The sequence below is a fragment of the Mercenaria mercenaria genome, chromosome 17 (assembly GCF_021730395.1).
Source record: "Mercenaria mercenaria strain notata chromosome 17, MADL_Memer_1, whole genome shotgun sequence".
Lineage (NCBI taxonomy): Eukaryota > Metazoa > Mollusca > Bivalvia > Venerida > Veneridae > Mercenaria > Mercenaria mercenaria.
The window spans coordinates 63532851-63604939 of NC_069377.1; the positions used below are offsets into that span (position 1 = coordinate 63532851).

At 35.7% G+C, this 72089-nt stretch overlaps 1 protein-coding gene across 7 annotated transcripts; it reads left to right on the top strand.

The window, feature by feature from the left end:
- Window positions 1-1652: 1652 nt before the first annotated feature.
- LOC123536627 (cysteine and glycine-rich protein 1-like) lies at window positions 1653-58009 on the top strand. Of its 7 annotated transcripts, XM_053528421.1 has the most exons (9): window positions 15314-15451; window positions 34039-34169; window positions 35887-36075; window positions 36884-37049; window positions 38279-38448; window positions 39148-39313; window positions 40132-40267; window positions 45720-45813; window positions 50259-58009. In XM_053528421.1, exons 3-9 carry the CDS (start codon window positions 35925-35927, stop codon window positions 50321-50323), a joined length of 948 nt encoding a protein of 315 aa, XP_053384396.1. In that variant the 5' UTR covers window positions 15314-15451; window positions 34039-34169; window positions 35887-35924; the 3' UTR covers window positions 50324-58009. The 7 variants fall into 7 exon arrangements, with proteins under 7 accessions (XP_045175889.2, XP_053384396.1, XP_045175888.2 ...); XM_045319954.2 differs by lacking the exons at window positions 15314-15451; window positions 35887-36075 and adding an exon at window positions 1653-1769; XM_045319953.2 differs by lacking the exon at window positions 35887-36075 and having other exon boundaries at window positions 15319-15451.
- Window positions 58010-72089: the final 14080 nt, after the last annotated feature.

Consider the following 72089-nt stretch of genomic DNA (forward strand, 5'->3'; position numbering starts at 1 on the left):
GCCCCGTCCCTGGGGTCCCAATTTTTACATAGACTTATATAGGAAAATACTTTAAAACTCTTCTTGTTTGAAACCATAACACCTAGACCTTTGATATTTGGTATGTAGCATTGCCTTGTGGTCCTCTACCAAGGGTGTTCAAATTATTACCCTGGGATGAAAAGAGACCCCGCCCCGGGGGTCCCAAGTTTTACATAGGCTTATAATGGAAAAAAAACTTTAAAATTCTTCTTATCTGAAACTGCAAGGTCTAGGCTTTTGATATTTGGTATGTTGCATTTCCTAGTCGTCCTCTACCAACGTTATTCAAATTATGCCCCTGAGTTGAAAAGAGGTCCCATCCAGGGGTTCCTACGTTTTATATCGACTTATATAGGAAAAGACTTTAAAAATCTTCTTGTCTGAAACTGCAAGGCAGAGGCTTTGATATTTGGTATGTACCATTGCCTAGTGGTCCTCTACAGAAATTGTTCAAATTATGACTCTGAGGTGTAAGGAGGCCCTGTCCTGGTGGTCCCAAGTTTTACATAGACTTATATAGGAAAGATCTTTAAAATTCTTCTTGAATGAAAGTTCAAGGCCTAGGCCTTTGATATTTGGCATGTAGCATTGTGTAGTGGACCTCTAACAAGATTGTTCAAATTATGCCTCTGGGGTGAAAAGGGGCCCTGCCCCGGGGGTCAATTGTTATATGAGTTATATAGGAAAAAAATACTTCAAAAATTATCAGATCATATTTCCTAGACTGTTTAATTATAATTACCTGATGACCCCAAGTGATTAAGGGTCACCTAACTGACCTTGACCTACTGACCTACTTTCTGGTTTTTAAGATACAGCCTTGAAATTTGGATGACATGTACAGTTTTACACACCAATCTTAAAACTGACTTTCAGTGACCATAAATGTGACCTACTGACTTACTTTCTTAATATTTTAGCATCAGTTTGACATTTGAAACATGTTCACACAACTTGGAAAAGTTTTCAATGCTTACTTACATTTGCCTTTCTTACCTGATCTCCATTCTCATCCATCAGAGGTTCGTCAAAATCCCGAGAAATAAGTTCATCCGGGAACCACGGTAGACCTCTGGTATGCGAGGATGCCTGATCTCTAACACTTGTCAATGTAGCTCACATTACTCAGGTGAGCGATCAAAGGTCATCATGACTCTCTTGTTTGTTAGATTCGTAACATCTGCAGAAACCTTCCAGATAGGCCTACGTTGTACCTTTCGTGTAGAAAGGACAGGGTACCAACCAATAAAGATACTGCATAGATCTATGGTTTTATATGGAAGCATAAGCGTTATGCGTACATGGAAAGTTAAAAACTGAATAGGTGGTCTACAAAGTTTGGAAAACACAGAGATGCTAAAGATTCTACATTTTTCTTGAAATAGCGAAAGTAGATCGGCAAAAATATTATACGCACGTGCGTATTGTGCTTAACGATAGTTCTATGAAATTTGTTGAAGAAATAATAAGTTTGTCTATTAAAATCTACTGTTTTTGCTTCAAAAACACATTTGCCATATCATGAGGAGTATACCACAACCTGTACTATGGAAATATGGACGATATGCATAGCTCTATACTTCCTGCTTTTTCACTGAATTTAGGACAGTTGCGGCGCTCCATAAAGACACCTTGCACGCACCTGTTTTTAAATACCAGCGCGCGCAGTTAAAAGGAAGTTGACAGGACACAAAAAAACTGAAATTGACAAAGGCTTCTAAAGTTAAAGAATTGAAATATTATTATTGGTGAGTTTAATGATAACTTTTTTAAACATCACAACGAAGTAGCCGAATATCCAGATGTGATGATAAAAATGCGAGATCCTTTCAAACAGATTATTTGTCATTAGTTTTCGCGATAGTTTGATGTTTACTCAGTTTAGACTCGGAGTAACATAAGCCACAGCAAAGTCGTTTGACAGTCATAATAAAAACGTTTATAGCTAAGTTAACAATGACTTTGTCAATTATTTATTTTTGTCAAATTTGAACTGATCCTAGGAAATATTGAGTTATTTTCCTTAGCTAGGCCTTGGAAGTTGGAGTAGACAAGCTTACTATCGCTGAGTGGCTGCTTTTTAATTTCTGACTTTTGCAGCCACCGTTTGACTGTCACAATATAAAACAAACTGTATACGTCGGATTACTTCGACTAGTCCTTGAAGAAATCAAGGATCATCATTAGTCCAACCAGGGTCTTTCAGAAATGAGTGACCCTGGTCCAACTAATTTGACGCGATCCTAGAAGGAAATCCTGGAGGAAATTTCCGATGAAACACACAGTAGACAAATAATATTCTCTTGTACACTACGTTTTCTTCTAATCATATTTGTTCTGCTTAAATTTTCTTTTCACAGCAGACATTTTTCTTTCACTGTATTTTTGTCATTTCCACCACCCAGTCCTTCTTCATATAAACTATGGATGTTGGTTTGCCATGCTTTGACAAAGTACGGGAAAATAAACTGTGACAATAATATCATAAACTCGGATAAATAAGTTTATATTGACTGGCTTACAGTACATGGTTTTCTTGAAATAACTGCATCGATAATAATTACAGTCTAGCGTGCAATCATTATTGATAAGCGATTGAATTTTAAAGCATCTACCGATGCAAAGTTTGTTTTCGTTTTTTGCGATGTAATTAAAAACATTTTTTGCTGACTTTTGGTAAAGTTACCACTTAAAAAGCACTCGAATGATCAGTTGGGTATACAGCGAGGTCCACTGGTCCTAAGTATGTACTGTACGTTTAACGTTTACTCTGTCTATATGCGCAAGCGATAAATCCAATAACTTTACATGGCTTTGTACTGTGATTTATCCTCCATCATTTTGCTCCGTCAAAGTTTTGACAGTTACGGGTTAGATTGCCTGCCACAAATATAGAACAATCTGACCGTCAAATTATTTTGACCAGCCCTGTGTTTACATTATTTTAATTTTTTTCAATTACAATGAATAGTGGGGCATTGCAGTCATTTGACAGCTTTTGGTTTTCAATTCTAGAAAAGATGTCATACTCATACTCGCCTTCTTCTCGGAAAATTATAATAATAATAATATAATAATAATATCTGCTTGGTAAGTCTTCATCAAACTTAGTTTGTAGCATCATGGTTAAGTTCCACTCCAAGATTTATTCAAATGAGTGCACCCAGCCCCTTAAAGGGGCTGCTAGAGTTAAAAATAGAAATACTTTTAAACAACTTCCTCTCATGAACAGCTTGATGTATCATGTCTGTAGCACCATTGTAGGATCTTCCAAACTCGAAACTTGTTCAATAAAGGCACTTGGCATTCTTTTAGGGGAGACTGTCTAGAGCTAAATATAGAAATACTGTTTAACAACTTCTCATGGACTGCTGGGTGGATCTTCATTAAACATGGTATTTAGCATCATTATAAGGTCTTCTCCCAGTTTTATGCAAGTGGGGACACTTAACTGTTTTTAAAGGCCACTAGAGTTAGAAATAAAACCATTTAAAAGAGACCTACCACAATATTCTCAGTGTACAAAATTCAGATTTGAATCCACTAGCCCGTTCGGGCTACCAGATAGGAAATTTTCCAAGCCCGACACCAATTTCACTAGCCCGAACTTTAACACCTTAAAATACTTAATTTTTGCACCATATAAAATTTTGTTTTACAGACATCTCTATGCATGTTTGAAGGAATAAAAAAGGCATACAGTACATGTTTGCCATTTTTTCGAAAAATTTTAACTCTAAATACTCCAGTCCAGATCAGCATCGCCGGAGTCCAAAAGCATCAGACATAACACTTCTTGCCAAATGAAATCTAAACTGTAATGCCCGATTTTTTAGGATCAGCACTCGCCAGTTACTGCTACTCGGACTCTTGACAATTTGCAAGATATAAAAATGAGTGCTGAATACACACATACACATACGCTGATAGCATAATTAAAGCTCCGCCTACTGCATGTACTTGTGAGATTTTCGCGAGAAGTGTGAAAGCTAATCAAATTATTCGTTACACTAGAGGTGATTGTATTCAGCCAATTAGCGCTGCGGTTACGTCTTTGACACTTTGTGTTTGATTTGTCAACACGTGAGAGTGCAAAGAAAACAACAATAATTCAATACGCGTTCCTCAGTCTGGATGATGCGTGATGCCTTCTTAGAGTTTATTAATGGAGATCATATGAAATCACGATGCTATACTCATTTAATTAGCATGATTTTTTTAAACAAATTAGAAAAATTCGGTAGCCTGGTCGGACTTGTATCTGCGGAAATTTGGTAGCCTGAGCTGAAATTTGGTAGCCACGGGCTATCGGACTACCGTGAATTTCGAACACTGTATTCTCGGCCTGCTCCAATTGTCTGTGTGTGTTTTTCCACCCAATTTTAAGACGGAACAACCAAATATTATTTGAACTATTTGTCACCTGTGACACTAATTTACGTAATTAACTTCTACTGCCTCTGGAACTTTCGACACTTGGAGCATATTATAGTCCTCTTCCAAAGTTGCGCACTCTCTAGCTTGTTTCAGCTTTTAAATTCAGGTGCGGGATGTAAGGCCAGCATTGCCCACTTCTTTTTGATAATGCAGAGCTGATGATTGCCATTTTAGCAGAAATTTATAAATGATACCTGTGTAGAAAAGAGCAAAATTTATTAATTCTTTGCTGTGAAAACAAAAAAATGAAATATATATGGTTAAGCGGGGTTTCCATGGCTGAGTTGTTAAGGTCACTGACTTCGAATCACTTGCCCTTCACCGATGCAGGTTTGAGCCTTACTCGTGGCATTGAATTGAATTCTTCATGTGAGGAAGCCATCCAGTTGGTTTACGAAAGGTCATTGGTTCTACCCAGGTCTGTGATGAAATAATGCACTGAGGGACACCTGGGGTCTTCCTCCAATATCAAAACTGGAAAGTTGCCATATGACCAATAAATGTGTCAGTGCAACAGTAAACCCAACTAAAACAAAAATGTATAAGTTAAGAATGTAAGTAAAATTTCCCTTTTTGTGGAGAAAAAAAATGTCGTTCTGCTTTCAAGTTAGTAGATGTACATGACACAAAGCTCAACTCCAGTTACATTTTAATCTATACTAACGTCATGTTAATGAATATATACAGCAAATGTTGCATGATTACGACTTCTTGACCACAAAAATCACGGTAAAAAAAGCCCAGAAAACATGAAAACACCCCCTTTTATACCAGCAGCAAAATACTGAAAGCATATAATCCCCCAAATATGGAATGCTGTCTCATAAATTACAGCAGCCTAGACCACCACAGAGGCACATGGTGAAATTCATACTGATCCTAGCTGACTCCAGCATCCTGCAGAAAGGAGCAGACATTCTCTGCATTAAAATACTTCAACGGAAAGAAAATGAGATAACATTTAAAATGACTACAAAATTACAACAATAGGTCTAATATTATTTCTAGTTACAAGCACTCACAAGATAAGTTTGTAGAACTTAGATTTATTTATTTATTAGCCCACCATCATCAGATGGTGGGCTATTCAAATCACTCTGCGTCCGTGGTTCGACGTCCGTCCTTCCGTTAACAATTTCTCGTTATCTCATCTCCTCAGAAACTACCAGGGGGATTTTGACCAAACTTTGTCAGAATGATGTATTGGTACCCTAGTTGTGTCCCCCTGAAAATCAGACTGGTTCAACAATTCTTTAGTGAGTTATGGCCCTTTGTTTATTTCTATAATTTACATAGATTTATATAGGGAAAAACTTGAAAATCTTCTTGTCCAAAACCACAGAGCCTAGAGCTTTGATATTTGGTATGAAACATCATCTAGTGGTCCTCTACCAAAATGATTCAAATTATTTCCCTGGGGTCTAATATGGCCCCACCCCGGGGGTCACATGGTTTATATAGACTTATATAGGGAAAAACTTTGAAAAACCTCTTATTCAAAAACACAGGGCCTAGGGCCTTGATATTTTGTATGCGACATTATCTAGTGGTCTTCTACTAAGATTGTTCAAATTATTCCCCTAGGGTCAAATATGGCCCCGCCCCGGAGGTCACATTGTTTACATAGACTTATATAGGGAAAAACTTTGAAAATCTTCTTGTCCAAACCACAAAGCCTAGGGCTTTGGCATTTGTAATGTAGCATCATCTAGTGGTTCTCTACCAAGTTTGTTCAAATCATCCCCTAGGGTCAATTATGGCCCCGCCCTGGGGGTCACATGGTTCATATAGACTTATATAGGGAAAAGCTTTTAAAATCTTCTTGTCAATAACCTACAACATTCAAGTTTGGACCACCTGTATGGTTTTGAGTGGCAAGATGAACCTTGACACGAGTTGACCTTGATTTTGACCTAGTGACCTACTTTCACATTTCTGTAGCTACAGCCTTCAAATTTGGGCCACATGCATAGTTTTGTGCACTGAAAAAAACTTTAACCTTGATATTGACCTAGTGACCTACTTTCACATTTTTGAAGGTACAGGCTTCAAATTTGGACCACATGCATAGTTCTGTGTTCCGAAATAAAATTTGACCTTGATTTTGACCTAGTGACCTACTTTCACATTTCTCGAGCTACAGCCTTCAAATTTGGAACACATGCATAGTTTTGTGTTCCGAAATGAAATTTGACCTTCATTTTGACCTAGTGACCTACTTTCACATTTCTCAAGCTACAGCCTTCAAATTGTGACCACATGCATAATTTTGTGTACCGAAACAGACTTTGACCTTTACATTGACCTAGTGACCTACTTTCACATTATTGAAGATACAGGCCTCAAATTTGGACCACATGCAGAGTTCTGTGTTCCAAACTAAAATTTGACCTTGATTTTGACCTAGTTACGTACTTTCACATTTCTCGAGCTACAGCCATCAAATTTGGACCTCTTGCATAGTTTTGTGTACCGAAATGAACTTTGACCTTAAGATTGACCTAGTGACCTACTTTCACATTTCTGTAGGTACAGGCTTCAAATTTAGACGTACATGCATAGGATTGTGTACCGAAGCAAACTTTGACCTTGACATTGACCTAGTGACCTACTTTCACATTTTTGAATATACAGGCTTTAAATTTGGACCACATGTATAGATTTGTATTCTGAAGTGTAATTTGACCTTGGTTTTGACCTAGTGACCTACTTTCACATTTCTAAAGCTACAGCCTTCAAATTTGGACCACTTGCATAGTTTTGTGTACCAAAATAAACTTTGACCTTAAGATTGACCTAGTGACCTACTTTCAAATTTATCAAATTACAGCCTTCAAACTTGATGCACATGCATAGTTTTGTGTACAAAGAACTTTGTCCTTGAAATTGATATAGTGACCTACTTTCACATTTCTCAAGCTACAGGTTTCGAATTTTGACCACATGCACAGTGTTTTGTACGGAAATGAAATTTGACCTTGAGCTAGTCAATAAGTCTTAAAATTTTGGAATTCTCAAAAATGGCACATTGGTGGGCGCCAAGATCACTCTGTGAATTCTTGTTTATTTATTTATCTATTTATTTATGGATTGATCAACTTAAAAGGCCTTATGTTTTAGCCTATTTAATTTACATATGTTGCACCACATAGACAGACAGACAGACAGACAGACATACAAAAAAACAAAAAAAAACCTATGATCTTTTTAGTGCAGGTTTTGCTTCAAGACATAAATTGGTAAGAATTATGTGGTATATTTTTATCAGATTAAATATAATTAGTGCATTTGATATCAAAGTGAAAGGAACTTTAACTAGCTCAATTATGTAGGAATGATTGATAGCCTGTGAATTCTGAATGATAAACATTATTCCTGTAATTGGCACTATCAAACTTTATGTGCATCATTATCTAGAATCCCTAAATGCAAGCCTCTCAGACTATATTAACGCAATCTTTCCACATGCCTGTTTGCAATACATCATTTTGCTGCAAACCTGGTTGTAAAAATGCAGCAATTTTAAATGGGGTGAAACATTTTAAATTGTATTACTGACCTTGACATGATATTTACTAGTGATGGAGTTTTTTTTTCCAGGCCTTTTCAGCATGGTGCAGCACCATGTCCCGTTTCTTGCATGTTTTTTTTTTGTTGTTTTGTATTTAAGGTATTAGGCCCCTAATAGTAATGTTTAAAAAATGGCATTTGCTTGGTATATTCTTACAGCTGACCGTGCTTTGCTCTTTGTTGCAAATTTTTTAAAACTTTTACCGTGCCGTTTTTAGCTCGACTATTCGAAGAATAGTCTAGCTATTCTACTCACCCTGGCGTCGGCGTCGGCGTCGGCGTCACACCTTGGTTAAGTTTTTGCATGCAAGTACATACAGCTATCATTTAAAGGCATATAGCTTTGAAACTTATTTATTCTTTTTCTAGGTCAATTACCAACCTCACTGGGTCAAGTTCCATAACTCTAACATGTATTTTGAGCAAATTATGCCCCCTTTTGGACTTAGAAAATTCCGGTTAAAGTTTTACATGCAAGTTACTATCTCCAAAACTAATGCAGATATTGAATTGAAACTTCACATGTGACTTCGGGGTTATAAAACTAGTTGATAGCACCAAGTCCCATAACTCTGACCTTCATTTTGGCCAAATTATGCCCCCTTTTGGACTTAGAAAATTCTGGTTAAAGTTTTGCGTGCAAGTACATACAGCTATTACTAAAAGGTATATAGATTTGAAACTTATTTTTTCTTTTTCTAGATCAATTACCTACCTCACTGGGTCAAGTCCCATAACTCTGGCATGTATTTTGGCCAAATTATGCCCCCTTTTGGACTTAGAAAATTCTGGTTAAAGTTTTGCGTGCAAGTACATACAGCTATAACTAAAAGGCATATAGATTTGAAACTTATTTTTTCTTTTTCTAGATCAATTACCTACCTCACTGGGTCAAGTCCCATAACTCTGGCATGTATTTTGGCCAAATTATGCCCCCTTTTGGACTTAGAAAATTCTGGTTAAAGTTTTGCGTGCAAGTACATACAGCTATTACTAAAAGGCATATAGATTTAGAACTTATTTATTCTTTTTCTAGATCAATTACCTACCTCACTGGGTCAAGTTCCATAACTCTTAACATGTATTTTGAGCAAATTATGCCCCCTTTTGGACTTAGAAAATTCTGGTTAAAGTTTTACATGCAAGTTACTATCCCCAAAACTAATGCAGATATTGAATTGAAACTTAACATGTTTCTTCGGGGTTATAAAACTAGTTGATAGCATCAAGTCCCATAACTCTGATATGTCCCCTTTTGAACTTAAAACTCTTTTGATATTTAACATTTTGGGTAATAATTTCCAGCTTCTGTGACAATATTTCGAATAGTCGAGCTTGGCTGTCTTATGGACAGCTCTTGTTTTTATAAATTTTGTGTAATTTATGGTATTTCCTCAAGCTCAAGTAGGGACAAATTTCAAAGTGGCGGCCTTTATCCAAAACGTTTGCAGAGAACTCATTATACCATTATTTTTTATGAAAGAATCATCAACCTATTGGTAAACAATTATAAAACTAAAAAATAAAAGTGTCAGTATCATTTTTTCTAGGGTGCCTCAAGTAAACGGATTTAATGAGACAGAATTATATCTCCAACATTGAAAAATTAAGGTTGAATCCTGCATGTCTGTTTTGAATTTTGCTCACTTCATTCAAAAATAACTGTGGGGCAGAAGTAAAACTTACCTACATTTCTTCCACAATATGTAATCTAAAGAATGAAGGCAAAATAGAGAACCTTTACCGCACGTAACTCAGTATTTTTAAAGATGTCTAACTCTACCCCTTCTATTTCAGAGGTAAATTCACTTTAAACAGCAAGAAATCGCTTATCAAATGAATATTTTCCTTTTTTGTACAATAAATCGATAACAAGTCTTGAAAGAAGTAAAAACCTACTAGAAAAAAAGAAAAATAAAGAAAAACATTTTTGGTCCCAGTGGGGCTTGAACCTACGCCCCCCTGAAAATTGCAGTCAAAGTAGGTTTATGGTAGAAATTGAATACTCTTCAAAAAGGAGATATTCTATTATGGGCCTGATACCTTAAAGAATGTTGTGACAGAAAAGGAATTGCCACATGATTGTAATATTACGATTGAGGGATGTAACTGAGCGACTGATTAAACATTTGAGAGCCAAACAGTCAGAATAAGACAACATTAATGTTTTATTGATTGTTACAGATGATTTATTGAATGAAATAACAAATACCGTATTTTCCCGAATTAAGGCCCCCCCTCTAATTAACACCCCCCGCCCATTTTGGAGGGGAAAAAAGTCAACAAGAACGGGGAAAAAAAATCACCTACCTCATTTTTATAAGTCCATATAATAAGTAATTTACAGTACAAAAGTCCAATATATTGAAAATTAAACACACTTTTAAACAGTCCATGTACCGTAAGTCCAAAACATTTGTACTAAGTACGGTACATATCCAATCATCAAACAGAAAATTAAACGGTAAATACATTTTTGATTTGTTTTTGCACCACTCGCGCACACGCTTCCTGCCGACTTTAAACAAACTTGCAGCAATGTGTGTACGATATACCCTTTTCTTCGGCAGTTTTAAGAACTTTTAATTCAAAAGCAGGCACAGCAGCGTGTCAAACCATTGACATTGTGTATTGGGCTTTTAGCTACCCGCATGTACTAAGGAAAATGTTATCGGAGTACACAGCTGTTGGGGTCATGACGTAATGTGTAGTGTCGCGAGCGTGTCAAAAAGCCAGACATGGAATACACGAGGTACCGTATTTAAATGCATAAAAGACACACTGCATTAAATTGGATGCCAAATAATTACGTTTTGGGGGATTAAACAACACAGAAACACTTAGTTTGAACGATGTTTTTAAGTTTTGTAAAAAGTTTCGTTTTTTATTTTTTTTACCTCAAATAAACGCCCCCTCTTTCGAAAATGTAACGCCCCCGGGGGCGTTAATACGGGAAAATACGGTAACTGAAAATAATGAAAGTTGAAATGATTGCCCTTTTGATTCCAACAGCACCATGCCCCTTTAAGGTCTTGAAAAAAACAAGAGTGCTTCAGACATTGCATGTTCCAAACCATTGCACATAATGTACTACTTAGTAATATCTTATTTTTATTTTCATACAAGATTATATGAGCTGATTTATATATTGAAGATCTTTGCCTCCAAATTGAATTTTACAGTTATAGCCCTTGAAGATAGCTTTTACTAGCATGTCAGTTTGTGTAATACCAACATTATGCTATGTTCAGTTTGTGTAATACCAACATTATGCTATGTTCAGTTTGTGTAATACCAACATTATGCTATGTTGGTGGCATTTCTCTTGTTAGAACTTAGAATATAATGTTGGTATAGGAAGCAGCAGCTGTTCATTGTGGATAAACAAAAACAGGAAATAAATCACTTTAATGTATGATTTACTGATAATATTTAAAGTAAATTTTGAATAAATTGTATGTATGGTAAAAGCAAAATGTGCTGTATAACACGATGAATTTGTATTAGCACGAAGAAACTACATATATATAGAGTCTCACTAATGATTTACCATTTTGCAGATATTTTTATGCCCCCCGGCATCTACTGATGTCCTGTCCATCTGTTCGTTCATCCGTCCGTCCGTACGAGGTTAACCAAATGGGACCGTTTCGTCTAGCATCAATACCCCTTACTAGAATGACTTGATACTATTGCAGATGTAACCTGTGACCATTCCTCATCTTCAGACATCACCTGTCCTCCGTTTGACCTTGACCGTGGCCTCATTTTGGACTTAGGTTGCCTTAGATGGGTCATCTCTTGGTTAACCAAATGGGACCGTTTCGTTTAGCATCAATACCCCGTACTAGAATGACTTGATACTAATGCAGATGTAACCTGTGACCATCCTCATCTTCAAGCATCACCTGACCTCAGTTTGACCTTGACCTCGTTTTGGACTTAGGTTGCTTTGTATTGACAAGGATGCCACCGGGGGCATCAAGCGTTTATTGAACGCAGCTCTTGTTTGGCTAGTTTTACAGGCACTGTGTATTGGCTCATATTCCCAGTTGGAAAAAGTATCTTTTTCCCCAAAGCTGAAACAAAAATTCCCAGTGGTTCCATATAAATAGCGGCTAAATTTAAACTATTGATCATTCTCTTAAAAAGTTATTGCAAAATTGATAAAAATAAATCGTCAAAAATATAAGGCATTGTAAAGAAATGGACATTCTGTCAGATACTTTTATGCTGTTATTGTTGTTGTTGATGATGATATATGATTGAATTCCTCCCAATTTTGACCAAACATAACAAAATTCACAAAGCTAGAATATGGGTGGTTGAAAAGGCACAAATAGAATCAGTGCAAAAATTCACAAAGTTGCTTGACATAAGTTCATCCTCTTCTACAGAAATATGTGAGTGAAATTTGGAATATACTATGCTGACTCACTGGACAGGAAACAAATCTGGGATTCTGGGATACTTGTATTGCAAGTAGCTGTGCCAGTTATCATTTAGTAATAAAAATCCTGCTGTGCTGTCTACAGGTGATTTCTGTACTTCAGCTACTTCAATAAACAAAGAAGCTTTCAGAAAGGATGAAAGAGGTCTCTTTTTCATACATCTTTGTTATCCTGATCATTTTTACAATTTATGGTTTTCTGATCTTACTCATAAATAATTATATTATAGTAGCCAAATTTTCCATTATGAAATATTTCATTCAAGTTTTTTTTGTTGCTTTTAAGCCAGTTTGAAGTGTTTTATTTGCCATTTAATGAAATTATAATATAATATTATAGTTTTAGCTAGTATATAGTTTAAAGGGATATACAGGTGGAACAGTGGATGAAAAATTATCTTAATCAAATCCTTTTAGTTATTGTGGTATCCATGTCTCTTATTATAATATTGTTCTGACACGCTAAATTTAAACAAATTGATTATTTCTTACTTTGATGACATAAGTTTGCAATTTTTGTTATTTTCTAAAACCAATCTACATATTCTAGGTTAGGGAAACACGTAAAATATTTTGGGTCGCACCTTTTTTTCGGGTCGGTCATGGGAGGGGAAACAAACAATATTTATTTTACGCGTTACTGTAGAAATTTAATATTGTCGTTGTGTACAAGATTTATAACTTGTTCCATTTAAAAATAATAACACACTTAAGGGAGTTAAAGGTGTAGTTTAGCCCGCCCGCTTAGCTCAGTAGGGAGAGCGTTGGTCTACAGATCGCGGGGTCGCAAGTTCGATCCTCGGGCGGGCGTAGTATGCTCTCCGTGACGATTTGATAAAAGACATTGTGTCTGAAATCATTCGTCCTCCACCTCTGATAATTCATGTAGGGAAGTTGGCAGTTACTTGCGAAGAACAGGTTTGTACTGGTACAGAATCCAGGAACACTGGTTAGGTTAACTGCCCGCCGTACATGACTGAAATACTGTTGAAAAACAGCATTAAACCCAAAACAAACAAAAGGTGTAGTTTGCAATTTTTAGCTTGACTATTCAGAAAATAGTCTGAGCTATTCTATTCATCTTCGTCACACCCTGGTAAAAGTTTTGCATGCAAGTAGATATAGCTATTATTTAAAGGCATATAGCTTTGAAATTATTTTTTTCTATGTCAATAACCACCTCACAGGATCAAGTCCCATAACTCTGACATGTATTTTGGGAATATTATGCTCCTTTGTACTTAGAAAATCCTGGTTTAATAATTTTATTTAGTTTTGCATGCAAGTTACTGTTGCCAAAACTAAGGCAGATATTGATTTGAAACTTCACTTGTGTCTTAAGGGGTTATAAAACTAGGTGAAAGCTTCAAGTCCCATAACTTTGACATGTATTTTGGCCAAACTATGCCCCCTTTAGGTCTTAGAAAATCCTGCTTAAAGTTTTGCCTGCAAGTTACTATCTCCAAAACTATTGCAGAAACTAGATTGAAACTCTGTAGATGTTTTAACATTTAGGGTAATATTCCTGCTTCTGGTACAACAATTAAAATACTTGAGCAGTGGTTCACAGTCTTACGGACAGCTTTAAATTTGTTATTTACTTTTTGCAGTTTTAATCTTTTTTAGTATTTTTCATTCTTTTACAGGTCAGATAGGTAAGTTTTCCCAGAAAAAAAAAAAAATATATATATATATATGATGTTTTTTTTTCTCTCAGCTTTTTTTTCCCACAGCTGTTTTGGAATTTGAAAAATGTATAATTTTCTCAGGTACAAAGACAACATGAACTTGGCATCTGATTCTGAGATATTCCATTAATGCATGTGTCAGTATAGATAGATAAAAGAAATTAAAAATAAGATGCTCAAAGATAAGAAATCTTATACTGGGTGTCTCTGTTATAGGTAGATAATTGCTCTTTCAGAGAATGCTTTGAAAAGTGAGAAAAAGAGTTGCAATGAAAAGACTAGAATAAATGCAACTTTATGAAGATATTGCTAGTTTAATATTTCATTTCTAACTGGATTTTAGTGATGTAGTTTAAAAACAAGTATGCCAGCATCAGAGACTTGTAGGGGAGCTGCCCTGTCTGCTGCTCAAGCCGTCATGGTTGTGGGTTTGAACCCTTCTATTGTCATGACACATCTTCTTGCACACCGAACTGGCGTTCCCATTGATTTTACCCATGCCCAAAAATCAATCTAGCATCCCCCAAACCAGTTGACTTGTTTTGTAACAGTAAATGATGTCTTATGGACTAAATTTATGTAGAAGACTTTTACACTAATATTACTAATTAAAAGTCGAATACTTAGCTTTATGATAACTGAATTGGTGGTAATTCTGGGATGTCTAATTGTTAAAATGCCTAAGCTGCAATTGCCACCAATGACTGATGACACTGGTGCAAGCAAACTTAAGAGTGATTCAAGTAAGCTTCAAGCTTTTCATCACAAGCTGGTTAAAATGCTTACAGTATAAAGTTTTAATTTAATACTATTAAAGGAAACAGCCAGCCATGCCCAACCATGAGGAAACATTACAGGAGAAGCCTGCAGTTCTAACTGTGGAACTTTAATTAATTAAGGGATGGGTATGTACATTTATCCTGCATTTTTGTGTGGTTTAAAGCACCTGTTAATCAGATAAAACCATATTCTCCAAAGTAATTAATACATCTTTTTTCATAAAATTTTTAGTTTTCGGTTTCATTGAGAAAATTTCAGTTTGAGTGTATGAATGAAGCATTCATTTTACCTCTCAGACAGAAGCCAGTTTGTTTATACAGCTCACAGTCTATCAGTAGTTCCTTTGTGAAAGAATATTCTCTTGGACTGAAGTTGAATTTAAATCTTCGGTTGACTGGTTCCAGAGTTTATTGTGCTGATTCCTGCTTAGTGTTATCTAGGTTTGCAGACTGGATTTTTTTCCACTTTCTTTTCTTGAAGTTTGGATATCTTAACAAAAAAAAATGTAAGTTGTTTGTTTCTGATTTATAAATGGAGGAAGTTACAATTTAGTCTTAAAAAATTATTTGTGTTATATGGACTGTCCTAATAAAACATTCCAAATTAATAGGATTAATTCACAATGGCTTAATTGTAGATCATTATTGATTGGGATTTAATTATTTATAAATGTTTGGTATTTAACTTCAGAAATGCTTAATTAAAGTACAGTATCACTTGTATTCCCCCATCATTTAATTTGGCAGTTTTTGCCATCTTTGTTCTGGGGAGCAGATACATCTGGTGAAAAAAAGTCTAGGTGGTCTGGTAAAAGTCTTTGAATGTTTGCACATTTTTTTTCCTTGGAAAAGTAAAGTTTATATTTGAAAATTGAAGAAGTCTGCAATCTACTTTAATTTTGAAGATGAACAATATATGTATCATTCTTAGTCTTTTAGTTTTAAAATCATATATATTTTATAGCATTTGAACACATACACATACCGTATTTTCCCGAATTAAGGCCCCCCCTCTAATTAACGCCCCCCACCCGTTTTGGAGGGGAAAAAGTCAACAAGAACGAAAAAAAATCACCTACCTCATTTTTATAAGTCCACATTATCATAATAAGTAATTTAAAGTAAGTATCCAATGTATTAAGAATTAAACACACTTTTAAACAGTACACGTACCGTAAATCCAAAACGTTTATACTAAGTACGGTACGTATCCAATCATCAAATAGAAAATTAAACGGTAAATCCATTTTTGATTTGTTTTTGCACCACCCGCGCACAAGCTTCCTGTCGACTTTAAACAAATTTGCGGCAAAGTGTTAACCTTTTCTTCGGCAGTTTTAATAACTTTTAATTTAAAAGCCGGCACATAAGCAGCGTGTCAAACGACTGACATTGTGTATTGCAGTACCCGCATGTACTAAGGAAAATATTATCGGAGTACACAGCTGTTTGGGTATGATGACGTAATGTGTAATGTCGCGAGCGTGTCACGGAATACATGAGGTACCGTATTTAAATGCATAATTTTAAGACACACTGCATTAAATTGGATGCCAAATAATTACGTTTTGGGGGAATTAAACAACACAGAAACACTTTACAGTTGGTTTGGTTTGAATGATGTTTTTAAGTTTTGTAAAAAAAATTATTTTTTATTTTTTTACCTCAAATGAACGCCCCCTCTTTGGAAAATGTAACGCCCCCGGGGGCGTCTATTCGGGAAAATACGGTAATACAATGACAGTGAGTGTTTACCAAAGCAAAATAGGTTCAACATCAAGTGATTTTAAAATTTTTAAAGGGACACACAATAGAGTCACTGGATTATAGATTCATTTTCAAACATTTCAAAATTTAAACAAGTACTTATGCTCCAGGACCTGGAAACATTTTGGGCATGGGTGTTTGTCTTGAAATTTTTGCCTAGATCATACTCCTCCTACATTTCCAAAGGAATTAAGCCCAAACTTGCGCAGTGTTTCAATGAACTTGTGCATATTTTCAAGGCCTCATTATCAGGCCTGGTTTAGGAGTTGTGTCCTTTTGAAGTCTTGTCCAGATTCTCACAAGGCACACTATAGATTTTTTGAATAGAATAAACTGCATTTTCTGTTCTACTCTAAGTATCAGTAGTGTTTGTTAGATATTTTATTGACGTTGACCCTATATTTTTTAAAAATCAAGTTTTGATCTACAGCTGCAGGGCTCTCGTTTGGCAAAATTTGGGGCCAATTATCGGCCCCATTCCCCCCTCAAAATAGTATGTTTTTTCCCACTTATTAAAAAAATTTCCCCTCTCTAGTCCAAGAACATCAGTGCTAAGCGCTTTGCAGTTGACTTGTTGGCCTTAAATTTTTTTTTTTTGAAAATTCAATGGCTCAGAAAAAAATACAAAGTGTGATGCCTGAATAAGGTTGTTTACATGTATAATGGAAAAGTTCATACAGCAGACTTTATAATTATTAATTAACAGAATTCAGGTTTGGGTCAGTGAAGTTGAAAAGAATGTTTATATTTGTTTGCATTTCTTTTCGCGTTTGAAATTCCCCCTAAAAAGATTTTTTTTTGAAAAATCATGCGAAATTCCCCCCTTGCATGGACCTGGCCCCAGTCCCAAAAAGTAAATGAGAGCCTTGAGCTGTGAAAAAGTCAGCAAATTTTGATATGTTTGAATGTTGATCTGAGCCCTCTGGAGTTTTCGTTTTCGGAGTTTTCTCCGAAACACCTGAGAAAGTAAAGGTTTGTTATCTAGTAGTTTATAATCTCAAGTGGTTTTGATTACCCATTATAATGATCATGAAGTGATTTTGATACTGGGTAATTAAGATAATGACCTTGAGGGTAGGTCAGATTGACAGTTTCCACACACCTCATTAGTAACACCCAAGAGATATATAGACATCAAATATTTGTATACATTGTACAGACCTTTAACATCTGGGCATACCTGCAAATGAACCTAGCTCAAGTAAATTGATAAATTAACTTAATTGTATATTTATGTTTTACAACATACTTTTCTGGTTAAGATCAGAGACTGTAGTGTAAACAATAGGGCTATAGTATGGCAGGTAATTTCTGTAACAGGTTATTTATGAATGTCTGTTTTAAACTTAAGTAATAAGACAAAGATGTTAGTATGTTCACCTGTTAAGCTGTTAAGGTAGTTCTGCACATTTGGATTGAAATTTTTTCTACAATGTAGAATTTGATTAAACTCTGATTTTTCAAAAACTTCAGAATATACCTAGAAAATTCAACAAATAAAAAAGATACTACAGTCCTGTGCTTGATTTTTAGCTCACCTGAGCTGCTCAGGTGAGTTTTTGTGATCGCTCGATGTTCGGCGTATGTCTGTCTGTCGTCTGTCAACATTTAGCTTGTGTATGCGATAGAGGCTGTATTTTTCAACTGATCTTCATGAAATTTAGTCAGAATGAGTACCTTGGTGAAATCTAGGCCGAGTTCGAAAATGGGTCATGTGGGGTCAAAAGCTAGGTCACTAGGTCAAATCAAAGAAAAACCTTGTGTATGCGATAGATGATATAGTTTTCAATTGATCTTCATGAAATTTTGTCAGAACGATTACCTTGATGAAGACGAGGCAGATTTTGAAAATGGGTCATCTGGGGTCAAAAACTAGGTCACTAGGTCAAATCAAAGAAAAACCTTGTGTATGCGATAGAGGCTGTATTTCTCAGCTGATCTTCATGAAATTTTGTCAGAATGATTACCTTGATGAAATCTAGGCCGAATTCGAAAATGGGTCATCTGGGATCAAAAACAGGCCACTAGGTCAAATCAAAGAAAAACCTTGTGTATGCGATAGAGGCTGTATTTTTCAATTGATTTTCATGAAATATGGTTGGAATGATTGCCTTGATGAAATATAGGTTGAGTTTGAATATGGGTGATCTGGAGTAAAAAAGTAGGTCACTAGTTCAAATCAAAGAAAAACCTTGTGTATGCGATAGATACTGTATTTTTCAATTGATCTTCATGAAATTTGGTCAGAATGATTGCCTTGATGGAATCTAGGTCAAGTTAGAACATGGGTATTGTGTATGCAATAGAGACTGTATATCTTCTCCTGGACGGCCGAGACGTTCACGTCGTGGAGAGGGAACATATGTCGCTAACTAGGTCAACATGTATATTGTCACGTATATTGTCACATGGCCTAGTTAGCGACACATGACTGACATCGGCGGTAGTGGCCCTAAAGAGAGTACAAGAGCCGAAGATAGATCATCTTGTCGAGCTACCACTGTTGACTACACATCCTGTTCCCGGGGCACTTGGATTCGTTACCATCGTTCTCCATCTTTGACGGTTGCCGGCTTTTATCTTGTTTTTAAGCGGACTTATGATGTTCATGACTACATGGATGAATCTGGGGGGTGCCTACCCGCTACTACCGATAGCTGTGGAAGAATAGAATAAATGGCCGGTATATAAAGGAGCTTGATCGGCTGGACCGATTATAATAGGACTGGCGTTCCGGTTGGCGGCGACGATGAGCAGGCTGCATGGACAACGGGATAGCTGCGGCGAGTTGGCATGTCATCGGTCACCACGTTTTATTACCATGAGGGTGGCGGCGAGGCGAAATTTAGCAACCAGAAGGCGTAGTACACCACCACTTAAGTCAGAAGACGGAACTGGAGTCATCATAATCGTGTCATCAAAAGTCGATTAAACCACTGTTAATGCCGTGAGATGACCCAAGAACCAACAACATTAGAAGATAACAACTTTAGAAGCATCAACCTTAGACGAAAACTTAGACTACTTAACTTTAGATGTAAACTTAGATGACCACCTAACTTTAGAAGATAATAACATTAGAGAAGGCTTGACCATATGGGAATACCCGGTGGCGAGGGTAAATAAATGGACTGCTACTACTACCTAGAGACTGTATTTCTCAATTGATCTTCATGAAAGTTGGTCAGAATGATAGCCTTGATGAAATTAAGGTCAAGTTTGAATATGGGTCATCTGGGGTCAAAAACTAGGTCGCTAGGACAAATCAAATAAAAATGTTTTGTACGTGATATAGGCTGTATTTTTCAATTGAGGTTGATGAAATTTGGTCAGAATGATTGCCTTGATCAAATCTAGGTCAAGTTTGAATGTAGGTCATCTTGGCTAGATCAAATTGAAGAAAATACTTGTTTACACTTAAGATGCCACATTTTTGGTCCATTCTTAATGAAAATTGGTCAGAATATTTGTTTCCATTTAATCACTAGGTCAAACATGTTATATGGTGTGTTTCTCAGGTGAGTGACCTAGGGCCATATCGGCCCTCTTTTTTGCTAGTCTGATTTGAAAAATTTGGACCTCGCGCAATTTTTCATAATGGGAGTCTATGGGAACATCGTAACTTTATAATAGTTTCGTGAATAGAATTTTTTCTATAATGTAGATTTTGATTAAACTTCTCCAGTGTTGTAAATAAACGTATCGTCACCTTGGCGCAAAAGTGGATAAGTCCTTCTTTAAGTCAATGCAGTTATCCACTTTTTGCACTGAGGTGACGATATGACCTATCATGTGGTGAAATAAAATGTATAGGTCCGTGTGCTTATTTTTGAGATACCTGACCATGATTGAAGTGAACCAAATTTTTCACGCTAATTTTGAGACATTATTTTGAATTATTTAATGTGTCGTATTTTTTAGTGTCATATTTTGACTTAAGAATATAGTAACCCTGGCATTTTGATAAATTTACTCACTGGTGGGTTGTCATTAATTCATAAAATGATTTTCATTTCCGTACACCGAATCCAGGCTTTACTCTACGTTTTCCGGATAAATGACATTACGCCATCACTTCCGGTTTATCAAACATGCAGAACTACCTTAAGGTGAAATATAGGTGAAGTAGCAGTTTTTTCTAGTTTTTCTGATGTGAGCTGACATGTCAGCTGTCACTTCAATGGTGTTTTAAACATGATCACTTGATACTCTTTATGTTAGAGGGAAAATTTACACATTGAACTCTACATGGGTTATTTTCATTTTCTCCTACTAATTTAGTCCACTTGAAGTCTTCTGCATATTGGATGGTAGTTGCAGATCAAGAGTTATGTGTTCTTGATTTATATAAAAAATGACACATTTTGCTGTCAGTGTTAAACATTCCAGTATCTCATGTAAGAAAAAAAATTGTTACCATTTCTTAGTCATATTTAGATGGAATTTGAATTCCCATAAAAATCTTAGGCAGTTGGTATAATGTGAGAGATAGGGACAGTTTTATCAAGAGTTATTTGCCCTTGATTTAACAAATATTGATGTATAATATTACACATCCCTAGAAATAAATTTTCATTTAGGCTCGGGCTCCTTCAAAGTTGAGCCCTTAGGTAATGAAAGTCTTTTTACTATTGCGTGGATTTTACAGTTTTGAAGCTTTAAGTAATCGCATAGTGCGGCAATTTTCCTTTGATCTTTGCAGCATGTTATACATAGTAACACACATTATTACTACAAAACTGTGCTGATATCTTACAAAACTGTTGCGATATATATCAACACGGAAATCTCTATGGAGTTTCATAAGAAAAAAAGTGTTCCGATATATATCAGCACAGTAAAACTGTTCCGATATATATTGGAACACTTTTTCTCTATTGAGGCCCTATCAAGGGAGTATAATTTTTTCCTTTCAAAGAAAAGATGATTTTAGCTCCAATTTACAGTTCACAGAGAAAGAATTGTCACAAACACCTACATTTATAAAGTAAAAGAATAAATAAACTAGAATATTTCAAAAACTTGATAGATATTGCCAAATTCAGAAATACATGAAATATATGAAATTCTGAGATTTCTCAAATGTTTCTTTTTCTTTGATTTTTTTTACAAACAAAACAACAAGTTTTACAATATGTCTGGCCAATGAAATGCAAAGATTTAAAACCAATGCAGAAATTTGTTGGGTACTTTTATCTGGGGAACACATTTTCTAAAACAGAAATTTTAGTGTTTCAGTCAGCGAGGCGCAGAAAGGGAATCAAAATAGTAAAAATAATAAACAAATTTAAATGAAAATAATATATAAATTTTAATGATAAACTATGCGATAAAACAGTTATAATATGTAATGCTCGTGTGTTACCAGGATATATCAGAGCTAAGGGTACATCTCGTTATTTTTCTCTTCACATATCTGTCTCGGCCTACTGGCCTCGACGATATGTGCAGAGAAAAATCCCCTCGATGTACCCCTAGCTCTGATATATCCTGGTAACACACTCTCACACATACTATAACTATTACTTAAGCAGTTCTCTTCAATCATTTGATAAATATTTCAAACTTCTGTTAAGTTGATTGCCCTACATTTTATACTAGGTGCAGAAGTAGTTGTATCGAAAATATTATGTTACTGTAGTATATATACATTGTAAATTAATGTTCCGTATTACGTATTACCGCATTTGACCTTAAAGGCTGTGTACCATGACTTAATACTAGTAGTATTAGGTATTGATTGTACATTCCAAAAATACCAGGGGATGTTTAATGCTTATAACCATTACTGGTCTAAAAGACTGACAGTGTATATTACCCACAAAGAACTGTAGTTCTATGTAATATAAAACATTATTGGATTTTATACAGCTATCATTATATGTGACAAGCACTGACAGCTTCACAGGTAAGCGAAAGATGTTTTTATATTTACGAGGTATCTTGTCTCCTCTAAAATGATAAGATCATGAAATTTGAATGAAAAATTGATATATATATTACAGAATGCATAAGCAGAATTATTGATTTGTGTCAATTACTAAATTATTGATTATGGTTTAATCTGATTATCTTGAGACAATGAGTGTATATGCCACGCCCTGCTATGTTGCAGAAATGCTGAGCTACCTGCAAAAATTTTTTGGTGTTATAAATGGCTTAAAATATTTTGTATGATTGATGGCTGTTTATAAGAGGGTGCTGAGATGTGTTTTAAGGTGATACTTGGTATGGCAGGCTTCAGGGAGATAGCACAGACAGGATAGTTTATTGTCAGCTATTTTTGATCTGATGGAATGGCTGATTGACAGTTCTAAATGTGGAGCTAAGTAATGAAAGTTGGTGCATAGACTTAGATACATGCATGGAATTTCTGTAGGCTGAAAGTAGTTAAAGATTAGGTATTTACTAACCCAGCTATAGGTTAGAGGTAGGGGTATATAGATAAAAGGTGTTGTCTCTGTAGGCTGAAAGTAGTTAAAGATTAGGTATTTACTAACCCAGCTATGGGTTAGAGGTAGGGGTATACAGTAAACCTCGCTTATAAGGAACAGCTTGGGACCTCTAAAATTTGTTCCTTATATCCGTATAGAGAACTAGTTCCTTGTAACCGAGGTTTGTATAACGAACACAATTTGTATATAGTGAACACTATTTGACTGATGTGTTCACCTCTCTGGGCCGACCATAAATCTGTATGTGAGAAAGTTGCAAGTCTGGTACCAGTCCTTTTCTGGAGAGATGGTAAGGTAAACTGCATGCATGTATGTGACCGAAAAATTGTTGAAACACGGCCTTTAACCTAAACTAAGCCAAAATGTACGTCGGTGAGAATGACCGTAGTTTTTGTTCATTTTTTGTCGGTTATTTCTATCTTCTTTTTTAGAGGGCACTACACTATGTCTATAAGATATGTTGCAGTTACGCTATGCTCTACTGCATGTTATGTGAATAGGCATCAACAGTAATATAAAATAAATGTTTAATTTTCTATTTTGCAGACACTAGAAAACGGCGTCTTACATACGGATTGAAGTGCAAATTATACCTATAATTTTGCTATTGTCTATTTTAGCACCTGCTTTAATTTTTACAATTGGAAATTAGGTAAACTGAACTGTTGAACTGTTTGCCATTGTTAATCACGCGTAATTAACACATTTATTAGAATATTTTCATCGTGATGAAACTAGACTAATAATGACCAATATTATAATCCCAAGTCTACTAACGTGTAGTATTTGATAAATGTTAATGATGATATTATATATTTTTCTTTTTATGGTATCATTGAATTAACAAACTAAAGATCATAGACATGAAATCATTTGTTTTTATTCAAGTGCATGAAAACGCGGGAAAGTGCCGAGATTACTCATCAGTGATTCTACTGTTTATTTCCGATTTTCAATATTTTTTATTCTTTATGTCTATTCGCTATAACCGATGGGTTTTCCACTGAATTTCATACTTTGGGACTGGAAAAAGTGTTCCTTATAACCGAGTGTTCCTTATAACCGAGTTCCCTATAACCGAGGATTTTAACATTGAATAAAGAAGGAATTAGATCGGGGAATTGAAAACTGTTCCTTATAACCGAGTGTTCCTTATATCCGAGTTCCTTATAAATGAGGTTTACTGTATAGATAAAAAGTGTTGTCTCTGTAGGCTGAAAGTAGTTAAAGATTAGGTATTTACTAACCCAGCTATGGGTTAGAGGTAGGTGTATATAGATAAAAAGTGTTTCACCACAGGTAACAAAATAAAAGATTGAGACAGTATCCTGGGTGCAGTCAAAAAATTGCAAAAGGTATCCCCCAACAAGTGTTATGTAGCCTTGTATTAATGCTTCTAGACTTAACCTATTCTTCATTTCCTCCTTTTAAATAACATGCTGTTTTAAATCCAATTTTGCTGACTACGTACCCCTTGTCTGTAAAATTATAGGCTGTACATTTGTATTTAACTGACATATCAGTCTTTGTGGAAAGTATTTACTTCCTTAAAGTTGTAATCGATATGCCCTGTTAATTTGAATGGAGTAAAATGTGGGTCAGATTACTGTTAATGACCTGTTAACATGTTAAATGTATGTATCTAACATGATAAAATTGCCTTAAGGAGGTATTGCTTTATATGTATACTTATAGCATAGATAAGAAGCTTGACAGATTGATATAGCATTATACATTGAATAAAATAGTATAGCTGGGTAGAGGAGGGTTCCAGTTTCAAACATACAAACATTCACCGGCATTAACTTGAGAATATGTAGTGCACAAGACATAGACCATTAGCTCAAAGATCACAGTAAAACTTTGTCAGGTCATTTTTCTTGTCTGCATTAATACTTTATTTTGCCTGACTGAATACTTAAATGACTTGGCAGAAATATTGACTATAACTAAACAATGTGTCACTGTCAAGACACAGAACTCTGGCTGAAAGGTCAAGGTCACCTTTAAGACATCTAAGATTTTACTGGTAGTGTTGAACTGTCTGTCAGTATACCTGTTCATCCATCACACTTCGGTGTGTACTAAACTCCTCCTACATTTTGATTCAGTTACAGCTAAACTTGGTATAGATCATCAAAGACTGTCATTTCCTAGTACTATTTTTTGAGTTGTGGGCCTTATTTGGACATTAAGCTGTTACATCTGTACATTGTTTACTGAACTCCTACAGTTTCCTTACAGTTCAAATAAAACTTGATACATATCAACATGAAGTGGATATATTACTGGGACTTCTTTCCAGTTATTATTTTTTGAGTATTTCTCCATTTTTAGACTAAAGGCATATTAGAACTACCTCTCTGTACATTTTGTACTCAAGTCTTACAGTTTCTGTTGAACTCAGATGAAACATGATAATATATTACACTCAACTCCTACAGTTTCCACTGAATTCAAATGGAATATAGTTGCCAAGCAGACATGTGCATATTTTTTGGACTTTCATGACTGTCTGCCTTTTATTGTTTGAATTATGTCCCTTGTTTTGGACAACTAAACCTGTACCTAGTGTACTCAACTCCTACAGTTTCCATCCAATTCAGATAGAACTTGGCAGTTATCATCCGCATGAAGTATTGTTTACGGTATATGGTTTTTAAACAAATCTGTTAGGTATTGTCTTCATTTTATTGTCTGTGTCAGTAGATATTTTTTTTGTAAACTATAAGAGCAATAGCATTAATACTTTGCAGTCGCAGTCTTCTTTGTCATCATTAGATGAGTACATAAGCCAAGAAGCATAACTCTGATTATGCATTTTATGAGTATGCATCATGGCCCTTTATTTACATAGAAAATTGGAATTCCTTTATATTTTCTGTTAAAGTTCACTCTTCATTAATACTGTAAGAGCTCTAGTATCATTAGATTTTAGTAGGTCAAGGACCATAACTCTGTCTTTGCAATTAGGATGATAACAACAACAAATCATTGGGCATATATAAACGTACTCAGTCAGATTGTAATGAATATTCGTAAATTACATACTGTGTCTATTAAATTCATAAACAATGCATTTAAACTGCTCTCATACTAGTTTAATGTAATTTCCCTGTGGCTGATGATTGTCAGTAAAATTTATACCATATGTAAATTGTGATAGCTTGAAGCATTATGATATGAGGACAGTATATCTAAGATAGGCATCTTAATGTGTCTCAGGTTATAAATCTGGATACTGTCATAATTTTGGAGGAAAGTAAGTGCACTTAGTTATATATATCTGTAAGAATTGTGTTAGGTACATGTTTTGCAGATGTACTATGAGTAGAATTTTAGAGAGTAAGGATACTAGATTCAATAAATTAAGGGGAAGGTAAAGATGTTTTCTTATCTTTTGTATTTGTGTTTGGTTAAAGATGATTAGTGCTTGGGATTGTCTCATTTTTAGCTCGACTATATGGAGAGCTACTCACCACGGCATCTGCGCTGGCTTTGGCGTTGGCGTCACACCTTGGTTGTTTTTCGTACCAGTCCACATTTTGCCATACCCTTTTGAGACAATTATAAAGCTTTGAAACTTTCAACACATGTGTATCATCACCTTGACCACTTTTAGGCAAGAGTACATAACTCCATCAAGGATTTTAGCTGAATTATGGCCCCTTTCAACTTACAAATCTTTGTTAAGTTTTTTGTACCAGTTCATATTTTGTGTAAACTGTTACATAGGCTTTGAAACTTTTATCACTTCGTTGTTTATTATAACAATCTCTGTCTGTAGACAAGAGAACATAACTCTGTCAACTATTTTGGCTGAATAATGGCCCTTTTTGGACATGGAAATTGGTACAGTTTTCGTACAAGTTCACATTTTGTCAAAACTATTTGACATGTGGCTTTGAAACTTTGATCACTTGTTTACCATCATAGTCTGCATGTGTAGGCAAGACTACATAACTAGGACAAGGACATTAGCTCAGTTATGGCCCTTTTTGGACATAGAAATTACCGTAGATACCCATGTATAATGCGCACCCGTGTATAATGCGCACCCCCGATCTTAGTCCAAAATCCTGGGGAAAAAAAAAATAATAATTTTGGTCAATTTTTGAGGTGGATGGAAAACGAAAGTAGAGTTTACATCGACACCGGTAATAAATTTTATCTCCGCGGCGGAGAGCAGCATCAGTCTCACGGTACTATCGATTTTTGTTTTCTCGAAAATAAAACCAGTAAATTATTGTTATATTTGTTGTTTTACCTTTTTTAATTCACTATTTTGAATAAATAAATAGCAGCTGATTCAATATTTCGGAATGGTATCTTTCAAAATGACATGAGCTTCTCAATTCAAACTGATAACAAAAGGTGTGATAGTCTTTTTGTCACGATCATAAAGCCAGTAATTACCGGCAATTAACGTGTCACCTCGTGTCAATTATGTTGTTCACAGTTTGATCTCGGTTAAAGATAATTCTTGATCTTTAATTAGTATCATAATTTTTGTGATTTATAAACATTTCTTTCGTCAAAATACTTTTAAATTTATATGAAATTAATTTTGTTTCAAAGAAAAATAAACAATTCGATCTTTTACGGAACGTAACGGCAATCTTAGATTTTAGCGGAGACAGTAAGCGCGGGGAGTAGTTTCCCTTTACCAAAATGGCGAACATCGGTAACAAACTTGTTTTGAAGTAGGAAAATTGTCTATACCTGTATATTATGCGCACCCACGATTCGGGGGTGGTCCCGGGGGTCAAAAAACTGCGCATTATACATGGGTATCTACGGTAGTAAAGTTTGGCATACCATCCCATATTTTGTCTAAACTGTTTGATATATGGCTTTAAAACTTTGAACACTTGCTTACCATCATGGTCACACATTGCCATATAGTGCAAGACTTATCCAAATCCGCAAATACAGGTACATTGTTTGTCTTATCTATTTTTCTTCTTTTGTCTGAAAATCTGGTAATATTTTGACCACATACTTCCATCACTTCTTCGAATTGTCGAGCCTGCTGTCAACAGACAGCTCTTGTTACTTTATGGGGGAAGTGCATAGAAATTATACATAACTCTGTTTTCTCATAATTTGGCAAAATTCATAGATAACTCTGTGTTCTTATCATATGTGTCCGAGCACTGAGACATTGTGGCAGCTTGTGGCTTTAGGGTTATTCTTGCAGCCACTAGTCTTCATAGAACACAGCCAGGATTTGGTCAGTTACTTTATAGAAAGGAGTAATTACAGCAGCATAACTTCAGGTTTTCAGCTGAACTCCAGACTTTGTGGCTGTATGGAAAGGGTAGATAAATTCCAGACATCAGTGGAAGAGGTGCATATATAAATTACAGTTCTAGTTTTTCTATGGAACATCCTAAGATGGATTGCTTTCATTGCTGTATGTGGCTGGGATGATATTTATTTCTGGATTTTTTGGGGTAAATAAATGCTTGAGAAAGAGCACAGATATAAGTGTAATCTCATTGGTCTGGAATTTAGGACCTTTTTCATTATCATTTCCATGGCAGTTTTAATGACTACTGAATCATATTTGCCAACTTGATACCTCTGTGCATTAATTAATAGCATCCTAAACTAAGGTACTTAAATCTTTATATACCTGGTTTTATCTACCAGATGTTTGTTTAGTTTTATGTGTATGTTTATAGAACATTTTATCTCTGTTGTTTGTTATATATCATCTATCCAGACTGAAGATTATCCTATTTTGCCTACTGTAAGATACTCCTTGACATCTCTGAATTCCTGGACCACCAAGGGTTATCACTTTGCAGTGAAGTTGACAGTAGAAGAAACAACAAAAACAAATCCATGTGAATGAGACATATAGGAGCAGAGCACAAGAACATAAGTTATTAATCTGTGGGTGTGGTATAATTCAGCAGAATACATTAATTATTCCCCCCTCCCTCACTATTGGAGTCTGTAAGGGGAGGGTTAATGGTGCATTTTCCAGTTGTGAATATGGTATTTTCTATTCTAAAAAAGTACATCACAGAAGAATTTGGTTTAGTAATGACTGAATTGAACACGGTGCCTTGGCGTCTGTAGTGTTTAGTTTTGTCTTTGCTGAACTATTTAAAGCAACTTCTTATTTTAGTGGATTTTTTGTCAGTATGGGAAAAACCAAACTTTTGGGGTAGGGAAAAAAAGCTGCTCATTGGTGTTAATAAATAACGGAAAAAAGTCCTAGGTATCTGAATTAATTTGTCATCCACCTTGTAGTCATGTTGAGAAGTTGTCAGTTAATGGTGGACAACAAATGAGCATTGGTGCAGAACATTAGGTTGACTGAATGAAAAAAAGCAAATGTATAGCATAATAGTGCAGGAGACAAAATCTGTGATTTTAATTTAAGAGCATTAATCAAATGCTTTAAATGATGGAAACTGCAAATATCGCAATAAAAAATCATTTTGATGCAGCCGGATGAATTTATAGGTTTATGGTATCCTGACTGTCAGGCGGAAATATCAGACTCTGGAGAGAGAGGTCTTGAAATTATTGATCTTCACAGTTTCATGAAACAAGGTATTTGTACCTTTTCAGTTCAGGAAAAACAGTAATTAATCCCCTGCCACAAAGGGTGGGGGAGTTATAGGAATGATCTCAGTCCATCCTTCCGTCTGTCTGTCCGTAACACTTTCATGTCCGCTCCATATCTCCTAAACCCCTTGAAGGATTTTCATGAAACTTAGGTCAAATGATCACCTCATCAAGACGATGTGCAGAACCCATGAGTCAGCCTGTCGGCTCAAAGTCAAGGTCAGGAGCCTTCCATTTTGTGCCCGCTTTATATCTCCTAAACCCCTAGAAGGAATTTTATAAAACTTGGGTCAAATGATCACCTCATCAAGACGATGTGCAGAACCCATGAGTCAGCCATGCTGGCTCAAGGTCAAGGTCACAACTTAGGGGGAAAGGTTTGAGCCTTCCATTTTGTGTCCGCTCTGTATCTCCTAAACCCCTTGAAGGATTTTCATCAATTTTGGTCAAATGATCACCTCATCAAGGCGATATGCAGAACTTACGAGTCAGCCATGCCGGCTCAAGGTCAAGGTCACAACTGAAGGTCAAAGGTTTGAGCCTTCCATTTTGTGTCTGCTCTGTATCTCCTAATTCCCTTGAAGGATTCATATGAAACTTGGGTCATATGATCACCTCATCAAGGCGATGTGCGGAACTCATGAGTCAGCCATGCCGGCTCAAGGTCAAGGTCACAACTGAAGGTCAAAGGTTTCAGCCTTCCATTTCATGTCCGCTCTATATCTCCTAAACCACTTGAAGGAATTTAATAAAACTTGGGTCAAATTATCACCTCATCAAAACGATGTGCAGAACTTATGTGTCAGCCATGCCGGCTCAAGGTCAAGGTCACAACTGAAGGTCAAAGGTTTGAGCCTTTCATTTTGTGTCCACTCTGTATCTTCTAAACCCCTCATCAAGAACTCATGAGTCAGCCATGTCAACTCAAGGTCACATCTCAAGGTCAAAGGTTTGAGCTCTGGATCTCCTAAACCCCGTGAAGGATTTTCATGAAACTTGGGTCAAATGATCACCTCATCAAGACGTTGTGCAGAATTCATGAGTCAGCCATGTCAGTTCAAGGTCAAGGTCACAGCTAAAGGTCAAAGGTTTACCCTTTCACTATCCATAGCAGTGGCGGGGGATTTAGCTGTCTTTCAGACTGCCTTGTTTTAGCTACTGTTTTATAAGGCTGTGCATACAAATTTGATACCTTTGAATATAAATCAAACACAAATGGCAAACACATTCATGTAGTTTTTGGTGCCAGAAAAAAATGAAACTGCTGTTTTGTAATTTCATAAGGATTAGGTTCCTGTGAAAGTCCTTATCTTTTAATTTATGCTTGTGATTTAATCATCATTATGAGAGGTAAAGCAAGATAGTCCTAACTATAGGATTTTTTTATGATACATACAGTTTTCAAGCACTATCAGCTCACTATTGTAGACAAAACTTCTTGAAATTCTAGTGTTTTATTTTTTGCAACGTTGTAGCATGTTGCATTACAAGATTCACTCTTTTGAAAAATTAAGTGATTTAGGAAATCTCTTATTTCGTTATTAAAAGTGAAGTAATTTCTTCAGTTGCTGATTTCATGAGTAAAGGGATGTTTCTATGATTGCACATTTGCTGCTGTGTAAATATATAAATTTCACTAAACAACTACAAACTTGACGGTAGAGCAAAGAGGGCAGGATGTTGGGTAGTCCGTGTTCAGACCCTATGTTTTGTTCACAGGAAACTCCTAAGGCTATTAAAATATTGTATAGTTATGTTCCTTTACTTCTCGACACAACATAGATAATCAGAGCCAAGAAAGATCAGTCAGAATATATAAGAGAAATGATTTGAAAAAAAAATAAAAAAGATTATCTAGTCGGTAGCCAGATAAATTGGGTAACTTCGTAGTAAGGGGGATATTAGTCTAGGAAGTTGGATTGGTTGAGTCCCGTTATCAGCTGAACTATAATTTGAAATAAGCACATCATAAAGTTCTTTTTACAGTTCAGAACAAAGCACAAGGAAAAGATAGCATTTCAAGTCCTTTAATAAATCTGAATTAAGGACTTTAATATGATCGATTTATTTGGTCAAACACTATTTTATGAAACATTCTACTTTTGTATTTACGACACATTTATGATGATCAAAACTGTTTATAATGTGAGTGCAGGCTATTTGGGAAATGAACTTAATTTACATTCACTTCCTGTTATTACTGTGTTTGGAGAGAAAAAGAAAAATGTAATTTGTTTGAGTATTTTGATCGTATCTACGAATCCTCTGTGTCTGATTACTTCCCTTTTGTGGTTGACTATAAAACTATGAAAGTTTCTGTTTTTCTAACAATTCAATGGTGCACATCTCGTATTTGGACAACTGTGTTATCAATTATAACCTGTATCATGCTGGACAAGAGTGATTCTGCCTCTGCAAGAGTGATTCTGCCTCTCCGACAAGTGTTGAGTATGATCAGTCTGCACATCCATGCAGTCTGATCATAATCTACACTGTTTGATTTCACTCCTTTTAACAGTTAATGGTACTGTCCAAATTGAAACATGGACAAGTTCATTATTGCAATTTAGCAGGGAAAGGTTAATACATAACATCAAAAAGAATTGTGGGACTTTAAATTCTGTTTGTTTTTAGCTCGACTATTCGAAGAATAGTCTAGCTATTCTACTCACCCTGGCGTCGGCGTCACACTTTGGTTAAGTTTTTGCATGCAAGTACATACAGCTATCATTTAAAGGCATATAGCTTTGAAACTTATTTATTCTTTTTCTAGGTCAATTACCAACCTCACTGGGTCAAGTTCCATAACTCTAACATGTATTTTGAGCAAATTATGCCCCCTTTTGGACTTAGAAAATTCTGGTTAAAGTTTTACATGCAAGTTACTATCTCCAAAACTAATGCAGATATTGAATTGAAACTTCACATGTGTCTTCGGGGTTATAAAACTAGTTGATAGCACCAAGCCCCATAACTCTGACCTTCATTTTGACCAAATTATGCCCCCTTTTGGACTTATAAAATTCTGGTTAAAGTTTTGCGTGCAAGTACATACAGCTATTACTAAAAGGCATATAGATTGGAAACTTATTTTTCCTTTTTCTAGATCAATTACCTACCTCACTGGGTCAAGTCCCATAACTCTGACATGTATTTTGGCCAAATTATGCCCCCTTTTGGACTTAGAAAATCCTGGTTAAAGTTTTACATGCAAGTTACTATCTCCAAAACTAATGCAGATATTGAATTGAAACTTCACATGTGTCTTTGGGGTTATAAAACTAGCCGATAGCACCAAGTCCCATAACTCTGACCTTCATTTTGGCCAAATTATGCCCCCTTTTGGACTTAGAAAATTCTGGTTAAAGTTTTGCGTGCAAGTACATACAGCTATTACTAAAAGGCATATAGATTGGAAACTTATTTTTTCTTTTTCTAGATCAATTACCTACCTCACTGGGTCAAGTCCCATAACTCTTACATGTATTTTGGCCAAATTATGCCCCCTTTTGGACTTAGAAAACCCTGGTTAAAGTTTTACATGCAAGTTACTATTTCCAAAACTAATGCAGATATTAAATTGAAACTTCACATGTGTCCTTGGGGTTTTAAACTAGTTGATAGAATCAAGTCCCATAACTCTGACTTGTATTTTGGGCAAATTAAGCCCCCTTTTGGACTTAGAAAATTCTGGTTAAAGTTTTGCGTGCAAGTACATACAGCTATTACCAAAAGGCATATAGCTTTGAAACTTATTTATTCTTTTCCAAGGCCAGTTACAAACCTCACTGGGTCAAGTTCCATAACTCTTAACATGTATTTTGAGCAGATTATGCCCCCTTTTGGACTTAGAAAATTCTGGTTAAAGTTTACATGCAAGTTACTATTTCCAAAACTAATGCAGATATTGAATTGAAACTTAACATGTTTCTTCGGGGTTATAAAACTAGTTGATAGCATCAAGTCCCATAACTCTGATATGCATTTTGGTCAAATTATGTCCCCTTTCGAACTTAAAACTCTTTTGATATTTAACATTTTGGGTAATAATTTCCTGCTTCTGTGACAATATTTCGAATAGTCGAGCTTGGCTGTCTTACGGACAGCTTTTGTTTTTGAAAATTGTTGCAAAACATCTGCAGGCTATTTGGTGGTCACCTACATAATGTTTCAAACATATTTTTGGCCAGTTTTGTCCTATGCAGGTGTAAGTATTTACAAACTCACAAAACTGATATTTATTTTCTAGTTCAGGCTAACATGAATGACAAATTATATATTTTCAGGTATTACTGTTTACAACGTGTCGAGATTCACACAATGTCAGACCGCTGTCCAAGATGTTCAAAACCAGTTTACTTCGCCGAACAGATGCTAGCTCTCGGCAAGAAGTACCACAAGTTGTGCCTGAAATGTGGTAAGTTGCTGTGAGCTTAATTTGTTCTAGTCTTAAAGAACTCTTATAATAATGTTAAAAGATTGTTTTTGTAATGGCGCAGTAATAGATCAGAGGTATGTTGTATCTTCCGGAGGCTGCAGGTAGTGAGTCTGAGTACTACAGATGAAGAATCATTTACCAGACCAGATTGTTAATTGATAAAATTATATGATCTCTTCTAATACTGTCAGCAAAATAATCTGTCTTGTCTGGAAAGTAATGGTGACAGCTCATTAGAAACAAGACTGTATTGGACCGGGCAGTATGATAAAAGTCTTGTATTGCCTGGTCACTACAGACCTGTCACTTAGCAAGCAGGTATGGTAAGGCATCTATGTAAGGTGGCCATCCAAATGGTGTTTGCTCTGTATAGGTTGCAGTGTATACACTATAGATAGGGCAGGAAATACTTTAAATGATAAATCCAGCGATATGTTATTTTTAGATTTGAAAGTAGGTATATTACATTCAAATTATACTTTAAAATGAACAATGATTGGTTGTTCAAAGGTTGATAAGATTCATTGTAGGTTTAAACTTTCAGAATATTGTACCTACAGGAAATATCTCCTCTGAAAGTCTCTGGTATTCGAAAGCTCAAGTCAATTCTTCAGCATGCCAAAATGATAGTTTTAGACAAAAACAATCTTAAAAGATAGAAGTAGAAGTTAACATTTGACGGATTGATAAGTAATAGTTATAGTATGTGTGAGAGTGTGTTACCAGGATATATCAGAGTTAGGGGTACATCGAGGGTATTTTTCTCTGCACATATCGTCGAGGCCGGTAGGCCGAGACAGATATGTGAAGAGAAAAATAACGAGATGTACCCCTAGCTCTGATATATCCTGGTAACACACGAGCACTACATATTATAACTGTTTTATCGCATAGTTTATCATTAAAATATATATATCATTTTCATTTAAATTTGTTTATTATTATTTTTACTATTTTGATTCCCTTTCTGCGCCTCGCTGACTGAAACACTAAAACTTCTGTTTTAGAAAATGTGTTCCCCAGATAAAAGTACCCAACAAATTTCTGCATTGGTTTTCATTGGCCAGACATATTGTAAAACTTGTTGTTTTGTTTGTAAAAAAAATCAAAGAAAAAGAAACATTTGAGAAATCTCAGAATTTCATATATTTCATGTATTTCTGAATTTGGCAATAACTATCAAGTTTTTGAAATATTCTAGTTTATTTATTCTTTTACTTTATAAATGTAGGTGTTTGTGACAATTCTTTCTCTGTGAACTGTAAATTGGAGCTAAAATCATCTTTTCTTTGAAAGGAAAAAATTATACTCCCTTGATAGGGCCTCAATAGAGAAAAAGTGTTCCGATATATATCGGAACAGTTTTACTGTGCTGATATATATCGGAACACTTTTTTTCTTATGAAACTCCATAGAGATTTCCGTGTTGATATATATCGCAACAGTTTTGTAAGATATCAGCACAGTTTTGTAGTAATAATGTGTGTTACTATGTATAACATGCTGCAAAGATCAAAGGAAAATTGCCGCACTATGCGATAAAACTGTGGTAGAGTAGCTCATTTCTTATCATTTATTATGTGATGAAACCTGTCAAAACATGCAGAATGTTATATCTTATTTATATTAACATTTGTCCCAATTTCTAACATAATTTTTTATACCTGCAAATATAAAAGTTGAAGTAATACTGCAGGGGGTTCAAGCAGTTCTGACAATGAGAAAGAGTTGTAGATGGTCATCATTTGCCTGAGCCTTAGATATTGTCCGAAGAGACACCAAAGAGGCACCGTAGGCAACAGTTCCACCAATAAAGCTGCAAAGACGCCTTATGAGCTAATCTGTGTGCTGTGTGAAAACCAAACCAAACAGAGCAAGAAAGCTGGTAGAATGAACACTGTTGATATATTGTTGAAGACAATAGGACAAGGGTTAAACTAAATATATTGTACCTAAAAACCTGTTCATGTCTGTCAATGAGATTTGATTTCTATTAAAGTTAGAAATGTGTGTGATTTAGCCAAAATTTGCTAGAAAGCCTTGATATTTTCATGACCTTGGAGTTTGCGTTGTCTGGCCAGACATAGGCTAGGTCCTAACCCAAACCATAACCCACAGACAAGGACGTTACTAATGACATCTCATGGAGTATTTGCTGAAACCAGAAAATTCAAACCTGGTAGCTCGAGAAAAATATGTGTAACATTATAGTCTTCTAATGTAGATAATAAATGTTCCACAATTGTACTCCTTGTTTCATCTATGTTGATACAATAAAAAAATTAATTTCATGACATTTTAGGCCTACTTGGCTACTTCAGAATGACGTGTATTCCTGGATTACAATGGACTTCAAAGATCAAATTACCTATGAAAATGTTTTGTTTATTGGCACAACTGTGAAATCCCCGGAAATAAGTCCACTGCAAATATTAATATTCAGAGTAAATATTTTGCCTTCTTATTTGAGCCGTGCCATGGGAAAACCAACATGTGGCTTTGCGACCAGTATTGATCCAGACCAGCCTGCGCATCCGCGCAGTCTGGTCAGGATCCATGCTGTTCGCTAATGGTTTCTCTAATTGCAGTAGGCTTTAAAAGCGAACAGCATGGATCCTGACCAGACTGCGCGGATGCTGGTCGCAAACCCACTATGTTGGTTTTCTCATGGCACGGCTCATTTATTGTTTAAGCTGAATGTAACAAGTTACTGGACAGTTATACATGCACGAACCATGAGGATGACATATTCTGTAAGGCATGCTATGGCAAGAAATTTGGACCCAAGGGTTACGGGTTTGCTGGAGGTGCGGGAGGGCTGTCAATGGACACGGGGAAACCGTACGAAGTTACACGTGGGTATGTGAATTCTGTTTATTTGGTTAATATCACAAAATAATGTTTGTCCTTTTAACACTGGAATGAAGTCATTTTCAAGGTCATGCAAATGGAAAACCTTTATAAAATATCAGGATTCTAGTAATACAGAAAACAACTTTTTCAAAGACATAGAGCAGTAATGGGCTACTTGCCTTTTTGTCTATTATGCTTATAGCCCTTTTGCTCTAACCATTACTTTGTTAGGATCAAAGGAATTTGTACATATAGGAACATTAATGATGTTATGATACAGACATTTATACAAGCAATTCATGCATACCAAATGATGTAATATTAAATATTTTGGAATGTAAACATATTGTGTTTTATATATAATCAAGTTCCTTTCCTACCAATGAAAGATTTTGACATGAAGTGTAAAGAATTGCTTTAAATTCAGTTATCAGTAGTTCACCAGTGTTACATTGTTAGTTAAACTGTTCCTATTAAGAGAATCAAGTCCATTAAGCAAGTGCCTCCAAAATGCCTCTACATATACTAGTAATAAGTTAATAACACTTTATTGTTTGTTTGTTTTTTCAAAATGATGATTTAGCATAATATCTACATATTGAATACAAGAGACTATGGACTCTCATTCAGTTCATTCTAATTAACTTAATTGACAGATGCGTCAAAAATTAAGGACAAAAACAAAGATGTTTTATTGACATCCTGGTTGAAAAATAGTTCTGTTGTTTTAGCTTGTCTAGACCTTAGGCTATAAGTTAATTACATCAATCTTGGTAACAGGCTTATTTATTATTAAACTGTTTATAAGCAACATGTTAAGAATTTAAGTGCAGCTTAAGATATTAGTTTGATTACAAACACTTGACAAAACAGTGGTAACATGAACTTTTTGTTACTCTGGTCATTGGGTGCAGATTTTGATCACCTTTTACGTCACAAACTTTCCTTCTGAAAAGATACTGTGACTGCATTTTAACAAGAAAAAGTACTGAAGAGTGCCTCATTTAATTGAAGAATATATATAAAGTGCATTATATAACCAGCCATAAACTACTTAAATTAAGAGTGAGAGTGTAGATCGACAGCAAGATCGGGTATATAGAAACATTTCCTACAAACTTATGTCCACTTATGTGGATTCCCCATAAATATAATGTTAATGGTTTTGAATTTAATTATTTCCCTTTATAGAAACATATTTATTTGAATAATAGTGAATATACGTATTTATTCAGGAATGTGTCAAGCTACCAGCAAGCCCAGGCAGCCCCTACACTGGAGAGGAATGGGGGTGGAGGTAGATGGGGAGGTGGAGATGCGTGCCCTAGATGTAAAAAGCAGGTGTATTTTGCAGAGGAAGTGAGGGCAGTAGGCAAGAAATGGCACAAAATGTGCTTATCATGTGGTGAGAATAGTTACTAATGCGTAAAGGACCAACTTACATCATTATTTGGTGTCTAAAAATATGTATAATTGTACAATGTTAGATTTTCCATTTGTTCTTGTATTTGCTGGCAGTTTGCACAGATTTTTCATGAAATTGTGCATGAGGTTTGTTTATATGACTACAAAAACCACTTTGGCTGTTTCAGTTTACATGGTTATAGATGGGTTGATAGCAAAGAAACAGCAAATTGAATATTTAGTGATTTTAAGTCCACTTTAAGTGATTAACAATGAATATGGGCCTGCAAATTTCCTTTGATTTTTATTTTGCATTTAAAAGCATTTGTTAGCCCAGTTACTACAGTTAGCTAAGAAGGTAAAACACAAGATTGAATCAAGAGGTTGTGAGTTCAATCTTGGGGCATGATGTATTCTCTGTGACAATTTGGCAAAAAACAATGTGAAGTCATTGGTTCTCAACCTCTTATTCATGTGGAAGTTGGCATCTACTTGCTGAGAACTCAGTACTGACGCAGAATCCAGAAAAACTTGTAATGCTAACAGAGCACCATTGCATAATTGAAATATGGCTGAAAAATGGTGATTAATGTTAATTGGGAACTTTTCAAATATCCAGAAGACAAGAATTCTTTTGTAAATTGAAATATTGAGGTGGTTTAAGATAGTGTTTTTATTAAATGTTTTTCTTGTCTTGCAGCCAAATGTAGTAAGATGCTGGACAGTACCTCCTGCACTGACCATGAGGGTGAAGTGTTTTGTAAGGCATGTCACACAAAGATGTTCGGACCCAAGGGTTATGGGTTTGCAGGTGGGGCCTCAGGATTGTCTATGGACACAGGAAAATATGGGGAGGTGACAAGAGAGTAAGTGGTCAAAAGAACTTTTCAGTTACAATAAAACGTTTTTGTTGAAACTTTTAAGACATTGCTGCAGAAAAAAACTGAACTTTACTTTATTCCTTGTTTTACAGTCTAGGTAAAGATCTACTTGGTTAAAATTTTACTTCATTATATTTCTTTCAAGTTTTCACCTTTCAGAATAAAAGCTTAGATCTCAAAATTGGCATTTTGATATATAATCATGAAATTGTTTGTTTGTTGACATCGTTCCAGAGCTGTCTTGTAAGCAGCCAAAAATCTTCTTTCCACCTGCTCATAAATTAGCGTGATTAAATTGTATCCTTACACTTGTTAGAAAGCAGAATTCTTGAAGATTGATAAGAAAAAATTGAAGCACTTAACACACTTAATGTGTTTAAAAAAGAAATTAGAGAACTTTATTTCTCTATGTCAAAGACATCCTACTGGGAGAGAAATTTATCATTTTGATGGAACTTCTTGTATGTAAGACTTTGCAGCCAAGCCTTTTAGTATATAGCTGAACATTAGAAATACTTGTTACAAAGTAACATAAAGCCATCCTTGAAAATTCTTGTTTGATATACTCAGAACCAAATTCAGGAAACAGTGAACTTCATGGGAAATTTTACTTCTTTCAGAGCAAATAGACATGTTTCATTGCAGAGGAATGAAAGAACTGAATGTGTCAGCTTTTATCAGATAAAGAACATTTAAAGGTTGGAAGGTACATGTAGATTGATACCTTTTATAAAAGAATTTAGAAGAGTGTAACTAATGTGTTTTTGAAGTGATAAAAGAATTTATTTATTTTTGCCTTTTAGGAATGTATCTTCATTCAGTCAGGCCCAAGCTGCACCATTGCTAGAGAACGGTACAAATAAATTTGGTGGAGGAGAGCTGTGTGCAGCCTGTGGGAAAACCGTCTACTTTGCAGAGAAAATTATGGGAGGAAATAGTGTAAGTCCATACGATTAACAAATAGTATATGTACCCAGTTGTAACAAGCTCATTTAATTGGTCAAGGGGGCTTAGTGCTTTGGTGGTCATTAAATGATAATGACTCAAAAAATTATAAGTAATTGACCCACTGTAGTTTTATAACATGACATCAAATGTTACTTATGTCTGATTAATAAGTGTGACTTTGAGGGAAATAAAAAGAAAATGTAAATGCAAAATCAAAGCAGTACAGCATGATTATATAACAGTTGTAAGCTTGCGCTAAGTATGTAACTTTGTGTACCTGCCTGAGGTAATATTGATGTGGGACTATATTCTGGATCCACATTACTTTCAGAGAGATCAACAAAACTATATATTGACATGGGACTATATCCTTGATCTGCATTAGTTTCATACAATTCAACATTACTACATGTGGACCTGGGTCCACATTACTTTCAGACAGGTCAACAGCACTATACATTGACCTGGGACTTTATCCTAGATCTGCATTACTTTCAGACAGGTCGACAACACTACATATTGACCAGAGACTATATCCTGGATTCACATTACTTTCAGACAGGTCGACAACACAACATATTGACCAGAGACTATATTCTGGATCCACATTACTTTCAGACAGGTCGACAACACTACATATTGACCTGTGACTATATCCTGGATCCACATTAACACAGGTCGGCAACACTACATATTGACCAGGGACTATATCCTGGATCAAAATTACTTCAACACAGGTCGACAATACTACATATTGACCAGAGACTAAATCCTGGATCCACATTACTTTAACACAGGTCGGCAACACTACATATTGACCAGGTACTATATCCTGGATCCACATTACTTTAACACAGGTCGAAAACACTACATATTGACCAGAGACTATATCCTGGATCCACATTTCTTTCAGACAGCTCGACAACACTACATATTGACCCATGACTATATTCTGAAGCCATATTACTTTCAGACAGGTCAGCAACACTACATATTGACCAGAGACTATATCCAGGATCCACATTACTTTCAGACAAGTGGACAACACTACATATTGACCCGTGACTATATCCTCAGAGCTCCAGATAAGCTTTTGGTGCAATTGGGTATTTACCCATCACTTTTTGTCTGAATTGGGTATTGGAAATTTAAATTGGGTAAAAATAATATCATTACCCAGCCTTTTCAGAAGTAATTGGGTATTTGCTAAAACCAATTGGGTATTTTACCAATCTCGCACTAACAATTGAGTATTTTTTGCTTACAGTATACATGGTATATATCATCAAACAGGATTGACTAAGTACCTATGTACTTTAATGGCGCCCTTCAGTGTTTAATACAAAAATGTATTTAAAATTGTAATGAATGTTCCATACTGTTGTTTTCTTTTTCACTTTTAATGCAGTCGGAGATCAGTTTAAGAACGGTGTGGTCTCCGCAATATGCATTCTCCCAAAAGATGTCATCCAGATAACTGTCATTGTTGAACAGCAAAATATCCCACTAATTTGTTTGTTTGTGCTGCAACAATGTTTTTTCTGCGTTCTCTTTTACATTTATCGGCGTAAAATTGTTTACAAAGCATCCAAATAACACCGATCAGCAGACTGAATGGTACTGTGATTTTTCCGATAAATTGCAACCTGTTCTGCGGTAACGTATAACCAGTCAGCCAAATCTAGCGTTAAAGTCTCGTACCCGTTCTAATAAGGAAATTGCGATACGCAAGCAATTTTTTACGAATTGGGTATTAGGAATTTGACTTGTGTTTCAGTACGCACACTGTATGAATTCAGTTGGGTTTTCTGCAATTTTAATTGCGTAAATACGCAAATACGCAGCTTATCTAGAGCTCTGATATCCTGGATCCACATTACTTTAACACATGTTGACAACACTACATATTGACCAGAGACTATATCCAGGATCCACATTACTTTCAGACAAGTCGACATCACTACATATTGACCAGGAACTATATCCTGGATCCACATTACTTTAACACAGGTCGAAAACACTACATATTGACCAGAGACCATATCCTGGATCCACATTACTTTCAGACAGGTTGACAACACTACATATTGACCTGTGACTATATCATAGATCCACATTACTTTCAGATAGGTCAACAAAGCTACATATTGACCAGAATGTAAGTCAGTTGTATAGTAACACATGGCATGATGGTTCTTAAGGATGTTTACAGACTCTGAAAGTGCTATATAAGGCATATCTGGTCTGCCTACCCAGTCAGTTACCTTCCATTTTGAGCAGTTTATTATATTAACGTCTAGTAAATATGAACAAAGTGTCATCTACAATAATAGATTTATTTCAATGGAACTGTGAAATGAAAAAAACATGCTTCTGGAGCAGATTCAAAATGCTCGAAAGTCATTTGACCTTTTTAAAACCATTTAAGTTGCAGTGTATAAAGCTACTGTCTCACAGTGGGGTTGAAATTTTCTACATGTTTATTGTACCCCCGCACCCCCAACCACCCACCAGAACAACAAAGTTGTAAAGGGGGTATACTGGTTTCAGGTTGTCTGTCTGTCTGTCTGTCTGTCTGTAGACACAATCTTGTGTGCAACAACTCTCCTCCTGAAAATAAAAGTCTTATCTTGACTATATTGCCTATTTTACTGCTAAATCAGCTTGCTGGTAAACACTGCCACTACCACAAATCAAGAAAACTTTACATTGTCTGAAATGTTACCACAAATCGGGAATAAAGTTACCAACTTTAAGTTGACTGAAAGAACAGTGGAATCAAGTCTACATATAATACCATTCCTGGGTTTGTGATCATAGTGATGCAATGCTTGCATAAAAGGTCAAAAATATGACACATGCACCTTTTTTGATGTTTTTTTCTGGTGGCATGTACTAGATAGGAAGTTGCAACAGAGGGATTTAACATATACCTCTGAAAAAGGTAGCTCTGTTGTTTCCACAGGCATGATTTTATTATGTCTCCCCAAGGAGACATATTGTTTTCGCCCTGTCCGCCCGTCCGTACGTCACACTTCATTTCTGAGCAATAACTGGAGAAACCATTTGACCTAGAACCTTCAAACTTCATAGGGTTGTAGGGCTGCTGGAGTAGACGACCCCTATTGTTTTTGGGGTCACTCCGTCAAAGGTCAAGGTCACAGGGGCCCGAACATTGAAAACCATTTCCGGTCAGTAACTTGAGAACCACTTGACCCAGAATGTTGAAACTTCATAGGATGATTGGTCATGAAGAGTAAATGACCCCTATTGATTTTGGGGTCACTCTGTCAAAGGTCAAGGTCACAGGGGCCTGAACATGGAAAACCATTTCCAATCAATAACTAGAGAACCACTTGACCCAGAATGTTGAAACTTCATAGGATGATTGTACATGCAGAGTAGATGACCCCTATCGATTTTGGGGTCACTCCATTAAAGGTCAAGGTCACAGGGGCCCGAACATTGAAAACCATTTCCGGTCAGTAACTTGAGAACCACTTGACCCAGAATGTTGAAACTTCATAGGATGATTGGTCATGAAGAGTAGATGACCCCAATTGATTTTGGGGTCACTCTGTCAAAGGTCAAGGTCACAGGGGCCTGAACATGGAAAACCATTTCCGATCAATAACTAGAGAACCACTTGACCCAGAATGTTGAAACTTCATAGGATGATTGTACATGCACAGTAAATGACCCCTATCGATTTTGGGGTCACTCCATTAAAGGTCAAGGTCACAGGGGCCTGAACATTGAAAACCATTTCCGGTCAGTAACTTGAGAACCACTTGACCCAGAATGTCAAAAATTAATAGGATGATTGGTCATGCAGAGTAGATGACCCATAGCGATTTTGGGGTCACTCTGTGAAAGGTCAAGGTCACAGGGGCCTGAACATTGAAAACCATTTCCGGTCAGTAACTTGAGAACCACTTGACCCAGAATGATGAAATTTCATAGGATGATTGGTCATACAGAGTAGATGACCCCTAATGATTTTAGGGTCACTCTGTTAAAGGTCAAGGCCACAGGGGCCTGAACATGGAAAACCATTTCCAATCAATAACTTGAGAACCTCTCGACCCAGAATGTTGAAACTTCATATGATGATTGTTCATGCAGAGTAAATGACCCCTGTTGTTTTTGGGGTCACTCCGTTAAAGGTCAAGGTCACAGGGGCCTGAACATTGATAACCAGTTCCGATCAATAACTTGAGAACCACTTGACCCAGAATGTTGAAACTTCATAGGATGATTGAACATGCAGAGTAGATGACCCCTATTGATTTTATGGTCAGTCTATTAAAGGTCAAGGCCACAGTGGCCTGTTCATGTAAAATCATTTTTTGGAAATAACTTGAGAACCACTTGTTCTACAATGTTGAAACTTAATAGGATGATTGGACTTGCAGAGTAGATGACCCTTATTTATTTTGAGGTCACTTGATCAAAGGTCAAGGTCACAGAAGCCTGAACAGTGACTTGAGAACCACTAGGCCAAGAGTGTTGAAATTTAGCGGGATGATTGGACATGCCAAGTAGATGATCCCTATTGCAGCCAACCATCAGTGTCTCTTTGACTTTTGCTCCTGACCCCTATTGACTTCTTGCCTATAGGACTTTGCATTGGGGGAGACATGCGCTTTTTTACAAAAGCATTTTCTAGTTTATTTGGGAATTCACATGTTCTCAAAAATGAATGCAGAAATACATCTAGATGTTATTGCAGCTTTCAAATAGTGTATGAAATTCAGTTGACAGAATGTAGAAAAGGTATAAAAAATGCAGGCCTAACCATCACCTGGAAATGACTTCTAAATGAGCCACACCATGAGAAAACCAACATAGTGCATTTGCGACCAGCATGGATCCAGACCAGCCTGCGCATCCATGCAGTCTGGTCAGGATCCATGCTGTTCACTTTCAAAGCCTATTGCAATTAGAGAAACCATTAGCGACAAGCATGGATCAAGATCAGACTGCTCAGATGTGAAGGCTGGTCTGGATCCATGCTGGTCGCAAATGCAATATGTTGGTTATCTCATGGTGCGGCTTAAATATTCTACAGAAAGCTGCAAATGACACTGAATTGATTTAAAGTGGCTGCACACAAGTTAGTGTTCATATCAAACTGTGAATGTTAGCAAAAAACTAAACTTCATATTTAGAGACCTTATAACCATTATCATTAGAGAACTCTTGTTGTTACTTTTGCCACGATAGTATACTTGTCAATATCTCTTCATAAAAGCAGGGTAAAATTTTATAAATTATTATTATTTAAAAAGTTCTCACAAAGAAAGATTTTGCATTATTTGTTTTGCCCATGTTATCACACTGAGAAAAGTATTGGGATTTGTATTGTCAAAATTTATTTATATTTGCTAAAAAATTAAACATTAAATGACTCATTCTGAATTCTATACATTTATCATTTCAGACATACCACAAACAGTGCTTTAAATGTGCTGCCTGCAAAAAAGGTCTTGACTCTCACACCATGACACAGAGGGAAAATGATGTCTTCTGTAAAAGTAAGAACTCATTTAAATTAATGTTTCAGAGCTGTATATGAGAATAGCTAAATAGAGAATAACATGCTACTCTTCTTTGATATCAGTTTTACAAGATGAGGTGGATATGTGCTGGAAGGTTAAGAACTACTTGAGACCCTTTCACCCATGTAAGCAAAGTCAGGTCAAATATTGATACCAAAAGATTGTAGCTTTTTATCCAGCTGGTTGGTTCTGCCCAGTTGCTGGATTGTGTCTGAAAGTGTCCAGCTGACTGGTTCTGTCCAAGTGCCGGACTCTGTCTGAAAATGTCCAGCTGACTGGTTATGCCCAGGTGTCTGAAAGTGTCCAGCTCACTGGTTCTGCCCAAGTGCCGGATTGTGTCTGAAAGTGTTCAGCTGTCTGGTTCTGTCTAGGTGCCTGATATTGTCTGAAAGTGTCCAGCTGGTTGGTTCTGCCAATTTGACAGACTGTGCCTGAAAAATGTCCAGCTGGCTGGTTCTGCTCAGGTGTCAGACTGTGCCTAAAAATGTCCAGCTGGTTTGTTCTGCCCAGGTGTCAGACTGTGCCTAAAAATGTCAAGCTGGCTGGTTCTGCCCAGGTGTCAGACTATGCGTAAAAATGTCCAGCTGGTTGGTTCTGCCCAGGTGTCAGACTATGCCTAAAAATGTCCAGCTTGTTGGTTCTTCCCAGGTGTCAGACTGTGCCTGAAAAATGTCCAGCTCGCTGGTTCTTCCCAGGTGTCAGACTGTGCCTGAAAAATGTCCAGCTGGCTGGTTCTGCTCAGGTGACAGACTGTGCCTAAAATGTCCAACTGGTTGGTTCTGCCTAGGTGACAGACTGTGCCTGAAAAATGTCCATCTGGCTGGTTCTGCCCAGGTGTCAGACTGTGCCTGAAAAATGTCCAGCTGGCTGGTTCTGCCCAGGTGTCAGACTGTGCCTGAAAAATGTCCAGCTGGCTGGTTCTGCTCAGGTGACAGACAGTGCCTGAAAAATGTCCAGCTGGCTGGTTCTGCCCAGGTGTCAGACTGTGCCTGAAAAATGTCCAGCTGGCTGGTTCTGCCCAGGTGTCAGACTGTGCCTGAAAAATGTCCAGCTGGCTGGTTCTGCCCAGGTGTCAGACTGTGCCTGAAAAATGTCCAGCTGGCTGGTTCTGCCCAGGTGTCAGACTGTGCCTGAAAAATGTCCAGCTGGCTGGTTCTGCCCGGGTGCCCGTTATACGTGAAAAGAGCTTGGAATGATAACAGAAGTATTGACATGAAAATAATTCCAAATAAGGACTTCAGATCTGCTTGAAATTTGCAGATCTCTGAAAACGGGCAGATATCTGAAAAACAAGCACAAGCGTGTACCTATATATTTTATTAGACCATAGAATAGACAGTATGTTGAATTACAATTGTGAAGTTTTTAAAAGTCTACATTGTAGAAACTAGTTTATACTTTAAATGTTATAAAAGTGTAATTTTCCCATTTTTGAATCCAATTTTTTCAGGTCAGTCTAGCATAAAATAAGCACACAACCATATCTTTTTTGTTTTACAATATTTTAGCTCACCTGTCACAAAGTGACAAGGTGAGCTTTTGTGATCGCGCGGTGTCCGTCGTCCATCCGTGCGTCCGTAAACTTTTGCTTGTGACCACTCTAGAGGTCACATTTTTCATGGGATCTTTATGAAAGTTGGTCAGAATGTTCATCTTGATGATATCTAGGTCAAGTTCGAAACTGGGTCACGTGCCATCAAAAACTAGGTCAGTAGGTCTAAAAATAGAAAAACCTTGTGACCTTTCTAGAGGCCATATATTTCATGAGATCTTCATGAAAATTGGTCAGAATGTTCACCTTGATGATATCTAGGTCAAGTTCGAAACTGGGTCACGTGCCGTCAAAAACTAGGTCAGAAGGTCTAAAAATAGAAAAACCTTGTGACCTCTCTAGAGGCCATATATTTCACAAGATCTTCATGAAAATTGGTCAGAACGTTCACCTTGATGATATCTAGGTCAAGTTCCAAACTGGGTCACGTGCCTTTAAAAACTATGTCAGTAGGTCTATAAATAGAAAAACCTTGTGACCTCTCTAGAGGCCATATATTTCACAAGATCTTCATGAAAATTGGTCAGAATGTTCACCTTGATGATATCTAGGTCATGTTCGAAACTGGGTCACGTGCCTTCAAAAACTAGGTCAGTAGGTCTAAAAATAGAAAAACCTTGTGACCTCTCTAGAGGCCATATATTTCACAAGATCTTCATGAAAATTGGTCAGAACGTTCACCTTGATGATATCTAGGTCAAGTTCGAAACTGGATCACGTGCCTTCAAAAACTAGGTCAGTAGGTCTAAAAATAGAAAAACCTTGTGACCTCTCTAGAGGCCATATATTTCACAAGATCTTCATGAAAATTGGTCAGAACGTTCACCTTGATGATATCTAGGTCAAGTTCGAAACTGGGTCAAGTGCGGTCAAAAACTAGGTCAGTAGGTCAAAAAATAGAAAAACCTTGTGACCTCTCTAAAGGCCATATTTTTCATGGGATCTGTATGAAAGTTGGTCTGAATGTTCATCTTGATGATATCTAGGTCAAGTTCGAAACTGGGTCACGTGCGGTCAAAAACTAGGTCAGTAGGTCTAAAAATAGAAAAACCTTGTGACCTCTCTAGAGACCATATATTTCATGAGATCTTCATGAAAATTGGTCAGAATGTTCACCTTGATGATATCTAGGTCAAGTTCGAAAGTGGGTCACATGCCTTCAAAAACTAGGTCAGTAGGTCAAATAACAGAAAAACCTTGTGACCTCTCTAGAGGCCATATTTTTCATGGGATCTGTATGAAAGTTGGTCTGAATGTTCATCTTGATGATATCTAGGTCAAGTTCGAAAGTGGGTCATGTGCCATCAAAAACTAGGTCAGTAGGTCAAATAATAGAAAAACCTTGTGACCTCTCTAAAGGCCATATTTTTCATTGGATCTGTATGAAAGTTGGTCTGAATGTTCACCTTGATGATATCTAGGTCAAGTTTTAAAGTGGGTCACGTGCCATCAAAAACTAGGTCAGTAGGTCAAATAATAGAAAAACCTTGTGACCTCTCTAAAGGCCATATTTTTCATGGGATCTGTATGAAAGTTGGTCTGAATGTTCATCTTGATGATATCTAGAACAAGTTCGAAACTGGGTCACATGCGGTCAAAAACTAGGTCAGTAGGTCTAAAAATAGAAAAACCTTGTGACCTCTCTAGAGGCCATATATTTCATGAGATCTTCATGAAAATTGGTCAGAATGTTCACCTTGATGATATTTAGGTCAAGTTCGAAAGTGGGTCACATGCCTTCAAAAACTAGGTCAGTAGGTCAAATAACAGAAAAACCTTGTGACCTCTCTTGAGGCCATTTTTTTCATGGGATCTGTATGAAAGTTGGTCTGAATGTTCATCTTGATGATATCTAGGTCAAGTTCGAAAGTGGGTCACGTGCCATCAAAAACTAGGTCAGTAGGTCAAATTATAGAAAAACCTTGTGACCTCTCTAAAGGCCATATTTTTCATGGGATCTGTATGAAAGTTGGTCTGAATGTTCATCTTGATGATATCTAGGTCAGGTTTGAAACAGGTTCTTGTGGGGTCAAAAACTAGGTCAGTAGGTCTAAAAATAGAAAAACCTTGTGACCTCTCTAGAGGCCATACTTTTGAATGGATCTCCATAAAAATTGGTCAGAATGTTCACCTTGATGATATCTAAATCAAGTTTGAAACTGGGTCAACTGCAGTCAAAAACTAGGTCAGTAGGTCTAAAATTATTAAAATCTTTTGACCTCTCTAGAGGCCATATTTTTCAATGGATCTTCATGAAAATTGATCTGAATGTTCACCTTGATGATATCTAGGTCAATTTGGAAACTGGGTCACGTGCGGTCAAAAGCTAGGCCAGTAGGTATAAAAATAGAAAAACTTTGTGACCTCTCTCTGAGATTTTCATGAAAATTAGTGAGAATGTTCACCTTGATGATATCTAGGTAAAGTTCAAAACAGGGTCACGTACCTTTGAAACCTAGATCAATAGGTCAAATAATAGAAAAACCTTGTGACCTCTCTAGAGATCATATTTTTCAATGGATCTTCATGAGAATTGGACAGAATTTTTATCTTGATAATATCTAGGTAAAGTTCAAAACTGGGTCACATGAGCTCAAAAACTAGGTCACTATGTCAAATAATAGAAAAAATGACGTCATACTCAAAACTGGGTCATGTGGGAAGAGGTGAGCGATTCAGGACCATCATGGTCCTCTTGTCTAAGTATATTTGAAGTTTTGAAAAAATCTAGAGTTTAATCAAATTCTGCATTGTAAAATTTTTCTGTTGAAATGCGCAGAACTACCCTTGAGCTTTCAAGTTGCCATATGATCTTGATTTTGCTTGGACTTGAAACAAAAGAAAATTATTATCTATTTATACTTTATAGGTTGTTACAGTAAACACTTCGGACCAAAAGGATTTGGATTCGGATCAGCCTTACAACATACCTAAATTTGTGTAAACATAATTAACACACATTCATTGTGTAAACATACAGATGAACTATTGTTGCTGTCTGTTGTTGTTGTTATTTGGATATTATTAAAGGATCATGCATTTTCTGGGAGACTTCCTTACAGTCATTAATGGATCTTTCACAGGAATTCTACAGGAACCAGTCAAATAAAACAGTGGATGTTTCATAGGAATTCTATAGGAACAAGTCAACTGGAGCTTTTTATGTAAAGACTATTGCACTAATGTTTTTAGATGAAGCTTTTTTACTGGTTTTGATTGCTTGAAATTATGTCACGTCTTTACTCATGTTGAAGACTTTACAATCTTTACTTATTTTAGACCATTAGTTACAAAAAAGGCATGCCTTTCATATCTAGACTTTATCTAACAAATGCCATAATTTTTGGATTTTTCATGATTGACAGATTTTACTTTATTTGTATATTTGCAAGTGTCGTAGTTCGGTTATGCATGTAGAAACACCAAATTGCCATTGCTTTTGATAAGAAAAAACAAAAAAATACAAAATTTAATCAGTATGAATATTATTACGCAGCACCCACAAAAGATGAAGGTGCTAGTATATTGTGCTGTTTTCACCTATTTATTATGATTTTGTTCCATAAAATGAAAAGGAAGTGAGCTTGTTACATTTTTTGATTAAGAACATGTCGAGGCAAATTGCTGTTTGTACATATTCAGTGTCAGATGTTTTTGCTTTACCCTTTTATGTCCATGGTTACGATTTCATTATTTGTTAAGACTGTTTCTGTTTTAAGAAAAAATATCTTTTTTAGCTCACCTGAGCACGAAGTGCTCAAAGATGAGCTTTAGTGATCACCCTGTGTCCGTCGTCGTCCGTCAGTCGTCAACAATTTGACTGTTAACACTCTAGAGGTCACATTTTTGGCCCAATCTTAATGAAACTTGGTCAGAATGTTACCCTCCATAAAATCTTGGACGAGTTTGATATTGGGTCATCTGGGGTCAAAAACTAGGTCACCAGGTCAAATCAAAGTAAAAGCTTGTTAACACTCTAGAGGTCACAATTTTGACCCAATCTTAATGAAACTTGGTCAGAATGTTACCCTCCGTAAAGTCTTGGACGAGTTCGATATTGGGTCATCTGGGGTCAAAAACTAGGTCAGCAGGTCAAATCAAAGGAAAAGCTTGTTAACACTCTAGAGGTCACATTTTTGGCCTAATCTTAATGAAACTTGGTCAGAATGTTACCCTTAATAAAATCTTGGACGAGTTCGATATTGGGTCACCTGGGGTCAAAAACTATGTCAACAGGTCAAATCAAAGGAAAAGCTTGTTAACACTCTAGAGGTCACAATTTTGGCCCAATCTTAATGAAACTTGGTCAGAATGTTATCCTTAAAAAAAGTCTTGGGCAAGTTTGATATTGGGTCATCTGGGGTCAAAAACTAGGTCACCAGGTCAAATCAAAGGAAAAGCTTGTTAACACTGTAAAGGCCGCATTTATGACTATATCTTCATGAAACTTGGTCAGAATGTTAAAATTGATGATCTTAAGGTCCAGTTTAAATCTGGGTCATGTAGGATTAAAAACTAGGTCACCTGGTCAAATCAAAGGAAAAGTTAATTAACACTGTCGAGGCCACATTTATGACCATATCTTAATGAAACTTGGTCAGAATGTTTATCTTGATGCTCTTTAGGTCAAGTTTAAATCTGGGTTAGCTGGGGTCAAAAACTAGGTCACTAGGCTAAATCAAAGGAAAAGCTTGTTAACACTCTAGAGGCCACATTTATGACTATATCTTCATGAAACTTAGTCAGAATATTAAACTTGATGATCTTTAGGTCCAGTTCGAATCTGGGTCATGTTGGGTCAAGAATTAGGTCATGGGGGCAAATCAAAGGAAAAGCTTGTTAACACTCTAGAGGCCACATTTATGACTGTATCTTCATGAAACTTGGTCAGAATGTTAAACTTGATGATCTTTAGGTCAAGTTCGAATCTGGGTCATGTTGGGTCAAAAACTAGGTCATGGGGTCAAATCAAAAGAAAAGCTAGTTAACACTGTAGAGGCCACATTTATGAACATATCTTGATGAAACTTGGTCAGAATGTTAATCTTGATGATCTTTAGGTCAATAGGTCAGGTGAGCGATACAGGGCCTTCATGGCCCTCTTGTAATTAATATTAGTGCACTTTCAATTGTTAGCTTACACATCAGTGTAGCAGTGGTAATTGATTATGTATTTGTTGAAGGTGTCCATGCCAATTTGTTTACACGTTTAATGTGTATTTACTTCTTTTAGGGATTTTAAGCAGGTGTGTTTGTATAGTTAATGATACTGAGGAATAGTTGTTGTGAAAACATGTGTTTTAAGTGTGAGTAAATTCTCTTCTAACAAACAGATATAGTGTTCATTCATTGACAGATACATTTCTAAAATAAAAATTGGTGTATTGACAAAAAGCACTGTAAGATGTTTAACCAGTTTTTGAGGATAAATTTTGTATAATGTAGAAAAATAATTACGTTGTGTTCTGTGTATTTTGTGAACTAAAATTTAATGGCATTAGTATACAGAATAATTGGGCATTTGATACGTTGCAATATTGGCAAGATGCATTGTAATTTTTTATATGCACATTTTCAAAAAATGAACCACAGGTTTGCACCTATGCATCATACTGTTTGTGACTTGTTTATCTGTGTACAATGGGAGATATTTTTGTAAGACCATTCGGGCATATGGGTTGAATGATTTAATTAGTTGAAAGCAGAAAATGGAATCGTGTTGCCAATATCTGGTTTCAGCCAGACCTTGTGTGACATACCATTGTTATTGTACATTCCAATATGGAATCAAGTTTATATATGATACAATATATGTAAGAGTCATTTGTAGATCTAATACTTTGATACATTGTTTCATTATTTTGTACAAAATATCAAGTGCACTTCCTTTATAAAATATTGTCCTACAATTCTCTTGAAAAACTAAATTCGAAACACACTTACAAAAGTGTATATTATTCTTAAAAGACCAATGTAAATTTAGGAAATAGCTCAATCTTATATGTTGGGTGCAATGACCAAATATGTAGAAGATCAAAGCTGTGATCATCTTGAAGTACTATGTATACACTTTTTAAACAGCAATGGCATGCATTTAGTGGTAATTAGCTTAACTTGATCAAGTAGTTTATCTTTTATTATAGAAACAATAATGCAATGTTGAGTCTAGTTACAAGAAATACTCTAATTATAGCCCAGAATTCACATGTATTAAAAGAGAAAAAGAAGTTTAATTGTATATTAAAAGGGATATAGGAATAAAACATTTATAGATTTTACTTAGTATTGTGTGATGGATGGTTCGATGAGATTTTATTGCTAACATGCATATCAGTAAAAAGCATTAGTAAGAGCGTGAGTGAATAAGGTAAAGCTCTTCTTGCATAGGGGCCTCTGTGGCTAAGTGGTTAAGGTCCCTGACGTTGAATCACTTGTCCGCACTGTTATGGGTTTAAAACTTTGCTTAGGATGATGGAGCCATCCAGCAGGCTTGCAAAAGGCAGATGTTTCTACTCATGGCTGAGGGTCTTCCTCAAGATATATGAAAAATCACCATATGACCTATAATTGTATCAGTCTGTATCTAAAAAGGATTTCTCTCTATCTGTTCTGGGGGCTTTATCTCACTCTGTCCCTCTGTCAGATCGCTTTGTGTCTGTATTAGTAGAGGATGAATGTGGCTGCCTTTGCTATATGTAAAGAGCCTTTGAACGTGTTTATCATGAAAAGGGTGCTATATAAATCTGGTATAATAATAATAATTATCAGTGTGACATTAAACATAACAAAAACTTAAAACCTTTCTGCATAATGGTTCTGCCAAGCATGCCACTGTGTTCAGTAAGACTTTATATTGTAAAATAAGATATGCAATTGAGAATTCTTGTAAATAGACCACATGACCAATTTTATTTTCTGAAAATTATTATTTTAAATGAAAATCATACTTCTTAGTATTAATATAAAATGTTAGCTAGATGTCCGGTTCACTTGCACAATGTAAAAATGAAATTTAGTATTTTACTTACGGGTCATAGTTGTGGTACACTTAAACTACTGTTAATTGAATATCTGAAAATATACTATATTGGAGTATGTCTTTTCACGTATTGTTGATTGTTGCCATATAATTATAATATTGAAACACAGCTTATGAGTAACTAATTCTATATCTACAGATATATGTTTTACTTTCTTAATGTTGTCAGGTCTTTAATGTAGATAATTTTCATTTATATAATCAATTTTCATTTATATACAGTCATATTTAAATTATTGATATAAATGGCAGACATTAATATTTTATCTATCTTTATTTGGACCAAATTTTATATTTACACAATTTATTGACCAGCTACATATGTTTTACTATATTTTATTGGTTGTGAATGTTACGTTGATGTCTTGTATTTTCCCCGAGTGTTTGGACACCCTGTTTTGGGAGAGGGGAACGAGTATGTTCTTATAAATTAAACATTTTAAACTTCCAAGATAAAAGGAACAGAATAAAGAATAAAGGACACAGTTTGAATCAATCTTTTGATCAATTGTAAAATGATACCTGTCAATTGAGTATATGTCAAATAAAGCTTTGAAAGTCTTGTCTAAAACTGCTGGCCCATTATTAAAATAATTTCACAGCAATGGTCTTAAATGATCCTCTACAAAATTCTTTCATATCATTTTGTTTTGTAAAAAATCATTGCTTCCAGTGGGCAGGACTAGTTTTCCCCTATATGGCTATATGGCAAACTTTGAAAATCTTCTCTAAAACATTTTGCTTGAGTTTAAAGTAATTTCATAGCACTGTTCCATGGTAGACCCTCTACCAAATTCCTCTGATAATCCTGTTTGGTTAAAAAACATGGCCCCAGGGGGCGGGGCTAGTATACCTCATATGGCTAAACAAAGTTCTGAAAAACTCTTCTCTGAAACTGCTGGCTCAAATTCAATAATTTCACTCAACCACCCACTCCTACAAAATTTATCATTTTTTCTGTACTCTAAGTTTCTTAATACTGTCTCCTAGCATCACATCCTCCTCCTCCCTCTCGCCCCACCCCTGTTACCCCGTCAGCCCATCCCCCTAAAAAAAAGGAATATTTGTTTTTTACTGTTTCTTGATAGTGTCTGTTAGTATCCTGTGTCACACATGTTGGATACTCCTCTAGAAGAATGTTTGTGATGTTAGTATGATACAGCCCGCCCACTTAGCTCAGTAGGTAAGAGCGTTGGTCTACGGATCGCGGGGTCGTGAGTTCGATCCTCGGGCGGGGCGTATGTTCTCCGTGACTATTTGATAAACGACATTGTGTCTGAAATCATAAGTCCTCCACCTCTGGTTCATGTGGGGAAGTTGGCAGTTACTTGCGGAGAACAGGTTTGTACTGGTACAGATTCCAGGAACACTGGTTAGGTTAACTGCCCGCCGTTACATGACTGAAATACTGTTGAAAAACGGCGTTAAACCCAAAACAAATAAATAAATAAATGATACAGGAGACGTTCCAATTCCAGAAGCTGCTTTGGACCGTTAACATCTTTGGTGTAAGGCACCCATATACACAACTCTTGTCTGATGAAAAAATGTTAGTAGTTTTAGTTTGAGCAGCAGGGGCTCAAACTTGTAATCCCCATTAGTATCATAGTCCTGAATCTTACAGCTGGACCATTGTGTCTGCAATTTATGTACATGCCGACAGCTGTTTAATCTTAAGAAATTTTCTGATTTCTTATCCATGGAATGTACCCAGCTGGATTTGCCAGCACCACAAACTAGTTGTTTAATGCCTTGTAATCTTTTTTTCATCTCTACCTGTATTCACATTTAAATGTCTGTTAACATTGCTTTTATATGCACTTGAATCACTGTTTACAGAATAATTTTCAAGTGAAGGAAAATGTGCATCATTTTGTATCTTTGTTTAACTATACCAATTGTATTGCCTATCCTTAATCTTGAAAGAAACATTATTTGACAGTTCTGTATAGCCAACAGACTAACTGCATTATTTTGGTCATTGAAATATTTATTAAGTAATGGCTTTCACTGCGGCACAGAGTTCAGCTTTACTGTAGAAAAACGAAAATATACCATCCTGTCATTCAAAATAGGTCTTTAAGTTGAATTTTATTTTGGTCTATGATTTATAAGCAATGCCATAGTCATGCAGTGTAACTAAATAAAAAATGGAGTAAAACAAACAGTATGACTGTCAGTACAGAAATACAAGCATACTTCTAATTTTTTATGCTCCCTTTGAAGAAGTAGAGGTATATTGCTTTGCACCTGTTGGTTGCGTTGGTTGGTCCGTTGGTTGGTAGATCGTACGGTTTCATTCAATAACTTGAGAACCACCTGGCCAAGAACATTCAAACTTTGTAGCATGGTTAGGCTTATGAATTAGGTGACCCATAATTTTTTGGGCTCAGTAGGTAAAAGGTCAAGGTCACAGCCCTACCCTTCAAAACGATTTCCGCCCAATAACTTGACAACCATGTGACCCAGGAACTTCAAACTTTATAGTATGATGGGACTTATGAAATAGATGATCCTATTGTTTTGGGGGTCAGTAAGTCGAAGGTCAAGTCACAGGGACCTGACCGTTGAAAACTGTTTCTACTTAAGAACTTGAAAATCAGACCATGAATCTTCAGACTTGATAGCATGATTGGGCTTATGAAGAATATGACACCTGTAGTTTTGGGGGTCAGTAAATCAAAAATTGGCTTGAACCTCGGAAAACTGTTTCAACTCACTAACTTGAGAACCACTCAACCCAGAACCTGCTTATATGATAGCATGATTGGGCTTATGAAGTAGATGACGCCTATTTTGGGTGCCATTAGGTCAAAGGTCAAGGGCTTACGGACCTGAAAATTTAAAACTATTCCTGCACGGAAACTTGAGAATCACTGGAAAAAGAACATTTAAACTTGAATTCATGATTGGGTTTAATGAAGAAGAAAGATCCCTATTGTTTTTAGGGTAAGTAAGTCAGAGGTCAAGGTTAGAGGAGCCTGAACCTTGAAAACTGTTTCAGCTCAATAACTTGCAAGAACCACTTAACTCATAATCTTCAAACTTGATGGCATGATTGGACTTATGAAGTTGATGACCTCTATTATTTTTGGGGCTAATAGGTCAAAGGTCAAGGTCATAGTGATCAGGGGACTGAAAATGGGATGAACAATCATGGGTCCGGGCATACAAGATTTACAATGATCTTTTGTTGAAAGTGTATCAGTATTTGAATATAGAAAAATATGATTAAGTGCCTTTGTAACAACAAAACTTCAGCCAGAATGTGTGCCTGAACAGCAAACATTTTGCTTTTCTTTTGTCAAGCTAAATATTATAGGCACTTAGAAACTTTTAAGTGGTAGTGGTAATGTTGATGGTACCCAAAAATGTTATTTTTTGGATTTATCTTATTTTCACCATTTATCTTCTTGTAGTTTTATAAGAAGGAAAAATATAAATACATGTCTTGAGGTTTTATTTGGATTTTACTTTACATTTTCATTTTTATTTTTGTTACAGTACAGAAGTAGTTAACTAATTTAGTGCATTTCCTAGTCTTGTACCAGCTTTGAATGTAATAAAATGTAAAGATATTCTGCTGACTTGTTTTCCATTTCTAATCTTTCCAGTGTGAAGTCATTACTTACAGTTCAAAATAAAGGGGTATTAATCATAAGGAGTGATCTCAAGCATGAACTGTGGTGATTACCCTTTGTCCATCTGTCAGCTGTTATACTTCCTCCGTGGGTGAACAATCTAGCTGTGAACACATTGGAGACCTTATTCCTTGAATTAATGTTACTTACTGCAAAATATTGGTCAGATTTGTTAATACTGTTTAATATAACACTTAATTTTGTCAGCCCTAAATTTTATCAGTTTTTCAAAATGGATTTATCTGCACAATTTTAAATTGACTAATAAGCAGTGCTTTATTTTGGCATAACAGACCATGACTGCCAAATAGTACCATAAAACTGTCACCAAAATTAAGTGTTATACATGAGGCAGATTACTCCAGTAGCCCTTGAGTTAGTCAACACTCCTTTTGTTATCATTATTAACAGTTGAAATGTTCACATATTTTGTATATGGCCCAAGATCTTGGTCAAGTTGGCCGTGAATAAATCAAAATTGCTTTATTTTCCATTGTTAACAGATCTACAGTCACATGCTTGAGTAGTCTTCATATACACAGAATGTATATAGTCAAATGATCTCTGTCAAGATCAGTTACAGACAAGATTGCTGTAGCAATGACAAAGTTGTGGCCCCTTTGCCAATGTTGTTGTTGTAGGGTATACAGTAGTTAATAAATTTGCTATATATGTTCTATACTTTCTTAGGCCCCATGCGGCTCTGAGACGATCTGTGTATGAATAGAATTGGAACCACTGCCTTACCCTTGCATGATCGTAAGAGGCGACTAATAGGGTCTTAACACTTGGTTTTGCTGTAACTCTGTGATTCCAGCAGGTATGCAAAATTTGATTCCATACCTCATGTTTTTATTTCGATGTAAATGAGATATGAAACCAAAATTTGTAGTCCTGTTTGACGCCATGTAACATATACTGTGTAAGTACACCGTAAAACCCAAATAAATAAATATCTTCTTATTCAAAAAAAAAGTTACTAGTCTTATATTCTAAAATGACATATAAAATACAAAAATCACCAAGAAAAATAGGGGTCATATATCTAAGATAGAATTTTGTCTGACAGGTCAACACTATGGAATATCTTCATACTGACAGCTAACACATACGTAATAAGGTTTGTCTGCGAACAATCTTGACAATGCTACCAAAATGTCAAGTTTAGGTTTACAATAAAATAAAAATAGAAACTGGCTCGCATAAAATATGAAAATGTCACTTTTTAACTGGGAAAATGTTGAGGACTTTTCTTCCCGCTATTATACGGAAGTGCTGCTTGATTACCTATTTAGTAATATTAAACCGAATAGGCAAGATTATTTCTGTAATATAGCTATGGTTTTTGAATTGTCAAAATTGCTAGGTTTACATTGTGTACATATTAGAAGCCACATTTTATCGAGTAATCGTTCTAAAACTTACACATAATCCTTTCAGGAGCAAGAACGCATCATCGAATGATTTCATATGGTAAGAAGATGTGCATTAATGCTTATGGATCAAGTTCACAGTGACATTGTACCTAAAACGGTTTCTGACCAATAACTGGAATATGTGTTGACAAACGACTGTCAAATTTCATAGGATGATTGTAGTCAGTATCAATTAGGTCAAGGTAACAGTGATCTTGAGAAAAGCTATTTCCGACCAATAGCTGCAGAACGCTTAGCCTATGGCTACCAAACTTCGTAGAAAGATTGCCTGTTGCCAGTAAATGACCAGTATTATTTTGAGGGTCAGTAGGTTAAAAATAGCAATGGCATCAAGGCTGAAAGTCGTTTCCAATCAATAAGAGGAGAAGGACCTTCAAACTTCATATGACTGAATGTGGCTAGTAGATGGCCCCTACTGTCTTAGGTTATTTCTAAGGTCAAGGTCACAGTGACTTCAAGAATGAAAAATGCATATTTAGGTCAATAGCATGAGAACACTTGTACCCAGGATCTGAAATTTCATAGTATAATTGCCTGTGACTGTTAGTCACTCACTGTGATCTCAAGGTTGAAAATGATTTCAAAATAATAGCTTGAAAATACTTAGCCTAGGCGTCAAACCTAACAGGGTGATTGCCTGTAGTAAGTAGATTATATCTCTAGTTTAAGGGGTCATTAGATCAAAGGTCAAGGCCATCGGACTTAATATCACGATTGGTATAAGGTCAACATACTTGAAACTGAAAATTACACATCCACTTACCTAAAACTCCATATTGGGGGCATATGTGTTCTACCGCTGCTAGAGGATGAGTGTTGCGCCTTTCATTGTCTCTCGGTCTATTATTTCACTTGTTTCACAGGATCTTCTCAAAGATTTTATTTATAAACAGTTATTCTTTCAACCATTTAAATGTATTTTTGCCTAATACAGCAGTACAAGGTCATCATGGCCATCTATGTAATTGTAGTGTTTAAATGTTTTATATATCTTCACACGGCAAAAAGCGTTAGAATGTACTTGACACAAACACTATGGACAAATAAGGAGTTTGTGTCGTACACTACTCGGAAAGTAAATGACAGAGATAAGAAACTTTACAGAAATGTTATACAATCACTATGTGAAATTGTGCGCTGGTCCGGCGTCCATCGTCAACAATTTACAGAAACATCTTTGAAACTACTGATCAGAAATACACCAGGCTTGGTCTGTTGACCCCTAGCTAAAATAGGAACAAAACCTTTAAACTAAATACTAAATAGATCTTCATCACACTTGGTATTTAGCATCAGTATAAGGTCATCAGCGTGTTTATTTTTTTCGGATTTTACACGCTATTCGTATGGCGAATTTCAAGCTTTTTATGGCGGTGGAAGATCCCGGCTGTCACTCTCTGTCTGTCTCTCTGTGTGTCTCATGCATGCATTTTCACAACCGTCCATGGATCAAACCTGCAACATTTTCATTTTTTTGTCGTATCTTGCGACCTATTTCTACTTTTCTATTCGTGGTATTAAGAAACTGTGACCTAAGATTTAAAAGAGATTCTTCCAGTACATGTATGTCTATGTGGAAATTTACAGTAGGTGTTTTCATTTCACATATAAGGTGTATGGCAATAGGTCCATCAATACGATACAGTCATCAGTATTCCGTTGCCGGTTATATTTACTTTGGTGAGAATATAAATGATTATTATTCCATTGAGATGTTATAGAATAGCTATTAGTTCCGCGGAAAAATTATCAAGAGTATGTACACGCTGTCTTGGGTTATCTATGTTCTTGTTGACATGAATCATGTTTATTCGAAGAATGAATATTATCTTCAATGTCATTGAAGTCAAATTAGAAAAAAAATCTTTTCAGATTTCATGAGAATATATTTTTATGGTTTACATATGGGCCGCACCATGGGAAAACCAACATAGTGGCTTTGCGACCAGCATGGATCCAGACCAGCCTGCACATCCGCGCAGTCTGGTCAGGATCCATGCTGTTCCCTAACAGTTTCTCTAATTGCTATAGGCTTTGAAAGCGAACATCATAGATCCTGACCAGACTGCGCGGATGCGCAGGCTGGTCTGGATCCATGCTGGTCGCAAAGCCACTATGTTGATTTTCTCATGGCACGGCTCAATTATAAGTTTAAAAACCATGTTTTACCAAAGGTGTAATTTCATGAAAAAATGCAATATAATTTGTTTTGAAAATTAACAGAATGCACCCGTTTATAATATGCGAGTTTTACTTAGAATGCGTACTTTTAAGAATGGCATGCATGTCAATGTTGCGATATGCAATATTTTTTTCATTTCTTTTCAATTTCCCTATGTTTAGATTCTATATTCAATTAGAAGGATTAAATCCTGAACAAACGTATCATTTTTCCCTTTTCAAAAATAAGTAAAACAAACCTTAAAAGGATAAATGGAAACAAGAAATATCTTTAAAAAATGATGGTCGGCGAATTGTAATAAGGAAAGAAGTTTATGAATTTTTCATCTAACATTCATCTTTCATCTAACATTTTTCAAATTGCAAAACTAAACACCGCACTTTAACAATTTAAATGGTTCTCTTTTAATTTTTCGCAAAGGTTTCGTAGGGTTGCAATTTTGTTTCGTTTATCCTAAGACTAATAATTACAGCAGTAGTTTGATGAAGATTCATGAAGCGGTTCATGAGAAGAGGTCATTAAACGTGTTTATATTTTTAGCTAAATTGGTCCCTATCCCCATTTGTAACAAAATAGCAGGAGACCTTACGATATTGATACACATCGAGTTTGATAAAAAATCCATTACATTTTAGTGGTTAATGCGAAGAAGGGCATATCTACTTTTAGCTATAGTGGTTCCTAATAGGGCCCAAGTTCTTATATAAATAAATTTGGAAGAGGACCTTATAATGATGCTCCAGACCAAGTATGACAAAGATCCACCAAGCTGTTCATGAGACGCTGTATAAAGGCATTTCTAGTTTTATCTCTAGCAGCCCCTAAAAGGGGTTAAATGTCCCAGCTGAACAAAGTTGGCTGCGGGCCTAATAAAGATGCTACAAATCAAGTTTGATTAGAATACGTGAGAAAAAATCAATGAAAGGATTTTTTTATTAATTATTTTTATTTATTTCTAAAATAGGCCAACTGATCCCGCTTTAACAAATGCATATTCGCTATTCATGAATCTTTGGACAATGACGTCACACCTATAAAAAAGTGAAGGTCAAGCAAAACATACAATTGTAATTATTTCAATATTTCTGTTCCATAAGCAAAGTTTTACCGTAGTCATATCACATAGATAAACTGTATGCAGCGTACCTTCATTTCAGTGTAATGAGATTCAGTCATTATATAGCATATATATAATAAAACAGATTTCAACTGAGTTCAATATTTGCATACCATACTAAAGAAAAATATTCATATATAATAAATCAGTTAAATAATTTATAAGAAATATGTCAAAGCAAACAAGTACTCATTTTAATATGCAATCTGAATAAGTCACAAAAGCAAGAAACCTTTTCATATACAGACGACAACTGTAACAAGGAAAATCTTTTAAAATGCACTTCTCTACATAAAAGACTCTTATCACACCCTTATTCATGTGATACGTAGACTGTATTCAGCTCTTTCTTTAATTTGATATATGTTGGTATTTAAACAGGTTTTTATCATATTTATTAAACTTACTTATCATTTTGAGATATATCAATATTCTTGCTAAATATACTGAGCCAAAGTTAGCTTTAAAACTGTGAACAGCGTCGTTTAGGATAAACGCTTTGTCTACATTTCACTCAGCGTAGCACAATCAACAGAGTGAAAGAAATTGACACTCTCGTCCAATCAGGCAGAGTGTTGCATAAATCTTCCATTTTGATAATTTATCTATAATGCGTTATCAAGTATTTTGATTTGCAAACTGAAGTCACGTGGCATAGGTAACGAAAACGAATTAGACGGCGTCGCCGAAAAATATCAGAGTTATCGGCAGTCAGAATATTTATCGTATGTTGTCTCATAGCGTTTAATTGTTCATGTCCCCGTGTTTTCATCCCGCTACGAATACGCGACACATTGGCAGTTTTTCGCCTTGCCTCAAAACCTTGAAAACACAAAATGAAAGAAATGAGCCATCATACAGATGTTATAAAAGTCCTTTCACAAAGAGAACACCAAAAACATCAAATCGAGTATACATACTGCAGCAATTTATTCTTGCAAGAAAATAAATAAACAATGAAAAGCCTATATAACAAATTCATACTAGTTAAGAAGACCACGGATACTTGCTTGTTTACTAGCTGAAGAAAGTAATCTTATGATTAACGGCGTCACATTGAAAGACAATCCTGAATGTATATCATGTCAAACACCTAGAAAACAGGAAAAGTGCTCTCATTTTTTTCATGTACCTGTAAAACAAAATGGCATTGTGATATAATGTAGAAGAGTGAATGTTTAATCTTGTTTTCTTTGGACAAATACTAAGTAAACGCTAGCCCCCATGGCAACGTCATCCGGTCCAAATTTATCTTTTTTCCTATTTTCCACTCGCTACTATAAATTACGTCCAACATGTTACTACGACGGTTTTCTTAAATCGGATGAATGTTTATGTGAAATGTCAGTGTTACGTCAACAAACTTCACACCATGATCATTAAAATGTTTGGCAGTCATTTAAAAATCAATGTTGGGGTAGACATGCGATAACATTTTGTGTCTTCAATAAAAAAAATCAAGGAGAAAGACAAATGCTATGTTGCATAAACTAAAGGGACAACCAATTTTATCAGTGGTATGTGCTCCGTTTGGACAATCGTGACTTTTTATTAAATCCTAAAACCGCGATGCACGATAGTACGATGACGAAAATGAGATGGTGCGATGGGACGATGATGAAACAACGATGGTGAAAACGCGATGGCACGATGATGAAATCGTGATGGTGCGATGGTACGATGGTGAAATGTCGATGTAATATCGCGTTTTCACCATCGTACCATAGCTTTTTCATCATCGTACTATCGTACCATCGCGTTTTCACCGGGTATGGGAGGTTCAACAGAGGCCAGGAGAGTACCGCCGACGACACGTGGTTCACACGTCAGGAGACAATATTACGTTCAGTCACGTTTTGAAAATTAAAAGCACTGACCTCCAGACTTTGGCTAAAATGATCTTTCTTTAAAATTGAAGTTTGGTCATATTATGAACATGGAGTTTTCTCGCTATTTAGCGGGGGCGCGGAGCGAAAACATAATAATAAGCGGGGTTGCGGGACGAAAAGTCGAGATTTAGTAACTGGAATTCTGGGGGCGCGGTGCGAAAACTCGACGTTTAAGCAGCGCTAATTATCGTGTGTTCGCCCCGCGCCCCCGCTAATTAGCGAGTTTTCACCCCGCTCCCCCGCCATTTTAACCATCCAAGATTCTTTTTAAGTACAGGTCGGTACACCCCAACTACTGTTGCTGGTGGCATGGGCTGGGAACAACCATTTGTGAAACAACTGAAATATGTTATAAATGTATGGTGCAGGTTATTGCATGAATTGCTAGTAGGAGCTGTAAGAATTGGCACTTTTCTGTTAAAGATATGCTGGGAAAATATGAATGTCATAAATATATTGATATGGAGCATATACACATTTATAAAAACCTACTTTTAGAAAAGTTACTTGTTAATGTAATGAATGAATATACAAATATGTGGATAGAGTCTTTGCATACCTTATATACATGTAGTACAAATAGTTCTAGAGAAAATAAGTTATTTGTTATGCAGTTATGTTGCAATGGATGTATTTACTAGGAGTTTGAAATTTAATGCTTATTGGTTTATCATTTTCTAACAAAAAAAAAAAAAACAAACCTAGAAAGGATTGATTCATTCAAAAGTATGTTTCATGAAGTTCTGATTGGAGACGCACTGGTCACACATGAGTGTGGTCCAATCACGGAAAAGCTGAATATTTTGATTAATATTTTGTATCGTTTTAATAGTTTAACATTTTCTTTCTCTCTTACCGCTCCGCCACACACAAAGCTATTGGCCTCGTTCGAAAAACTTATTTGTTGTGTTTACCTTTTTATATGACAAACCATTTCTCTATTTTGTGATTTTAATTAGTAATATTTCAGCTGGATTGGATAAATATTGGTTCGCGTTCTGATAGGGGAGGTGTTTGCTTTATATGTGATATCATTTATTTTTCAATATAGGAGTTAGACATTTCTTGTTTATCACGGTGGTTTTTCTTGTCCAACTTTGTCAAAGATGTGCGCCGTGATAATGTCATGTAGAATTCCAGCAAGTTCTAAATGTCTAACATAATAATACTTTTTCAGTGTCTTATAGTAGTCGCAACTTGACCGCGATGGTTGACCTTAGGCTGTTTATTCATATCGATTATTTCATTGTAGAAATAAGGGGTGCTTAGGGTAGCCGTGTATATTTATATGGAATTAGTTTGTATACAGTGCAGCATCAAAATATGTACTAATTATATCGTATACTTACATATGATCAGTTAAAACTTTCCAATACACTAATTTATATTTACAAAAAATTATATTTCCATTTCCTCGCGCAGCTCGTGTTTTTTCAACAAAATTTCCTTGACATGTACAATACTGTGTATATAAGTAGCGTTACCGTACATTACTGTCATTTGAAAATGGCTTTATCCTTAGATGCCCGAAAAATCATTTCAAATGTTACTTAATATTTTGAAAAAGATACTTCAAATCGAGCCTTACTAAAATGGCGGCAGAGGCCACATGCGTTGGAATGACAACCATTAGAAAAATACGAAAGCACTCATTGTTTGTACATGTATGATTAAACTAATGTCTTTGAATAAAAAAATATGAAAAATAAATAAAATAAAAAAAAAAAATAAAAACACAAAATATAATAAAAAGAAATAACAAAAGACTAAAAACAGAAAAGAACTGAAAGAGATCAAATAAATTTTTAAAAAATCCCTCACAGGACTCGAACCTATTACTCTATATATAATTTAACAAAAAGAAGTACTTGAATTCTTGAAAGCGCTTACACAACTGCAGAAAATCTATATCACGATAAATCTACGGAAATTTTAAATTTATGAATGCAAAGAGATGAAGCGTTTTCCGTACTCTCCTTTTCAACAATAGGTTGTGCCTCATCATGTATTATAATACAAAGGTCAACCATCGGGGTCAAGTTGCGTCCACTATACGAACATAGTATCAAGCTTCCAAGTTGTTTATAGCAAGTTCGAAGAGCAGGCCCGAGAATCGAGCTTTACGGTAACGCAAGTATACTTTCACACTTGGTGATGGATTTGAAAAGTTTCGTCGGAAGTTCTTAAAAAGCGCACCCTAGCGGACAGGTGCTCACAGGAAATACTTCTTTCCGGAGTGAATACAGAACTTCATTCAATTGCTAAAAACAATAATGAAATAATGATTTCCATTTGTTTGAAAAAAATATTATTTTCATTTAAAAGATCAAGCGTCGGCCAGAAAATGGAAAAAATGTCATTAATAAGCAGAAAGAAACGGGAACGCGGTAATGACGTCACCGTGACACCGGCTTCCCATAAATTTTGCAACGTATGATATTCACTGTTATAGGCATGGTGACACTAAATGTAGATTTTTTTCAAGTGAAAAGGTTCTCCTGAATTCTTGCGACTAGTGAATAGTTTCTTTGTGACAAATAAATGATGCATAATATTTTTAGCTAAATCCGATTTCTTGAGCTCGCTTTGAGGCTTTGCCTTATTTCATATTATAAATTCTTCGGGAAATTAGATAAAAACATACCGACTGATACTTACCAAAATTATAAATATGATTCCTAAAAACAAAGAATCGCACAGGTTACACGCGATTCTTTAAGGAGGTAGGTTACCTTAATATTTGTATGTGCGCATGTCCAGCCGGAAGCTAACGTGACGATTTACGACGACGTTTACGACAAACTGCATGTGTTTGTATATCCATTCTTTTGAAAACAAATCATTAACCTGTCTCCGATCTGATGCTTTATGGTTTAATAATGCAGAAATAATAAATAAATTGCCGCAGAAACGCTATAAAACAATGATGCCTTAAATGACGTCACTGACGTCATGACGTTACTTGTCAATTACTGCGCAAAATTAATAGCTTTTATTTTGAAAGTACGTAATTCTGTGCATTTTCTTTATTTGAACTATTTTCAAACAGCCATTATTTGCTGAAATATTTTTTATGAGTCTTTTATTTTGAATAATAATCAATATTTTGTTTCTTTTATGTATTTATATTGAAAAGTTATGCGGAATGTAAGAAAATGGATGATGATAACCAATGTTATTTGGAATATAGTTGGTTGAAAGGTTAATTACTTGTTACGGCCATTTTCAAATAAAAAAAAAAAAACTGGCAGTTTGATTTGTAATACCTATTTTTCAGTTTCCGTTGATAATTTGTTACTTATACAGTCTAAGGAATCTTGACAAGAAACTGCTCAGCTCTGAGCAGTAACACCTCAGCAGGAATACAGTTATAAATACTCTACAGACCCTTTGATCTAATATACCGTGACAGTCAGCTGGTGGTCAGCAATCTGAGGGAAGGAGTGGGGCTCATAAGAATTACAAGAACACAGCAGAAGCTAAACAATATTAAAGAAGACATATGGGCATAATTTATACATCAGTATAGCAACAATTATCTCATGATTTATTTTGAAGATTGCTTTTGTAAATACAGTTATTGCTAATAAATGATTTTACTGCTTAAAAATAGGGTGTCAAAATTAAAGTATAAATTTAAATTATCATTTTAAATTCTGTTATATTTAAATTCAGTTTGTTTTTCAATGTCAAATATAGGTAAAACATTGCTAACAATCAAAGGCCCTAAATAGTTATAGTTTTTAATTATAATATGTAGAGTCTCGAGATCTGTAACAAAATATATATTGATAACAATTAGTAACATTTTATGAAAAGGAAACAAAATACGAGCCGCGCCATGAAAACACCAACATAGTGGCTTTGCGACCATCATGGATCCAGACCAGCCTGACATTTGAATAGACATAGTAAGAAGGATGCACATGTCTTATAATGTCTTATTACATGTATAACGTCAGACGGGAAAGAAATGAATTTGGTGTTCTTGAGTCTCCTGGTCGACATTAATTTAAACATCTTGACCTCAAACATTGTTATGCTTTTACAATAAAAAAAACGGCTTTTCATGTCTTTAGAACAAAAAAATAAAAATAAGTAACAATGATAATTAAAAGTATGTTTTAAATTTAGCCAACACAAAATACCTTTTTTTCTATATTCAGCGGTAGAATATTAATGATCATGATTTCTTAAAAAAATTTATTAGAACCTTTTGAAGCTTTAACTCTTACTACGTATCTTGTTAAGTTTCTACAATATAAACTTGCCTATCTTTTAATTTTGACAGTACCATTTATAGTTTATAAGGATATTAATTAAAAACTTACTAACTGAATTGCAAACAGTGTAGATCATGATCTTGATCTGCAATGGTCGCAGAGGCAAATACAATTGCCACTGCAATTGCCGCTAGCATAATACTTAGAGTTAAAATTATTTAAAGTACATAGTTTTGAACTTTTGACCTTGCTTGAACAATAATTTAGTTACAAGCTTTCTTCACAATCGAGCTAAAATACATTAATAAAACCTAACAATTACATGTATACAATTTGTACATGTATAAATATGTAATATATTAATTACATACATACATAAATACCCACATAGAAGCCATTTCAACAAGGAGGGCGGGGGTCCTATTATCATGGGGATCAGGGAGGACACAAATATGAGTCTGGAAGTATGTTTCAAACTTATAATAAAATTAAATATATCCATGCACAGATGAAATTAGTATAGTTTGATTGTTTGTTTTGGGTTTAACGCCGTTTTTCAACAGTATTTCAGTCATGTTACGGCAGGCAGTTAACTTAACCAGTACGTGTTCCTGGATTCTGTACCAGTACAAACCTGTTCTCCGCAAGTAACTGCCAACTTCCTCACATGAATCAGAGGTGGAGGACTAATGATTTCTGACACAATGTCATTTATCAAATAGTCACGGAGAACTCACGACCCCGCGGTCCGTAGACCGACGCTCTACCTACTGAGCTAAGTGGGTGGGCTGAAATTAGTATTAGCAGTCTAGATCCTGAGCTAACATCATATCAACACTAACCTTGTTGGAGGTGGGGGCAAACTACACACTGTGGGGGCAAACTACACACTCCCCCAATCCCTGGTCTGATGCCCTACTCCCTTCCCTCTGTCTAGTATGTCCAATAAATGATACATTTACTACATTTGCACATAAACTGTAGTGTCAGTGTAACATGCACTTCCATAATCAATTTACGTAATATTTGATAGACTTAGGGGTTAAATTCAGAGGCTGCTTCCGTCTAAGACCTTTTGTGTTTTGCTCTCATGAATGCTGTGTTTTTGTACATTTTAGACATGCTTGAAGGCTCACTGGTATTGTGAAATGTGCATCTGGACTGAAGTCGTACACATCACCATTTTAATTTTTCTTAAGACAAAGGGTTTCAAGTTTTGATCAAGAAAAAAACATAGAAAGTTAATGTGTTACAGATTTTTAGATTACAATTTATAATGTTCAACATTATATCAGCCTCCAGTGTTGGGTCATAATTCACTGTGGTCAGTTAGCTTGTCAGTGATAATGAGACAACATGCTGGGCAGCAAACCACAGATATTCTCTGTATCTGACTAAGATTCCTTAGACTGTATATACTAAAACTAAGCTCTAAAATTGTTCAAATTTCAGTAAAAAATGTGGTTTCTTGAATTGAATTGATGTTACCATGGAAACGAAGCCCGTGACATATATATCTACGGATGTAAAATTCAAAAGCGTTGACACTGGTGTATTAAAGGAACACAGCTTCGGCTTTTTATTTTCATTTCAACAATATCCATGAGAATAATAGCAGCATGCCGAACGACTTTTCCATGAAAAATGCAAGATGATGGGTACTGCTGTAAGTATTTTAAGCTATAAAATTTATTTAAATAAATGCAAATAACACGAAAATATAACTTACGTTAAAAATAATATGTTTTGAAACTACAAAAGATAATTCTATTCAATATTTTTTTATAAGAAATAATGACAAAAAGCAAGATATAAGCTATTTTAAACATCTCTGTTGCCATGGTTACTTTAAACTTTAAGAAAAATAGGGTACCATGTAAAGTGCTTGGTATTTTACTAATAATATTACCTAAATATTCCATGCTGGTCATTAACAGAATGGCACTGAAGCCGTCGAAAACCCTGTTTTTATACATATTTGTTTAAAAATGAGAGAAAATGCGTTACCATGGAAACACGAGCCCCGCGACATATACAATTTAAGCTTATATTAGAAAGCTAACGCGCCTACTAGTACAATTATCAATTATGCAGACTTCTACAAATATCAATGAAACTAAAATACACTGAAAAGTGTTAAATATCCGTATTTTCCTTCTTCTTTCAATATAAAATACCTTTGGAGGGTCATGTTCTTCAAACCTGGATAAAAACTGAACTTGAAGGGACAGAGATAAACGAAATTGAGACTGTAGCAGTTAAAACATCATATTAGACGAAATACAAAAAATTGCTGCGGTTCAACTAATTTGAATTTACCCTGGTAACAAGGTAACCTACCCCTTAACATTCACGGTTGTCTACAAAATCTGAATTGACGCAGAGTTCTAAAAGGGGAGTAAACAAGGGAAGAAACGAGTACAAACATTGTTGGGGGCAGCGCATTTGGCGTTAAATACCGATACAGCAGGACATTCTATGGTTTAGATTGCATCTGTTATGCTTTAAGAAGAGGTTTTTATGAAAGAAACAAGACGCAGATACCAGATGACAATCTGTGCAGAAATACATATACGTCCCTGGGAAAGCATTTAAAAAAAATAAAAATCGGGTATTAACAGCACGTGAATTGCCTTGTTTGCACACGATTTTTCTCCCGTTAATACATGGGCGGATCCAGTGAAAAAAGTAGTTTTTATGCAAGAATTTTATTATCTGCACACTGTTTATGATCATATTCTTATTTTCGCATTGAAATTAATTAGTAAAATGCACTAAAATAACTAAACTCAATACATACTGAACTAAAATATGTAATATATAAGATGTTGTGCGACGTAACGTTTGCATGCTTTATATGTTTTACAGTTTTAAGCAACGTTATCTTTTTTTTTTTTTACAATAATGTTAATAACTCAATGATTTCCTTGTTATAAGGACGGTCGTATTATCTTGAAATAACAAAGAAAACGAAACAACAAACTTCTTGATTGTAAAACGTTTACAAAACGTTTCCTGTCGTCTGCTTTAATTCGATTGTGATAATGTTGCAAAAGACCAGCTCCATATGCAGTTTGATTAGAGCAAAGTAGGCCGATTTATTTGTTTTAAAATGTATTCTAAAAGGAATGTAAACAAAATGCACGAACTCCCTAATGTACGAGTTTGTTTGC

Coding starts and splice junctions, on each gene's coding strand:
- LOC123536627 (XM_045319950.2), top strand. CDS start 26,494: ATGAGTAGAATTTTAGAGAGTAAGGATACTAGATTCAATAAATTAAGG. Junction 37,050..38,278: donor CCGTACGAAGTTACACGTGG/GTATGTGAATTC, acceptor GTATTTATTCAG/GAATGTGTCAAGCTACCAGC. Junction 40,268..45,719: donor AAATTATGGGAGGAAATAGT/GTAAGTCCATAC, acceptor TTATCATTTCAG/ACATACCACAAACAGTGCTT.